We start from the raw sequence: 72,089 nt of genomic DNA, 5'->3' as shown, positions 1-72,089 counted from the left end.
ACTCCAAGCTCTGGGCTTTCTCTTTTCAGAAGCAAGAGCAGCCACAAACACCTTCAGCTGTCCCTGAGCAAGATCATGGAGCTGTGGCACCACAAGTTCCAGCAGAGACAGTGCAACAGCAGGACAGTAGACATGCATCCATGGGTCAGGGTGATGCGGAGACGCATGATAAGGTTATTGGGGAATTTCCTCGTGTCCTCCACACCCACCTTACAACATCATTTTCCCCCACTACCTTACCACCCACCTACAAACCCCACCAAAAATGACACAACACCGTATGTTAGAATTAAATGGCCACAGCCGCCTTTTATTAATAAAAACACAACATGTAAAGATCCATATAATTATATATATAACAATATACATAACAATATTATATATAAACCTTGACGAAGGAGGTCCTAGAAGCCCCGATTCGATTCCAGCTGATGCCCCAAACACCCGGTTAAGCCACCCTGCCTCCAGCCGTATCACTCCAGCTCGGAGACACCGAGTGATGGTCACCCACTGAAACCAACCAACTTTCCACACCTGGGAGTCCAGCCCCACCGTTTGAGGCCCTCCCATCCACAAACACCAAGCCCTACCACCGTCTTCCAGGACCTCCTACCGCCAGACTGCTATGACAAACAATTACCCAAAAATTCAGACCCCACTACCCCAAACCCCCCCCCCCCCCACCAGAAAAAAGGGGGGGGTGGGTGGGAGTTTCCTAAACCTAAAATGGCGCCCGTTCTCCCGCTTCTTTCCCTTTTAAACCTAAAGCTCCGCCCCTTGCGCTAACCCGGCCCCTCTTCCTTAACCTATTCCCCTCGTCCCCCCAACCTCTCATGTCAGCCTCCCCTTAGGCTGCGCTTTTAGTTCGGCTGCACTGGAAAACTCTATTACTGGGGCACAGACCGGGGACAGTGACAGTCTACCTGAGGGGTCGGGGGCTGGTGATAATGTACAGTCTGTGTGGGATATGCAGCCATCTGAGGGGGACATAGAGGTGGACGGGGGGCAGGAAAGTGTACAGAATGATGTCTGTAATTTCTCTCCTTATCAAAATCCACACCAGATGAGACGGTCCCCTCTAGTGCAGACACGCACCCCAATACTCAGGGAAGTGAACCCCGTCAGGATCCTCCCAGAAACGCTGCGGCGCTCCATCCTTCGCTTCCAGTGCAGGCTATACAGGCCAGGCGTTGAGGAGGAACGTGGTGAGGTTTAAACACCGAGGCACCAAAGAAGACCTCCCAGATAGGAGGTTTGTGGTGAGGGAACTCTTGTGCCACCAGATGGGGTTTGCTCCAGCGGACATCCTGGCAGTGATAAACCTACCAGACAGGCAGGGCTATGATGTCAGCTTTAAGCTCATATCTAGTCTGGATAGGTTCCGGGCAAACTTTGCCAGGTTCAGGGACACAGAGGGTTGGAATAAATTCATTTTCATTCCCATTTCCAAGCCAGACACAGTTATTGTCAATGTCATCTTCTGGAATGAATCTGTTCCTCCCCCAGGACATTGTGATGTGGCTCCGGAGGCACTGTGACCTTGTGTCTGACCTCACCAAGAACAGGGACGATGATGGTGTCTGGACTGGAGGGTGGAAGGTGCTGGTGAAGCTGCGCCAGCACAATAACATCACCTTACATCTCCCTAACTCCTTCTTTATTGGTAGAGAAAAAGCCATCTGTTTCTATCCTGGGCAACCTAGGAAAAATGTGTCAAGGTCGGTCATGTGGCAAATGTGTGCGCAGTGGTCAAGTGCAACCTGTGCGGTGAGCTCGGCCATCTAAGTGCAACATACAAGAATGTTAGATGCAATCTCAGATAGGCCACTCACATAAGGATTGCCCAGATGCCTGGCATAACGTATGAAGGGATCTTCCAGATGAGGAATTAGTGGGGGCTGCAGACGCTATAGAGGAGGAGGCTTTGATGTCAGGGACCATACTGACAAGGCAAGAGGTACAACAGGGGTCAGGTGAGACAACACCCGAACCTCAGCCTTCAGAGAACACACAGGGCACCATGGAGGTTGTCACTCAGGACCAGCCTCAGGCAGCCGCCTCTGTATCACCTTCTGTATATGAAGAGGCGAAGAGGAACAAAAGGAGAAAAAAAATAAGTATTCCCGTAAGTCTGAGGAAGAACATAACCTGGGCCAAAACATCAGGAAAAAGTCAGTAACGGTGCAGGAGTCATGGTCCTATCAAACAGATATGAGGCTTTATCAGAGTCAGATGGTGATTATGAGCAAGAGCTGCAGAGAATAGATAACGAATGTGAAGCAGATACAGGGGACCCCCCAACAAAAAAGAAGCCCTCTCCTGTAGAAGCTCCTATAGAGTCAGATATGGAAACTGGTAGGATGCAGGGAGGCTCTGATTCTGACATATGATGATGGGAGTTGCTTATCTGCTCTTATCTGCTTCAAGCAATGTGAACAGCATAAAAGTAAGAAGGACCAGACACGCAGTATACGATCACCTCAGATATCTAGATGCAGATGTCATCTTTCTACAGGAGACACGTTTGACCACCTTAGGGCATCTACATGAGGCTGAGAGTGAATGGCAGTCTGGCCCTTCTTACTGGTCGCTGGCTGTGGAGCCTTATGCCGGGGTGGCCTTATTGTTTAACACCAATGATGTGACTGTGCACAGGTTAACGGAGGTTGCTATGGGAAGGTGCCTGGTGCTGGAAGTGACCATCCATGGTAGATGGCTACGCTTCATTAACATCTATGGCCCACAACAGTGACTGAGAGACTCCAGCTATTTATTGACATGAAGAAGTATCTTTTTACCTCTATACCTGTGGTAAAGGCTGGGGACTTTAATGTTGCTTTGTCACCAGGTGATAGGTCCTCGGGCAGAGCGGTGGCCAGAGACTCCAGAGTCTTACGTAACAACATAATATTGCAGGCTGGCCAAAGTGATGTTTTTGCACAGAATAGTAGTAAACCAAATTTCACATATTCTTATGCTGATGTAACGGTCAGCAGAGGAAGAGACCGTAGAGCAGGACTCAAGTACAGTGCAGCAGACAAGGAGGCTGAAGTAGAAACCGGCTTTATTAAAAGAGAACTCTAACTGCCGGAGAAGCAGATTTACAATATGAACAGCTTGGGAATTCACAATAAAGATAATGGAAGTTTGCATAAAGAACACAAATGAAACACAAACACAAGTACAGACAATAGCAGGCTACTCTCTTCTAGGTAGTCCTATCTGTCCCCGCTACCCGGGGTGCACCTCTACGGTGCACTAAACTAAATCCTATTCCACTATGTCCTAGCTCAGGTTAGCATCAGTGCACTCACAGTTCGGTGTCCGCACATGCAGGCAGGTACAGTCTGGGTCCCGATCTGGTTGCTTGCTTGCTTGCTTGCTTCAGCGTGGCTCAGCTCTGGCCTCTCTTTGTAGTCTCTGTAACTCTGGTTAGAGATAATCAGCAGCTCTGGACGTGTAATCAGGCAGGGCCTGGAATTCACTCACAGTTCCTCTGGTAAGTGCCTCACACTACAGCAGTCTCTCTTCTACACCAGGACACATCAGCTCAGTCAGAGAGCAAACACACTCTAATGTCCCAGATACTGTGTCAGCAGGCAGGGAGCAATCACTCTAATCTTCCCTGTGGATCTCCCTCTCAGTGGACAGCGTCCTTCTTCCTGTGTACTCAGACACCTTCAGCCCAGGCTCTCTGCTCAGCTCGGGAAAAACACTTAACTCCTTGTCCTCTGGAAACAACTCCTCTCACTGTCCTACTCAGCCACAGTGGCCTCTGGTGGCTGGAGGGAAACATGACAGTCTGCTATATATATATGTGTTGGAAATGTTGCTGGATGATCAGGGCTGCCTCTTACATGCCTCCCCACTTAAAGGTGGCCGTCCTCGGCCTTGCTATATAGTCCATAGAAATAATGGTTAATGTAACTTTTTATACAGCAGTACAACATTGTCCACAATACATACAGGTGGACCAAATGAACTCATCAGCAGCGTACCTGTTTGGTGGAACCCCTGCAGTAAGCCTACTGGATCTCCGGAGGTCCTGGCTATCTGTTACGACCTGACTCTCTTCACTAGGAACTGCCAGTCTGGATTCATCCACCACAATAGGAGGTTCGGGTGTGTCCGAGGGCCCCTCTCCATTACGGGCTGGCAATGGTTCTGTGACAGTGCCTTCATCACCTGTAACCTGGGAGGCTTCTTCAGTGTTGGGAGCAGTCCACCAGTCTTCACCATAATCTCCATCAGAGATAACAAGTTCTGAGTATGGGGCAGGAGGAGGTGTCCTCTGAACAGGTGCGGGATCTTTGGACCGGCATGGCCGTAACATATTCCTATGTAGAGTCCGTGAAGCAAATTCCTCATTCTCAACCTGCACTTCGTAGACCGGACCATTAGGGTACACTCTCTTGATCACTTTATACGGCTGTACTTCCCAACGCTCACTCAACTTGCCTCTGGGACGTTTCTCTCGCACCAGTACCCGATCCCCAGGCTGCAATGGAACCTCCTGAACTGGAGGACGGTCTGTATGAGCTCTCTCCTGTAACCGCTGACCTGCCAACCGGCGAATGGTCTGGAGACGCCGACGGTGTTCTTTCACCCATGAGGTGGTTGATCGCTCTATTAGGTCTTCTGGCTGTTCTAGGTTTAATTCCACGATCTCTCGACCAGCCCTACCGAACAGTAACATGTATGGGGTGTAACCGGTGGTGGTGTGGACACGATTATTGTAAGCCCAGACTAATTCTGGCAGGTAGTCAGGCCAGTGTGCCCTCTTGTCTTCCTCTAGTGTCCTCAGCATTTGCAGCAATGTGCGGTTAAAGCGCTCACAGGCTCCGTTTCCTTGGGGATGATAAGGAGTTGTCCTGGATTTTTCAATGCCGTACAGTCGATGTAGCTCTTCCATCACTTTTCCTTGAAAGCACGCCCCTTGATCTGAATGGATCCGCTTTGGACACCCATTGTCACGGCTGGCGGTGGGGGAAACCCCCAGCCGTGCGGTACCCGTAGATGTTGGGTCGCTGCAAGGCCAGGACCACAGGATCAGGGAGCAGGTCACCTCCTAAAGTCTCCCTGATCTGACCCTAACTCCTAACCTGCATGGGCCGACCTTTAGGGTAGGAGGACCCATGCGCTGGAACCTCGGGTCCCTACTATCCCTCCGCAGGTCCCTAGGCTAGGAGCTGGATAGACTACCTGTTCCTCCAGAACACGGAGGAACAGGAGCCTAGAAAGGCCAAGCTGGTAAATAAGGGGAAACCAATACACCTTATGGCAGTGGCAGGTATGTGGAACTACTACCTCACCTACCTGCCATAAACACACTGCCCGGAACCCATGCAAAAGTGCTGTCTGTCTAACAACCACAGAAAAGACAACAGCACACACCATACATCACACGGGGAACCAGGGAACCATAAGGTGCAACAAACCAGCAACCACATACACATAAACATAACATCAGACAAGGTAACAAAGGTTTTACTAACAAGGTTTTATGACCAGAAGGATGGTCCTCACCAGGCAGATGGAGGAGACAGGAGGCTGCTCCAGCCAGCATGGCTGAGAGCAACCTACTGAGCCCAGCCAGGGACTGAGGCTTTATAGGCCAAGAGGCCCCACCCAACGATCAACCACACCCAGTGACATCACACACACTGGGAAGGAAGTTAACCCTTCCAGCACACAGAAGGGAAAACACACATATAAGGGGAAGTGCACATAATACATAACCTCGTGCACCACAAAACGACAAAGGGAGTGCACATAAAACACGTTGCCAAGGGCAACCGCACGCACACTTGTTGTCCGCGGCAACCGCACCTGAGGCAAACAACTAAGTGCCCCAGCTGCGGTTGACGAACTCCCAAACCGCGGGCAACAGCATGCGGCACCCAAGGAGTCACGACCATGACCAGGGGTCGTGACACTCCCTCCCCTCAAAGCCCCCCCCAACCGAAAAGGGAAGCTGGTGGGACCAAACAACAGGGAGGGGGGGAGGGGCAATGCCTGATAACCACCAGTGTCTCCCTCCAGAGCTGCCGCCAACGGACCTGGACCGTACACAACAGTCCCAGGTCGCCAGCCAACAGAGCAGACTGGAAGAGAGAACACTGGAGGCACTGCCAGATAGATGCCCGTATCTCCCCCCGGAACTGCCGCCAACAGACCTGGACCGTACACAACAGTCCCCAGGTCGCCAGCCAACAAAGCAGTCCGGAGGAGGAACACAGGACACCAGACCGATGCCCGTATCTCCCCCCAGAACTGCCGCCAACAGACCAGACCGTACACAACAGTCCCCAGGTCGCCAGCCAACAAAGCAGTCTGGAGGAGGAAAACAGGACACCGCGTCCAACTCAGGAGGACGTTCCTACTCCAGGTCGCTGCCAGCAGACACTCCCCAACCAGCACACCTGCCGGAACACCGAAGGAATGCTGTCAGCAGACGACCGGAGATAGGAACCCTGAGAGGGACGAGGGGTCACCAACACGGACACGGTTAGCAAGGTGGCGGGGAAAAGCCACCAACCGCGCCGTTAACGGTGAACCCCGTAACGCTCTCCCTCCGGAGAACGCGCATGCACCCCAACGGTCAATGGATGCATGCTTCACCCTCTTTCGAGGGAAACCAGGTGAGGTACCAGTTCTGGTCATACTGTCACGGCTGGCGGTGGGGGAAACCCCCAGCCGTGCGGTACCCGTAGATGTTGGGTCGCTGCAAGGCCAGGACCACAGGATCAGGGAGCAGGTCACCTCCTAAAGTCTCCCTGATCTGACCCTAACTCCTAACCTGCATGGGCCGACCTTTAGGGTAGGAGGACCCATGCGCTGGAACCTCGGGTCCCTACTATCCCTCCGCAGGTCCCTAGGCTAGGAGCTGGATAGACTACCTGTTCCTCCAGAACACGGAGGAACAGGAGCCTAGAAAGGCCAAGCTGGTAAATAAGGGGAAACCAATACACCTTATGGCAGTGGCAGGTATGTGGAACTACTACCTCACCTACCTGCCATAAACACACTGCCCGGAACCCATGCAAAAGTGCTGTCTGTCTAACAACCACAGAAAAGACAACAGCACACACCATACATCACACGGGGAACCAGGGAACCATAAGGTGCAACAAACCAGCAACCACATACACATAAACATAACATCAGACAAGGTAACAAAGGTTTTACTAACAAGGTTTTATGACCAGAAGGATGGTCCTCACCAGGCAGATGGAGGAGACAGGAGGCTGCTCCAGCCAGCATGGCTGAGAGCAACCTACTGAGCCCAGCCAGGGACTGAGGCTTTATAGGCCAAGAGGCCCCACCCAACGATCAACCACACCCAGTGACATCACACACACTGGGAAGGAAGTTAACCCTTCCAGCACACAGAAGGGAAAACACACATATAAGGGGAAGTGCACATAATACATAACCTCGTGCACCACAAAACGACAAAGGGAGTGCACATAAAACACGTTGCCAAGGGCAACCGCACGCACACTTGTTGTCCGCGGCAACCGCACCTGAGGCAAACAACTAAGTGCCCCAGCTGCGGTTGACGAACTCCCAAACCGCGGGCAACAGCATGCGGCACCCAAGGAGTCACGACCATGACCAGGGGTCGTGACACCCATAGACCCGAATGAAGTCTTGACAAATGGCTCGTGCAGAGGACTCGGCCGTCTGGTCCCGAGTTGGGGTGACTACTGCAAACTTGGAGAAGTGGTCGATCATGACCAGGCAATACTGTGGACCTCTTGACGATTGTCCCACAAGAAGATAGTCTATCATCAACACTTCCAGCGGTTCTGTGGTCTGGATGGACTGTAGGGGTGCTCTCTGTTCTGTACTCTTCGTGAGTTCACACACTCGACACTGTCGGCAAACTTCTTCAACTGTGGCCTCCAGTCGCGGACAATACACATAACGCTGCAGCCACTGGTATGTCTTGACTGGCCCGAAGTGAGCTCCAAACTCATGAGCCTCTTTGGCTATCTCCCGTGCCATTCTTCTGGGTATCACTACCTGCCACCTTGCCTCTAGGTCGGCAGGCTGTTGCCACTTGCGGAACAAAACAGCTCCATGCACTTCCAGTCTGTCCCATTGATGTAGAACGGACTTCATCTCGGCATCCAGATCAGTCCTTTCTTCTTTGTTGGGTTTCCTGCACTGGGTTACCCAGCTTTTCATTTGCTGCAGTCCAATGTCTTCATCTTGCAATCTGCCCCATTCTTCATTAGTTCTCCCCAATGCTTTGGGTAGCTTACGGGCCTCCCCACTTGTCTGGGCCGCGACTGTTGGGGGAGCGAACTTGCGGAAGTCAGGAGTTTCATCTTCTTCCTTTTGTTCATCCATATCCCCTACTGGAGTTTCAAAAGTAACCCTCGAGAGACCATCAGCATTAGTGTTCTCTGTAGCGGAGCGGTAGCGAATTGAGAAGTCATACTTTGCGAGGCGAGCCGCCCAGCGTTGCTCCAGGGCTCCCAACTTGGCCGTACCCAGATGGGCCAGGGGATTGTTATCCGTCCGTACGAAGATCTTAGCTCCTGTCAGATATCCTGCAAATTTCTCCGTCATAGCCCACACCAGGGCAAGGAGTTCCAGCCGGAAGGAACTGTAGTTATGGGGGTTTCGCTCCGTATCTCGCAAGGATCTACTGGCATAAGCGATCACTCTCTCATGTCCATCCTGTACCTGCGACAGGACTGCCCCAAGTCCGTAGAGGCTGCCATCAGTAGCTAAGATGAATGGTTTATCAAAATCGGCATAAGCCAAGATGGGGGCCGATGTCAGGGCTTCTTTCAGGGCCTGGAAGGCCTCTTCCTGTTTCTGTCCCCAGGGGATACTTTGGCCCTTGGGTTGCCCAGCCGTTCCTCTCAACAACTCATTCAGAGGGCCCGCTATTTTTGCGTAGTCTTTGATGAACCGCCGGTAGTACCCAGTCAGTCCCAGGAAGGCCTTCAACTCACGCAGTGTTCTCGGCACTAGCCATTGTCGTATTGCAGCCACTTTGTCTTGGGACGGTAGCACTCCGTCTTGGGACACCCTATGGCCCAGGTACTCGATCTCCCTCTTGAAGAGATGACACTTCTTTGGCTTTACCTTCAGGCCATGGGATCGCAGTCGCTCGAGTACCTGCCCTAGCCGATTCAAGTGTTCTTGAAAAGTAGCAGAGTATACGATGATATCGTCTAGGTATATCAGAGTGGCTTCAAAATTCAGGTCTCCCAGGCATCTCTCCATCAACCGCTGGAAGGTTCCAGGGGCATTAGTCAGTCCGAATGGCATCCTGTTGAATTCAAATAACCCCATGGGGAGTATGAATGCTGTCTTTGCCTTGTCCTGCTCAGCCACTGGTACTTGCCAGTACCCACTTGCTAGATCCAGGGTGGAGAAGTATTTGGCTCGTCCTAGAGCCGTCAGAGACTCCTCGATGCGTGGCAGAGGATATGAGTCTCGCGCAGTGCAAGCATTCAACCGCCGGTAATCCACACAAAATCGAATAGTGCCGTCCTTCTTCTTGACAAGCACCACTGGGGCTGCCCAAGGGCTCTGGCTTCCCCGCACCACTCCGGAATCTATCATCTGTTTCAATAGCGTCTTCACTTCCTGGTACAACTTGGGCGGAATCTGTCGATATCTCTCCCGAATTGGTGGAGTGTCCCCCGTCGGTATATCATGTGTGATAGCATTCGTGCAGCCAAAGTCATCGGCGTGGCAGGCAAACGCAGCCTGATTCTCCCACAGCATGGTTTCGACTGCTCGCTGTTGGTCTAAACTGAGAGCCTTAACATCTATCTCCATTTGACCCAAGATGGTTCCCCCATTCCATTCTGGGGTCGGCGCCTCTTCTGCACTTGCAGTAACTGCCAGGGTCCAACCAGCATCCCCTACCGGAGCTAGAGTCACTTCTCTCTGACTCAGGATTTCTCCCTGATGTAGGTACACACGAGCCAGTTCCACCCCTGGCGTCAAGGGAACTTCTAGATATCCCACATTCACAGCTCTTATGGGTACTCGTCCATTCTGGACCACTCCCAGTGTCCGGGCCACCAGGACGTCCTGACCCAGCTCTCCTAGGCCTGTTGGTTCAACGAACACCTCCATGCCTTCAAGATTACGGAAAGTTCCCACGGGTAACGTCAGCACGGTCTCCCGACCAGGGGGAAGGGTGAAGGTAGCCTTTCCTGGCGCTCGGATCGTTCCCACCGCCTGGTGTGCTGGTACACTTTTCTGTGTTCCACAAAAACGGATTAGCCGTTGAAATGCTTTCTGGGTAGGTTTGTGCGGGGTGGCTTGTTTCCAGTAACCCGGCCCCCGTTTGGTGAACATGATCTGATCCAATTCTCGCAGGATATTCATGCCCATTATCACCGGCACATCTTCTTTGAACGTTTCGGGGACCAACAAGATACCTTTCCGCCCCACTTCCTGTCCACATAGCCGTACATTCATCCACACAACCCCTGTGACAGGAATCTGCTGTTGGTTAGCCGCTGTAACCCGGACCAGTGTCTCTCGTTCTGGCTTGGCCAGCGCTTGAAAGTAACGGTAGAAGAATGACTCGGGCATAGTTGTCACCTGAGACCCAGTATCCACTAAGCAGTCGACAGGAACACCTTCGAACTCTGCTCGTATAGTGGGGCACCCTGCGACCAGGTGTTCGGAGCTTTGCTGGGTAACTTGGCTCTCCACCTCCCCTGCAGTACGCCCCACTACTGCAGGGGTCGGTAGTTTAACGGCGGCTCTTGGCGTCCAGCTGGATTATTCCGACACTCTCTGGCGAAATGTCCTAGATCTCCACACCGCCAACACTGTGCCCCTTGACGGCCCACTTTTTGCCTGCGAGTGGGAGGTGCCCTCAGAGCTTGGCTGGATGGCCCCACTGAAGGGTAATGAGGGGCTTGATGGTATGGTAAACTAGCATAAGGGCATTCGGGTGTAGGAACCCACGGAGTCGCCTGATAGGTTTGTTGTCGGGCTGGATAGGCAGCCTCAGTAGTATGGCGCGACTCTATCCGTTTCTCCAGGTGTGTCAACTTTTCGTGCATGGCACTCAGGGAGCTCTGCAAGTCTTGTACCACTCTGACCAGGGCTTCCTCATTTCTCGTAACCCCGGGGGGTGTAACGGTCTGGGTCCGTATTACTCCAGAAGCATAGCCGTCTTCTTTGTTTCGCGTCACGGCCTCTGCCAAAATTTGTCGAAAGGTTAGGGTAAGAGCCTGTTTCAGGGGATTGCTGTAGAGCCCCAGAATAAATTGTTCCCGCAGTATCCGGTCTATGGGTCCCATGCCAGTAACCCCATCTGCCTCTTTTTTTTGTACCTCGGCCAACACTTCCTGTAGGGCTGTAGCGTACTGAGAGACACCTTCGTCTTCCCGTTGAATCCGGTAAAAAAACTTCGCCCGGAGGTGACCTGCACTGGCTGTTTCCCCATATATTTCTTCCAGGAATCTCACCATCTCTTGCAATGTATTGCGCGTGGCTTCTGGTTGTAGGAGAACATTTCTTCGGGCCTCACCCTCGAGAGCGGCCAAAGCAATTTCTACTTGTAGTTCTGGGCTGACATTGTAAATCCTAACAGCACTCTGTAACCTTGTCACCCAGTCTGACAGTGTCATGTTCTGGCCATCAAATTTGGGTAGCAAGTTGAACAACGTGCCAATAGGAAGGGCCCTTGCAAGGGTTCCACCATTGCCTGAGGTACTCACATTAACATCATGCACATTGCCTTCAGCCGCCTCCATCTCTGTGACTGTACCCTGCTCGCAGCGCCACTTGTAACGGTCAGCAGAGGAAGAGACCGTAGAGCAGGACTCAAGTACAGTGCAGCAGACAAGGAGGCTGAAGTAGAAACCGGCTTTATTAAAAGAGAACTCTAACTGCCGGAGAAGCAGATTTACAATATGAACAGCTTGGGAATTCACAATAAAGATAATGGAAGTTTGCATAAAGAACACAAATGAAACACAAACACAAGTACAGACAATAGCAGGCTACTCTCTTCTAGGTAGTCCTATCTGTCCCCGCTTCCCGGGGTGCACCTCTACGGTGCACTAAACTAAATCCTATTCCACTATGTCCTAGCTCAGGTTAGCATCAGTGCACTCACAGTTCGGTGTCCGCACATGCAGGCAGGTACAGTCTGGGTCCCGATCTGGTTGCTTGCTTGCTTGCTTGCTTCAGCGTGGCTCAGCTCTGGCCTCTCTTTGTAGTCTCTGTAACTCTGGTTAGAGATAATCAGCAGCTCTGGACGTGTAATCAGGCAGGGCCTGGAATTCACTCACAGTTCCTCTGGTAAGTGCCTCACACTACAGCAGTCTCTCTTCTACACCAGGACACATCAGCTCAGTCAGAGAGCAAACACACTCTAATGTCCCAGATACTGTGTCAGCAGGCAGGGAGCAATCACTCTAATCTTCCCTGTGGATCTCCCTCTCAGTGGACAGCGTCCTTCTTCCTGTGTACTCAGACACCTTAAGCCCCGGCTCTCTGCTCAGCCCGGGAAAAACACTTAACTCCTTGTCCTCTGGAAACAACTCCTCTCACTGTCCTACTCAGCCACAGTGGCCTCTGGTGGCTGGAGGGAAACATGACAGTCTGCTATATATATATGTGTTGGAAATGTTGCTGGATGATCAGGGCTGCCTCTTACACTGACAGGAGCAGTAGAATGGCGTTTGTGAATCCTACAGAGACTGTTAGCGGGATGAGTGAGAAGGTTGTCCCCTACTCCGACCATCTGGCTTTGGTTTTCTGCTTTGGGATCACTAAACACTCTGATATTGGTAGAGGGCTATGGAGGCTTAATTCCAGCATCCTGGATGATGTCTTTGTCCTGGATTGTGTCCATGCCCTTTTTCAGGTTCAGCTATAGAGAGTGGACTTTTATAACAACATGGCTGACTGGTGGGAGGATGTCAAGGAGGAGATCAGATCCCTCTTATAGAGATTGTCAGTTAAAAGAGGGAAGAGAAAGTACAGCCAGTATCTCAAGCTGTGGAAAGAATTGGAGTCACTCTATTCAGCGGGTGGGGATGACAAACAAAACATCAACCGACTGAAATCTGAGATAACCCAGTATCAGTACAGCAGGTACACCTCCCTGGTTCTTGAACGGGATTATGGGTCCTTGGGGGCTCCTGATCCCTATGAGAATTGCAGGGAACGTGTGGCTAATAAATCGGTCGCAGGTCTCACTGGCTCCCAGGGCGTTTTGCAGGAATCTCTGGAGGGTGTCCTGGGGTGGCGAGAACTTACTATACTGACTTGTTTCAGAAGAAGGTTTTGGATAAGGAAAAAATGGCTCAATTCTTGGAGGCAACTTCACGCCCTGATACTTATGATGTGGATTTTTCTCCTTTGACAGCAGAATTAACAGTGGAGGAGGTTAAATAGGCCATTGATCAGTTACATCTGAAGAAGGGACCAGGTCCAGATGTTATAACAGCAGAATTTTATAAGAAATTTAGAGACCACTTGGCTCCAATCCTCATGGATGTGTACAAAATCTGTCTAGAAAATCACCTGATGCCTCCATCCATGAGGGTGTCCTCGTTAATTCTGCTGTCTAAAGGCAATGAGCCTAGTGACATCAGGAACTGGAGGCTAATTGCCCTCTTGAATGTCGACATGGAAGATTTTGGCAAAAATCCTGTTCTCTAGGTTAGTTTGTTTATCCCGGGCACTGTTGGCAGGCTGTCAGTTTGGCACAGTAAATGGGCGGAACATCTCTGGAGCAGTCATCTCGATAAGGGAGATGTTTGAGAGATGTAAAGCTCTGAGGTGTGGGAGATATGTTGTTGGTCTTGTCTAGGATAAAGCCTTTGACAGAGAAGACCATGAGTATCTATGGGCCAGTTTGTCAAAGTACGGTATTCCGGGATAATTTATTGATTGGCTGAAAACTTTATATTTTGAGGCGAAGAGCTTTCCGCAGATCAACGGTTGGCAAGGGGACACTTTTGAAGTAGAGGCAGGGGTGAGACAGGGTTGCCAGTTGAGTTCACTGCTGTATGTGTTTGCCTTAGATCCGTTCCTGAGGTCACTGCAGGAGTGTGATTTTCAGGGGGTGCCGATCCCGCACTGCTTACATTTGAAAGTAGTTGCCTATTCAGATGATGTTACTGTGGTGATATCTGAGCCTCGTGAGGTGCAGATGTTGTCAGCATCCATCGGACGTTACTCGGAGGCTTCCAGGTCTCTGGTCAACCTTGAGAGTCAAGCTTTCTGGACCTTAAAGACTTAAATTCATTCTGATTCTGAAATTTATTATTGTATTTTTGCTTGTTTTTACTAATAAAAATTGCCTCCTAGCTGTGAGGTTGTGTGTCAGTAGCTCTCCTCATGTCTGGAGCAAGCCCAGGGAGGGGCAACCCTGGGCAGGGATGCTCCCCAGGCAAAGCCTAGGCTCCAAGGCCTATTCTGGGAAACAGTTGCGAGACATCTCAATCTGTGGATGAAAATCCCAAAGTTCTTCTAAAGAAAGTAAATGTGCAGATGTCACGGATGGTGTTGCAGAAAGCTGGAACTTATAAATAAACATCCGACTGGCTTGATCCCAAACTAAGGAGCATATGGGTGAGCCCTATAAAAGCCCTAGAGCTCTTCCTGACTGCTATGCCCATGCAAAGGTCTTTATGGTAGACGAGTGCATGCCCACGTACCTTATACTATGTGACACCTGAAAACCCTATAATAGTGAAGGGACACGACCACCGGCTCCCTGCACTAAATATGGACGGAGTCAGGGTCACCTACAATCAAATGGATGAAGAGATCCGCTCACCTCTGTTCTCTCAGGGTAGGTGCTCCAAACCAAAAAATTGAGACACCCCTCAAAGTTTGATAAAGTTTGTGTAGAAATATGGGATAGGCACTCATATATGGAAATATAGGACACTATTTATTATATTGATGATGGCACATATAGTACATTAAAAATACAGTACTAAAAAACTAAACATCAAAACACAATATGCAAATTTTCACTGTTTAAAAATATATATTTTAAAAATATTTAACCAGAGACTGGTGGCACCAAATTTTCTTTCTTATATTTCCTAGTGTGGACCCAGTGAGGTCCTAGATATGGAATATAAACTGTTGTTTTTGGAAAGAAAATGGCGTAAACAGTCTCCGCTTAGGGTACTTTCACACTTGCGTTTTTCTTTTCCGGCATAGAGTTCCGTCACAGGGGCTCTATACCGGAAAAGAACTGATCAGTTTTATCCCCATGCATTCTGAATGGAGAGTAATCCGTTCAGGATGCATCAGGATGTCTTCAGTTCAGTCATTTTGACTGATCAGGCAAAAGAGAAAACCGCAGCATGCTACGGTTTTATCTCCGGCCAAAAAAACTGAACACTTGCCTGAACGCCGGATTTTTTCCCATAGGGATGTATTAGTGCCGGATCCGGCATTCAGAATACCGGAATGCCGGATCCGTTGTTCCGTTATGCGCATGCGCAGACTGAAAAAAAGGTGAAAAAAATAAATGCCGGATCCGTTTTGCCGGATGCCGGCATTTCAATGCATTTTTTCGACTGATCAGGCATTTTTAAGACTGATCAGGATCCTGATCAGTCCTACTAATGCCATCAGTTAGCATACATTTTGCCTGATCCGGCAGGCAGTTCCGGCGACGGGGACAAAAAAAGAACACCAATCCTCCTGATTCTCCGCCACAAAACAGCGCAGATATGTCTCCAGATTCTGATTGACACGTTCGCTCTGACCATTCGACTGCCGGTGAAAAGCAGAAGAGAACGACAACCGAACCCCTAAGCGAGAACAGAAGGCCTTCCAGAATCTGCAAACAAATTGCGTGCCCCTATCAGAGACTATGTCTGAAGGAATACCATGCAATTTAACAATGTGATCAACAAACGTTTGCGCCAGTATCTTAGCATTGGGTAACCCAGGAAAGGGAATGAAATGCGCCATTTTGCTAAAACGGTCCACTACTACCAGAATCACAGTCTTGCCCGAGGAATGAGGCAGGTCCGTAATGAAGTCCATGGACAGATGCTTTCAAGGACCGGAAGGAATGGGTAACGGGAGGAGAGAACCCGATGGCCGTGAATGAGGGACCTTGGCAACAGCGCAGGTCTCGCAGGCTGCCACAAAACCCTCAACCGTCTTACGAACAGCCGGCCACCAGAATCTCCGAGCAATGAGATCCACTGTGGCTCTGCTCCCCGGGTGCCCAGCAAGGACAGTACCTTGTGTCATAAAGCGAGAGGCACAAACAACCTCCCAGGGGGACAAAGATCAGGAGCCTCTACCTGGGCTGCTTGAAACCTCTGCCTCCAAATCAGGATAAAGAGCAGAGATCACCACCCCTTCAGCCAAAATGGGACCCGGGTCTTCAAAGTTCCCCCCTCCCGGAAAACAATGTGACAGGGCATCCGCCTTCACATTTTTAACCCCAGGGCGTAACGTAACAACAAAATTTAACCTAGAAAAGAACAAAGACCATCTGGCCTGTCTTGGGTTCAGACGCTTGGCCGATTCCAAGTAGGCCAGATTCTTATGGTCTGTAAACACGGTAATAGGATGTCTGGCTCCCTCTAACCAATGGCGCCATTCCTCAAAAGCTAATTTGATGGCCAACAACTCCCTATCTCCCACATCGTAATTTCTCTCTGCAGAGGAGAGTTTCCTTGAGAAAAAGGCACACGGTCGCCATTTGGCAGGAGAGGGACCCTGAGATAAGACCGCACCCACACCCACCTCAGAAGCATCAACCTCAACAATAAAAGGTAGAGAGACATCAGGTTGTACCAAAATGGGAGCGGAAGCAAAACTCTCTTTGATACTAGAAAAGGCTTTAAGCGCATCTACCGACCACGAAGAAAAATCTACCCCCTTTTTAGTCATATTAGTGAGTGGCTTAACAACAGAGGAATAATTCAAAATGAACTTTCTGTAATAATTGGCAAAACCCAAAAAACGCATCAGCGCCTTCTGATTCTCAGGAAGCTCCCAATCAAGCACAGCGCGGACCTTCTCAGGCTCTATGCGAAAACCAGAAGCGGAGAGAAGAAAACCAAGAAATTTAATCTCCGGAGCCGCAAACACACATTTTTACAGTTTAACGTACAATTATCCCGCAGAATCAGCAAGACCTGACGTAGGTGGTCTCGATGAGTCTTGAAATCAGGAGAAAAAATCAAAATGTCATCCAGATACACCAGTACAAATTTCCCCATTAAATGCTGAAAAATGCTGTTTACAAAATGCTGAAAGACGGCTGGAGCATTCATCAAACCAAAGGGCATAACCAAATTCTCAAAATGACCCTCAGGGGTATTGAAGGCCGTCTTCCATTCGTCCCCTTCTCTGACCCTGACTAGGTTGTATGCCCCTCTTAAATCCAACTTAGAAAAAACTTTAGCCCCAACAATCTGGTTGAACAGGTCCGGGATCAGAGGAAGCGGATATGCGTCACGAATCGTCATACGGTTCAGCTCCCTGAAATCCAGACAAGGTCTTAAAGAACCATCTTTTTTCTTAACACAAAAAAACCCAGCGGCAACAGGTGACTTCGAGGGTCGGATGTGTCCCTTTCTCAGGCTCTCAGAGGTATAAGTACGCATAGCGACCCTTTCAGGTTGGGAGAGATTGTATAAACGAGATTTAGGCAGCTTGGCGCCTGGGATGAGATTAATAGTGCAGTCGTACTCCTGGTGCGGGGACAACTCCTGGACACCACTCTCGGAAAACACATCCGAAAATTCAGAGAGAAAAGATGGTACAGTCTTGGTTGAAACCTCTGAAATAGACGCCGTGAGGCAATTCTCTCTGCAAAAGTCACTCCAACCATTTATTTGCCTCGCTTGCCAATCAATGGTAAGGTTATGTTTAGTGAGCCAGGGTAGCCCCAACACTAGAGGAGAAGGCAATCCGTTTAAGACGAAACATGACATATCCTCAACATGAGCGTCACCCACAGTCAAACGGATATTGTGAACTATGCCCTTTAACGATCTTTGAGAAAGTGGAGGGGAATCGATAGCAAAAACAGGTATATCCTTTTCCAAAGTGCATACCTGGAAACCATGTGTTACAGCAAATTGATTATCAATGAGATTGACAGCTGCTCCACTATCTACAAAAATCTCACAAACAATGTTCTTGCTGTCTAGCGCCACCCTGCCAGGTAGGAGAAAACGGGAACTACAAGTAAATGGCAAACCTTGAATTTCTGCATCAACCTTGCCAATAGTAGCAAATGGAAAGTTTTTAGAGGGTTTTTTCTTTTTGTTTTTGTTTTATTACCCTCAGAAAACTCCATGAATCTCCTAGAGGGGCAAACATTAGCCAAATGATTTATTCCCCCACAAGAGAAACAAACCCTCCTCTGAGAGCTGAATCCTCTACTATCAGGGGCAAGCAAACCCAGCTGCATGGGTTCCTGCTCAGAGGGGATTGAGAGAGACTGAGACTCCTGCGCACTGAATGAGACAGCCTCACTGTCCTTGGACTGAATATGACAGGAAGGAGTAGTCTCCTCTCTCTCTCTAAGACGCCTGTCAATACGAACAGCTAGAGACATGGCAGATTCTAACGAGGCTGGTCTCTCATGAAAAACAAAAGCATCTTTCAATCTTTCTGAAAGACCATGGCAAAATTGACTTCGGAGTGCAGCATCGTTCCAACCAGTATCAGCTGCCCATCTCCGAAATTCTGAACAGTATATCTCTGCAGACTGTTTACCCTGGCATAAAAGACGCAGTTTAGATTCAGCCAGAGCATATATCTGCCCCAGGGCTACAAAATATTTATCCACCGATCGGAGGGGCCGTGCCCCCACCTGCATCGAAAAGGCCTAAGACTGAGCGTTATCCCTGAGCAGCGAGATGATGATCCCCACCCTCTGCTCCTCATCACCAGAGGAATGGGGAAGTAGGCGAAAATTGAGTTTGCAAGCCTCTCTAAAGCGAACAAAATTCCCACTACCCCAGGAGAACGTATCCGGAAGCGAGAACATAGGCTCGGAACAAACTCCATGAACGCAAGCAGAATCGGTCACCTGAAACTGAGACACAGTTTTACGGAGATCTGCTACCTCCAGTGAAAGACCTTGCATGCGGTCAATCAAGGCTGAGACTAGATCCATGCTTAAGACAGTTATGGCGGTTTATAATGTCACGGATGGTGTTGCAGAAAGCTGGAACTTATAAATAAACATCCGACTGGCTTGATCCCAAACTAAGGAGCCTATAAAACCCCTAGAGCTCTCCCTGACTGCTATGCCCATGCAAAGGTCTTTATGGTAGACAAGTGCATGTCCTCGTACCTTATACTATGTGACACCTGAAAACCCTATAACAGTGAGGGGACACGACCACCGGCTCCCTGCACTTAATATGGACGGAGTCAGGGTCACCTACAATCAAGCCAGCAAGGAAGCACAAATAAAGGAAACAGACTTAACTGAGGAATCAGGAGAAGCAGCCTCCAGCAGTGAACATCCAGGAAGAAGTTTAAACCGCAAAGTGAGGCAGTATGGGAGGGAATATAAAGAGAGACAATCAGTGCAAATAGGTAAAAGCTGGGAGAAGGAATGAAGATGACAAAGTGAAACCAAAACAAAGAAAGTCATGCAAGAGGTAGCGAAGAACGTCTAACAGACCTTCTCACAGAGCTGGCGGTGACAGCAGAGTGTCAGCGGTCATGTTGTCAGCACTCCCAGTCATGTTTTTCAGCAGTCCCAGTGCAGCAAGAAACCAGGATGGGAAGAAAGTAACAGCAGAGAAGAAAGAAGCAGCAGTAAGTAACAGTTTGATGAATCCACTTACCATTGTGAATGTGCAGCTTTCAGAAGGAAAAAGTGACAGCAAAACCAGAGTGCAGGAATTCTCAGAAGCAAGGGCCAGCAGAGTTTGCAGGAGGGAGGTAAAGCAGACTCCATTGCAGCCTGCAGGTGTGCAGCCCTCACCTTCCCCATGAAGACAGAGAAGAACTTCTCTGGAGAGACAGACCATACAGCAAAACCTGAATAGGGTTGCCACCTTTCCCAACAAAAAATACCGGGCAAGTTAAAGGGCTTCTGTCACCCCACTAAACCTTTTTATTTTTTTTTGCTTACTTATAATCCCTACACTGCAATTTATGGCTACATGATTAAATTAATCATTTTGGTCCTGTAGATTTAGTTTAAAACAAGCTTTTAAAATATGCTAATTACCTTGCTACCAGCAAGTAGGGCGGCTACTTGCTGGTAGCAGCCGCATCTTCCGATCGTAAAGACGCCCCCTCCACATTGTGATTGACAGGGCCAGGGAACGGGATCGTTCTCTGCTGGCCCTGCCTGTTTGCATTTAAAATCTTGCGCCTGCGCCGCGGCCGTACCTGTATTTAATTGCCGCAGGCGCACTGAGAGGCAGCCGCTCGCTCGGCCGCTCTATCCTCAATGCGCCTGCGCCGATGACGTCACATCTACAGCCGGCGCAGGCGCATTGAGGATGGAGCGGCCGCCTCTCAGTGCGCCTGCGCCAATTGAATACAGGTACGGCCGCGGCGCAGGCGCAAGATTTTAAATGCAAACAGGCAGGGCCAGCAGAGAACGATCCCGTTCCCTGGCCCTGTCAATCACAATGTGGAGGGGGCGTCTTTACGATCGGAGGATGCGGCTGCTACCAGCAAGTAGCCGCCCTACTTGCTGGTAGCAAGGTAATTTACATATTTTAAAAGCTTGTTTTAAACTAAATCTACAGGACCAAAATGATTAATTTGATCATGTAGCCAAAAATCGCAGTGTAGGGATTATAAGTAAGCAAAAAAAAAAAAAAAGGTTTAGTGGGGTGACAGAAGCCCTTTAAGCCACACCCCAAAGGGGGGGGGGACTTAACACAGGGTGTGAAGTCGCTGTCATATTGTGGCTCCCCAGGATTATTAAAGCCCCCAGTAATAGTAATGCCCCATTAGTGCTCCCTCAGTAATAGCAATGCCCTATTAGTGCGCACCAGAATGAATAATGCCCCCTATTAGTGCCCCCAGTAAGAATAATGCCCCCAGTAAGTGTAATGCCCACATTAGTGCCACCCATTAAGAATAATGCCCCCATTAGTGACCCCCAGTTAGAGTAATGTGGCCCTCATCCCCCGGGAACCGGCACACTGACTGTAGAGTGTTGTGTGAGAGTCCGACAGCTTTCCTGGGCCCGGTAACGGAGACCGGGGGAGAGGGGAGGTGATAGGAAAGGAGCGCAGCAGAAGAGCCGGGGATGGGAGGAGCGCAGGCCCGCGGGTCGTCTCATTGTTATCTGGCCTGATCTGGGAGTAAGAGCAGCTCAGTCCCGGCGCGGCCGCCATGCTGTGGGGCAAGGGTTCAGCAGCGTCTTCGTGCTCCTGCTCCTGACCACCCGCAGCCCCCAGCTCTCCGGCTTCCTTCCAATCCACCCTGACTGGCGACCTCGTCCTCTTCAGGTTCAAGCAGTCCCGGAGTGCCGGCCGCTCACAGCTCGCCGCCGCTCACTCACCGACAGCTGTCAGGATCGTGAGCGAGCAAGTCAGACAGTCTGCACTGCAGTTTGAAATGAATCCTGTGCCCGGGTCTGAGAAAGGCTTGTACCCGGGCACAGGATTACAAACCCAGACTGTCTGGGTCAATCCCGTACGGGTGTCAACCCTAAACCTGAAGCAAAATGTCCTGATACAATTGGACCGTACAAGATCTGGGAGCAGCAACAAAAAAGTAGCAAAAACTGTGGAGGAGACCAAAGGTGGGAAAGCAGGAAGGTTTCATGGTGCAGCTGCAGTAAGCCGGATTGGGGTATGCACTCTGACGCTATTATATGCAATGACTGGGTCAGGTGTAGGTAATAGTTAATAGTTTTTGTTCGTGACACCAATTGCAGCGTGCGCCGGGTACAGTGTCAGGGCCCTTTAAGGTGTTACAACTCACGTACCAGGTTAGGAAGGCCAGAGTGGTGTAATGTCTCTGTGTGGTAATGGTAAGGGTGTCAACGGTGACTCCTACCTGGGTACGGCTGGACTCCTGGATCCTGGCTCACTTGCAATAAATGAGTGTGTTGCTAGTAGGAGTAATTGAAGGATTTGGTAGCAATGAATGAGATCCAGACTTGAAATTTAATTCAACTTGTCTTTACTGGAGGCAGCATTAATCCATATGAGATACAGCAATAGCCTTGGGTCCCAGCAGGTATTGGCAATATGTGGCAGGAATCTGTCTTCTGCTTCTATCATGTGCCTGGAGAATATGGCAGGAATTACTATCTTTTGCTCTGTCTATCTTCTGCTGTGTATGGGACTGACTAGCTGAGGAGGAATTTGGCTTCCCCTGGTCTCTGGACATTGCTCACAGTTGTGCTCACAGGGTATGGTTCTTCCTGGAGTTCTGGAGGTGGCTGCTTGATTTCCACCAGCTGAGGCTGAAGGACTCAGACTGGGAATGATGATCTTTCGTCTCAGCCGAGACGAGATCCTGGTCTGGGATCCCTAGAACTGGGAGCTCCTACCAGCACAGCCTTCCCCTACCCGGGGTGGCTGGCACACTCACTCTAACTTCCTTCCCCACCCATGAGGCAGGATGTGGGCGAGCCCACTCTGATCAAAGAGGGGGGAGCTAAACTGTAATGTAACATAACTCTGGGATGTTACACAGCCACTGGAAAAAACTTGGGAGCCAGTCCCCAATCTGCAGGACTGTACTGCTGAGGACTGTGGTTATATTAATGTGTCTGATGATATTGCTGATACTCTGTGTAATAATACCACTGAGTCAACAGAGAGCTGCTATGTAAGGCTACTTTCACACTAGCGTTTTGGCTTTCCGTTTGTGAGATCCGTTCAGGGCTTTCACAAGCGGTCCAAAACGGATCAGTTTTGCCCTAATGCATTCTGAATGGAAAATTATCCGTTCAGGATCCCTCAGTTTGTCTCCGTTCCGTCTCCATTCCGCTTTGGAGGCGGACACCAAAACTTTGCCTGCAGCGTTTTGGTGTCCGTCTGACGAAGCTGAGCCAAACTGATCCGTTCTGACACACAATGTAAGTCAATGGGGACGGATCCGTTTTCTATTGTGCCAGATTGTGTGAGAGAAATCGGATCAGTCCTGGCACACAATGTAAGTCAATGGGGACCGATCCGTTTTCTATGACACAGTCTGGCACACTAGAAAACGTATCCGTCCTCCATTGACTTTCAATGGTTTTCAAGACGGATCCGTCTTGGCTATGAAAAATGGGCTCCATTAATAAAATAAAATGACATTTACACAATGATGCCAACATAAAGTAGACATTTGGTGAATGTAAAGTCATATCTATTTTATGAAGTATCACTATCCGTCTTAAAAGCAAAGAAATTCTAATTAGAATTTTTTTTTAATGTTTTCAAATTTTCTGGAAATTTGGGGTTTGTTTATACATAAAGGTAAAACTTATCAACTCAAAGTCACCACTAACATAAAGTACGATGTGTCACGAGAAAACAGTCTCAGAACAGCTTGGATAAGTAAAAGCGTTCCAAAATTATTACCACATAAAGTGACCCATGTCAGATTTGAAAAATGGGGCTCCGGCATTTGGTCCAAACAGGCTGTCGCTTGAAGGTGATTCCTCATAAGTCCCAGAAGGTACTATGCAACTGTGGGAATTGTCTGATGGTGATATAGAGGTGGACAGGGTGGGAGAAGCTGTGCAGAGTAATGTGCGGGATTTCCCCCTTTACCTACAACCACACACGGTAGTACAGATCCCTCTAGAGCAGACGCCCCCCTGTATATCAGGCCCATGAGACCCGTCAGGACCCTTCAGAAATGCCTGTTGCCGCGGCGCTCCATTCTTCTCCTCCAGTGCAGGCTATATAGGCCAGGCCTTTAAAAGAAGGAATGTGGTGAGGTTCAGACACCAAGGTGCCAAAGAAGACCTCCCCGATAGGAGGTTTGTGGTCCAAGAAACTTCTGTGTCGCCAGATGGGTTTAATGCCAGCAGACATCTTGGCAGTGATAAACCTTCAAGATAGACAGGGTTATGATGTCAGCTTTAAGCTCATGTCTAATCTGGATAGGTTCTGGGCTAATTTCCCCAAGTTTAGGGACACAGAAGGTTGGAGTAAATTTATTTTTATTCCAATCTCCAAACCAGACACTGTCACAGTCAACATCATATTCTGGAATGAAGCCGTTCCTCCCCAGGATATTGTGGTGTGGCTCCAGAGACACTATGACCTTATGTCTGACTAAGACCAATGACGATGATGGTATCTGGACAGTAGGGTGGAAGGTCCTGTCAAACTGAACCAGCAGACAGTAGGGTGGAAGGTCCTGTCAAACTGAACCAGCAGAACAATATAACATGACATTTACCCAATTCCTTCTACATTGGGAGAGAGAAAGGTGTCTTCTTCTACCCTAGTCAGCCCAGGAAGTGCTTCAGATGCAGCAAGGCCTGTGGTGAAGTGCAATCTGTGTGGTGAGGTCGGCCATGTAAGTGTACAGTGTCCCACTACGTGGCTGTGGGAACCGCAAACTTGTATTATTCCTGTATGCTGTATTTCATCTCATGTCATATTCTCCCATGTCACAATGTGATTTCACATGTAGGATCCTTTACACAGGCCTAGTTAGGGTGCACTACACTAGTTTCTCGACAAGATGGGGCAGTGTCACAGTGTATAAATAGCTTAGCTCAGGCCCATGCGGTATCGGAGAAGAACCGCACACAACGGCTGCACAATACAATTGCACTATATACTTTCTATGTTAGAAAGTATATTATAAGCATATTATACCCCTCAGTATGTCACACCTATCGATAGCACACCTATACCAGTCCTTAGAAGGACTTTTGTGGCCCTATTAGCTAGCGTTTGGTGTCCCTAACAGTCTGTCCCTGCTCCACACAGCAACCACTCCCTACACTGGTAAAACACAGAATGCAAAATGGCTGCCAGCTTGTTTTTTTTTTTAGAGGGTGGGGGTGTGTCCATGTGCTGAAACGTCTCAATTGGCTGTCCTGTACCACCTGATGGATGTGTCATGGGTCAAAGTTCTTTACAATGTAAAAGAATATTACGGGTGCGAATATATGTTCGCATGTTCTGCGAATCACGAACAAGCAAAGTTCGCCGTAAAACAACCGCCGGGCGAACCGCAAGGCCATCTCTACTTACGAAAACAAGCTACCAACCAATATGCAGGGATGCTGTGTATATATATTATATATAGATGTCAAACAGGCACTTTTAGAACCATTACATCCTTTACATTTATTTTGCAGAACACCAGAATATGAAGAAGTGCTATAGATTTTGGTTTAAAAGAATCAGTCCTAACAAAGGACATGACAAGGAGATATTGTGGATGTACACTGGACGGCTCTTATAATACAACACTAGTCATGGACTTACCATAGACAGAAGTGTTACTAATACCCCATTGACCAGTGGGTGAAGGGACCTTAGTCAACACTACTTCCATTCAAGAAATAACTTCTAATTCTCACGCCAATGCTTGAAGGACATTTGTTTATCCCCTGAAATCCATTTACTGCCCTGTACAAGAAGGGCTGCATTTATTATTTTTCGGGGTGAAGCAGGGTGAGGGTAGACACCATTATTTACAACACACTAAAACGCCCAATAAGAAGTTTACAACACAAAAGTGAACACAATCAAATTCCAAAAACAAATCTAAAACATAAAAATTGTACAACTCTCAAAGTAGAATTGAAAGGGACATGTAGACAATTACGGGGATGTTTGGAGGCGGAACACTCTAGGCCGGATCATCATGGAGACTTTTTTTAGTGAGTAGTAGTCCGTGTTCTTCCAGCTGTACCACACAATGCCATCTGGTCCCATAGTCTCACGACCTTTGACATATTTTCCACCCTAAGGAGGGACAAAAATGAAAATTTTGTACAAAATAAATTTACTAAATTTGGTAAAATCTTTTGCAAAAATATCATGTGTGAATGACTTTGCTAGAGATGTTTTGTTGGTGGTTCCCTATTTCTACCTGTGGAACATGGTTTATGGAAGGTCATTGGAGATGTTTGGCATTGCAGGGTCAAGAAACGGTTTGTTGGGACAATACAGTCTACAGTGACCACAGTCAACCCGTGAGGAGCTCTACAGAGTGAGGGTTACACCAGACGTCTCCAAATATCTCAGCTCCTTGAACTTCTTAAAGGTTTGTTATGATGGTGTATTTTTTATTTTTTTGTGGAATTAACCTTTAAGGTGGTAAGACCCTCGCCCTGAAGGACCTGTTCAGTCTCACATAACGCATGCTCCATTGATATGACTGGGCCCAGTTTCCACATGGCTGATTGCTGAGAGTCACAGCAAGAGGACACTTTGTGATCTGCTTAATGTCAAAGAACCTTTTTACTTGTGGAGAACCCCTTTAAAGTTAGATCAATATAGAAAACATTTTGGGATAACCCTAAGCAGGATTAAAAAATGCAAAGTAATAACCCTTGTGGGAATGGTCATGGTGGCCAATATTGGGTTTAACCCATATGTTGCTACCTTGAGACCATGGTATCTCAGAAGTGGCTCAGTGCAAAATCCTGGCAACAGGTGTTCAATTTCCCTGCAGTGTCACCACATGGGAGGTAAAGTAGTACACAGGTCCAACCAAAATCAGTCCGAGGCATGCTGAGTCACTCTGTAGCTGTCTCTGATTGGTTGAGACTTCCCAATCTCACTGTGGACATTTTCAATTTGTGAATTGGTGCCTTAAAACGTCCAGTGAGAAAGATAGGAAGAGGAGCCTAGCACCAAAATGCCCAAGTGGGACCATGGTTGTAGCATGGACAGTTTTTGAAGCAGGCACGCTGCAGAGTTAGTCAATGTCTAAGAAAATCAAGGGTCAGTATAGCTTATGTGGTGTCCATGGAGAGGACCAGCATGGCAGTGGTTGACCGTAAAGTCCTGGATTACACCTAGTTTTTGCCCATCTTATTTGTAGAATGAACCTGGTGTAACCACAAGGCCAAAGACCTCTTAATAGTCATGATAGATCCATGAGTGGCCACTTACCGCATAGTAGACACCGTTGAGGTTGGAGTAGAAACACTGATAGTACCACCAACCCCCATGAGAGATGTCCGCACATAGATTTCCAAAGCCTGGAGCACTGAAACTTCTTTTATTGTGGTACCAAGCAAATAAGTCCTCAGCTGTCCCACTAGGCCCAGAAATGTGGAGCCGGTAGTAGTTGGATTCATCTTCTATGCTACAAGAGAAGTAAGTTCTGAAAAAATATGCTTTTACCTACACACGTGTGCAAAGATTGTTGGTACCCTTCCATTAAAGAAAGAAAAACCCACAATGGTCACTGAAATAACTTAAATGTGACAAAAGTAATGACAAATATAATTTTTATGAAAATCAGACATTGCTTTTAAATGTGGTTCAGCAGAATAATTTCAAAAAACAAACTAATGGAAATGGCCTGGACAAAAATTATGGTACCCCTAGAAAAGATTGAAAATAATTTGACCACAGGGACATGTGAAAATAAGGGAATTCAAACGTGTAATCAGTCAGTCTGTCTATATAAAGGGTTAAAAGTAGTTACTGTGCTATTTGGTATCATGGTGGCTACCACACTGAACATGGACCAAAGAAAGCTAAGGAGAAAGTTGCCCCAAGAGTAAATATGAGCGAAGCAGTTCGGTTTAAACTTTACTATTTTTCAGACAGTAGACAAACCCAAATCTTTCCGGGTCAGTTTTGGACAAATCCACTAAAATGCCACGTAGCGCCATTTTGGTGCACATGTCGGTGGGATTAAAGCAAGAAGGGTTCTCACATGATCCTGATAGGAAGTGGGGGGGAGCCTGCCCTGATATATACTGTATGTATATATATATATATACATATATACACAGTCAGGTCCATAAATATTGGGACATGGACACAATTGTAAAATTTTTGGCTCCATACACCACCACAAGATGTGCTTTACCTGCAGACTATCAGCTTTAATTTGAGGGTATTTACACCCAAATCAGGTGAACGATGTAGGAATTACAACAGTTTGCATATGTGCCTCCCACATGTTTAGGGACCAAAAGTAATGGGACAGAATAATAATCATAAATCAAACTTTCACTTTTTAATACTTGGTTGCAAATCCTTTGCAGTCAATTACATCCTGAAGTCTGGAACGCACAGACATCACCAGACGCTGGTTTCATCCCTGGTGATGCTCTGCCAGGCCTCTACTGCAACTGTCTTCAGTTCCTGCTTGTTCTTGGGGCATTTTCCCTTCAGTTTTGTCTTCGGCAAGTGAAATGCATGCTCAATCGGATTCAGGTCCGGTGATTGACTCGGCCATTGCATAATATTCCACTTCTTTCCCTTAAAAAACTCTTTGGTTGCTTTTGCAGTATGCTTTGGGTCATTGTTCTTCTGCACTGTGAAGCGCCGTCCAATAAGTTCTGAAGCATTTGGCTGAATATGAGCAGATAAGGGTACTTTTAGGGCTCTTTCACACCTGCGTTCTTGTCTTCCGGCATAGAGTTCCGTCGTCGGGGCTCTATGCCGGAAGAATCCTGATCAGTTTTATCCTATTGCATTCTGAATGGAGAGAAATCCGTTCAGGATGCATCAGGATGTCTTCAGTTCCGGAACGGAACGTTTTTTGGCCGGAGAAAATACCGCAGCATGCTGCGCTTTTTGCTCCGGCCAAAAAAACTGAAGACTTGCCGCAAGGCCGGATCCGGAATGAATGCCCATTGAAAGGCATTGATCCGGATCCGGCCTTAAGCTAAACGTCGTTTCGGCGCATTGCCGGATACGACGGTTAGCTTTTTTAGAGTGGTTACCATGGCTGCCGGGACGCTAAAGTCCGGGCAGCCATGGTAAAGTGTAGTGGGGAGCAGCATACTTACCGTCCGTGCGGCTCCCGGGGCGCTCCAGAGTGACATCAGGGCGCCCCAGGCGCATGGATGACGTGATTGCATGGCACGTCATCCATGCGCATTGGGCGCTCTGACGTCACTCTGGAGCGCCCCGGGAGCCGCACGAACGGTAAGTATACAGCTCCCCCGCTCCCCACTACTACTATGGCAACCAGGACTTTAATAGCGTCCTGGGTGCCATAGTAACACTGAAAGCATTTTGAAGACGGATCCGTCTTCAAGTGCTTTCAGTACACTTGCGTTTTTCCGGATCCGGCGTGTAATTCCGGCAAGTAGAGTACACGCCGGATTCGGACAACGCAAGTGTGAAAGAGGCCTAATCCATTCAGTTTGCATCAGGATGTCTTCAGTTCAGTCGTTTTGACTGATCAGACAAAAGATAAAACCGTAGCATGCTACGGTTTTATCTCCGGCAAAAAAAATGAAGACATGCCTGAATGCCGGCAGTTTCCCATAGGAATGTATAAGTGCCGGATCCGCCATTCAAAATACCGGAATGCCGGATCCGTCCTTCCGGCCTGCGCATGCGCAGACTGGTAAAAATGTTAAAAAATATACAAGACGGATCCGTCCTTGCAATGCATTTGTGAGACGGATCCGGATCCGTCTCACAAATGCTTTCAGTCAGCGGTAGATCGGCGGATCCGGCGGGCAGTTCCGACGACGGAACTGCCAGCCGGATCACACTGCCGTAAGTGTGAAAGTACCCTAATATTGCCCGAAACACTTCAGAATTCATCCTGCTGCTTTTGTCAGCCGTCACATCATCAATAAATACAAGAGAACCAGTTCCATTGGCAGCCATACATGCCCATGCCATGACACTACCACCACCATGCTTCACTGATGAGGTGGTATGCTTTGGGTCATTGTCCTTCTGCACTGTGAAGCGCCGTCCAATAAGTTCTGAAGCATTTGGCTGAATATGAGCAGATAAGGGTACTTTTAGGGCTCTTTCACACCTGCGTTCTTGTCTTCCGGCATAGAGTTCCGTCGTCGAATGTATTAGTGCCGGATCCGCCATTCAAAATACCGGAATGCCGGATCCGTCCTTCCGGCCTGCGCATGCGCAGACTGGTAAAAATGTTAAAAAATATACAAGACGGATCCGTCCTTGCAATGCATTTGTGAGACGGATCCGGATCCGTCTCACAAATGCTTTCAGTCAGCGGTAGATCGGCGGATCCCGCGGGCAGTTCCGACGACGGAACTGCCAGCCGGATCACACTGCCGTAAGTGTGAAAGTACCCTAATATTGCCCGAAACACTTCAGAATTCATCCTGCTGCTTTTGTCAGCCGTCACATCATCAATAAATACAAGAGAACCAGTTCCATTGGCAGCCATACATGCCCATGCCATGACACTACCACCACCATGCTTCACTGATGAGGTGGTATGCTTTGGGTCATTGTCCTTCTGCACTGTGAAGCGCCGTCCAATAAGTTCTGAAGCATTTGGCTGAATATCACACACTGCCGTAAGTGTGAAAGTACCCTAATATTGCCCGAAACACTGCTTTTGTCAGCCGTCACATCATCAATAAATACAAGAGAACCAGTTCCATTGGCAGCCATACATGCCCATGCCATGACACTACCACCACCATGCTTCACTGATGAGGTGGTATGCTTAGGATCATGAGCAGTTCCTTTCCTTCTCCATACTCTTCTCTTCCCATCACTCTAGTACAATTTGATCTTGGTCTCATCTGTCCATAGGATGTTGTTCCAGAGCTGTGAAGGCTTTTTTAGATGTTGTTTGGCAAACTCTAATCTGGCCTTCCTGTTTTTGAGTCTCACCAATGGTTTACATCTTGTGGTGAACCCTCTGTATTCACTCTGGTGAAGTCTTCTCCTGATTGTGGACTTTGGCACACATACACCTACCTCCTGGAGAGTGTTCTTGATCTGGCCAACTGTTGTGAAGGGTGTTTTCTTCACCAGGGAAAGAATTCTTCCGTCATCCACCACAGTTGTTTTCCTTTATATTCCGGGTCTTTTGGTGTTGCTGAGTTCCTTCTTTTTAAGAATGTTCCAAACAGTTGTTTTGGCCGCGCCTAATGTTTTTGCTATCTCTCTGATGGGTTTGTTTTGTTTTTTCAGCCTAATGATGGCTTGCTTCACTGATAGTGACAGCTCTTTGGATCTCATCTTGCGAGTTGACAGCAACAGATTCCAAATGCAAATAGCAAATAGCAGACTGGAAATGACCTCTGGACCTTTTATCTGCTCATTGTAATTGGGATAATGAGGGAATAACACACACCCGGCCATGGAACAGCTGAGAAGACAATTGTCCCATTACTTTTGGTTTCTTAACAAGTGGGAGGCACATATGCAAACTGCTGTAATTCCTACACCATTCAACTGATTTGGATGTAAATACCCTCAAATTAAAGCTGACAGTCTGCAGGTAAAGCACATCTTGTTTGTTTCATTTCAAATCCATTGTGGTGGTGTATAGAGCCAAAAATGTTAGAATTGTGTCGATGTCCCAATATTTATGGACCTGACTGTATATATATATGTGATTACTGCAGCAATACCCACTGTGTGGCAGCAATCTTCATGTGTGTGTTAAGTTGAAATTGAGCATCACTCCTCAATTATCCATTTACGTATTTTTAGTATTTGCACACAGTCGCAATTTAATATTTTTATAGGGGGTGCTTTCAATTTAATTAAGCAGCATATTTACATGATTACTGCAGCAATACCCACATTGTGGCAACAATGTACCTGTGTGTGTTGAAATTGGGCGTCAAGCCTCAGTCGTCCGTTTACATATTTTCAATTTCCACATGTTTGGAATTTAAGTTTTTGGGGGAGGATTGTTAAATGTAATCAAACCAGCATATATATACAGGTGAAACTCGAAAAATTTGAATATTGGGCAAAGTTAATTTATTTCAGTAATGTAAATTAAAAGGTAAAACTAATATATGAGATAGACTCATTACATGCAAAGCGAGATATTTCAAGCCTTTATTTGTTATACTTTGGATGATTATGGCTTACAGCTTATGAAACCCCAAAGTCACAATTTTGAGGTCCCCTTTGCTCAGGGGGTATGGATTAATTAGTTGACTAGAGTCTGACACTTTGAGCCTAGAATATTGAACCTTTTCACAAAATTCAAATTTTAAAGGGAACCTGTCACCGGGATTTTGGGTATATAGCTGAGGACATGGGTTGCTAGATGGCCACTAGCACATCCGCAATATCCAGTCCCCATAGCTCTGTGTGCTTTTATTGTGTAAAAAAACGATTTGATACATATGCAAATTAACATAAAAGAGTCATATCTTACTTGTGTGACCAGAAAAGAGTCATATTTTTCAAGCTCTGACTCATCTCAGGTTAATTTGCATATGTATCAAATCGTTTTTTTACACAATGAAAGCACACAGAGCTATGGGGACTGGGTATTGAGGAGGTGCTAGCAGCCATCTAGCAACCCATGTCCTCAGCTCTATACCCAAAATCCAGGTGACAGGTTCCCTTTAAGCTGCATTAATGCAATTCCTTTTAATTAGCATTACTGAAATAAATAGACTTTTGCACAATATTCAAATTTTTCGAGTTTCACCTGTATATATATACAGTGCCGCCCATAATTATTTATACCCCTGGCAAATTTTGACCTAAAGTTACTTTTATTCAACCAGCAAGTAATTTTTTCACGGGAAATGACATAGGTGTCTCCCAAAAGATAATAAGACGATGTACAAGAGGCATTATTGTGGGGAAAAAAACATTTCTCAGTTTTTATTTACATTTGAGCAAACTTGCTGGTTGAATAAAAGTAACTTTAAATCAAAATTTGCCAGGGGTATGAATAATTATGGGCAGCACTGATATATATATATATATATATATATATATATATAATGTGTGTGTGTGTGATTACTACAAGACGCAAGGTATAGCAGCAATCGTCTTTTCCCGTGAATTCTATTTCCATACGGATGCAATTTATTTTTTAGGGATTGTTCAATCTAATGAACCAGCATATATACGTGATTACTGCAGCAATACACAGGGTAATGCAGCAATCTACCTGTGAGTGTTATTGTGAAATTAAGCATCAAGCCTCAATCGTCCATTACCTGAATTCCCAGATTATTATTTTTGTTCAATTTAATTAACGAGCATATATACGACGCGTGATTACTACAAGACAAAAGGTATAGCAGCAATCTACCTGTGTGTATTAATGAGAAATTGAGTGTCAAGCCTCACTGGTCCGTTTATGTATTTACAGTTTGGATACGGTTGGAATTTTAACTTTTTGGGGGATTGTTAAATGTAATCAAAACAGCATGTATATGTGATTAGTACAAGACACAAGGTATAGCAGCAATCTGCCTGTGCGTATTAATAAGAAAGAGGAAAATTGATGACAAATTGAAGAGACAGATAATATGAATGGCGACCAAAGAGCCCAGAAGAACTTCCAAAGAGATTAGAGGTGAACTCCAAGGTAGGATGGCCACTTTTGCCATGAAACGCAGAGCTAAAAACATTCAAGAATGGACTAAGAGAAAAGCATTGGACTATTCTGAAGTGGGCTCTAGGAGCTCTGATGTAAATCCTATTGAACATCTGTGGAAGTTGCTGAAACATGTATTTTGTAGAAGGCACCCTTCACACCTGAGATGGCTGGAGCAGTCTACTGATGAGGAGTGGTCAAAATACCTGGGGACTGGTGCAGAAGTCTCATTGAGAGTTACAGATTGCCTCAAAAAGTTGTGCAACAACATATTAAGTTAAGGGTAACATCATGTTTGCCCAGGCCAGTTTCATTAGTTTGTTTTATAAAATGATTCTGTTGAACCACAATTCAAAAGCAATGTCTGATTTTCATTAGTTTATTTTCAGTAATTTCAAGTTATTTCAGTTACCATTGTCAGTTTTTCTTTTTTTAATGGAAGGGTACCAACAATTTTGTCTATCTACAGTATCTATCGCTTTCTATCTATCTAATATCTATCTCATTATCTATCTATGTAATATCTACTAGGGACACAAATAAAAATCTAATAATATGGATGTCTGTTCCTGTACTCTGACTTACCTGAACTCCAGGTAGTGGACATACTTGTGCTCCCTGTCCCAGTCCTCCATGTCAATCCTCAGTGAGTATCCCCCCCTGCTGGTGATTTTGTGGATATGGTCATTTCCTAGCCAGAATTCACCATTCAGGTCACCAAATCCTTCTTTGTATTCTTTCCAGGTGCGGTTGAAACTGATTGATCCATCCCGACGTCTCTGAATCACTGTCCACCCCCCGCCTTACAGAAAAAGAGCAAGAAAATCATGAAGCCGATGTTAATGTGGGGGAGGGGTCAACAGGGGTCACTGGAAATAGAGATGAGAGAATCCATTCTAAACAAATTGTATTTGTTACAAATTTACCATAAATTTATCTGCCAAGCGAATCCAAAGATTTGGGGATTCACTTTGGATGAATTGCGCATAAACAGCCCTCAGGGCTATTTTCCTGCAGACATTGGGTGGATCAATAGAAGGGAGGATAAAGATGAAAGATCACAAGACACTTGGAGGGGGGGAGAGATTGGCTTAGAGGCTGACAGACAGCCTAATAGACCAATCAGGGACATTACAATGATAGACAGGCTAGTGAGCGAAAATAAACTGTCAGATGAAATGCAGAATGTAAAAGCTAATTCCCCATTAAAAGTGCCCTGTCTGACCCAAGAAGAAGTACAGCGGAGTGTTGAAAAGATTAAAATAGACAAATCGCCGGGACCAGATGGCATACACCCCCGTATCCCAAGAGAATTAAGTAATGTTATAGCCAGACCCTTATTTCTGACATTTAAGGACTCTATACTGATAGGGAATGACCCACAGGATTGGCACAAATGTGGTGCCAATATTCAAAAAGGGTCTAAAAACAGAGCCGGGAAACTATAGGCTGGTAAGTTTAACATCTGTCATGGGTAATCTGTTTGAAGGTTTTCTATGAGATGCTATCTTGGAGTAGCTCAATGAAAATAAGCAAATAACGCCATATGAGCTTGGCTTCATGAGGGATCGGTCATGTCAAACTAATTTAATCAGTTTCTATGAGGAGGTAAGTTCTAGACTTGACAGCTGCGAATCAATGGATGTCGTATATCTGGACTTCTCCAAAGCATTTGACACTGTACCACATAAAAGGTTAGTATATAAAATGAGAATGCTCGGACTGGGAGAAAATGTCTGTATGTGGGTAAGTAACTGGCTCAGTGATAGAAAACAGAGGGTGGTTATTAATGGTACACACTCAGATTGGGTCACTGTCACTAGTGGGGTACCTCAGGGGTCAGTACTGGGCCCTATTCTCTTCAATATATTTATTAATGATCAGATGACACTAAACTGTATAAAGTAATTAATATGGAAGAGGACATTATACTGTATATAATGGGAACTCCTTCAAGACTGTTGGAAGACCATTTCAGGTGACTACCTCTTGAAGCTCATGAAGAGAATGCCAAGAGTGTGCAAAGCAGTAATCAAAGCAAAAGGTGGCTACTTTGAAGAACCTAGAATATGACATATTTTCAGTTGTTTCACACTTTTTTGTTATGTATATAATTCCACATGTGTTAATTCATAGATTTGATGCCTTCAGTGTGAATCTACAATTTTCATAGTCATGAAAATAAAGAAAACTCTTTGAATGAGAAGGTGTGTCCAAACTTTTGGTTTGTACTGTATATATCTATATATATATATACAGTCATGTGAAAAAATTAGGACACCCTTTGAAAGCATGTGGTTTTTTGTAACATTTTTAATAAAAGGTTATTTCATCTCCGTTTCAACAATACAGAGAGATTAAAGTAATCCGACTAAACAAAGAAAACTGAAGAAAAGTCTTTTCAAGATCTTCTGTAAATGTCATTCTACAAAAATGCCTATTCTAACTGAGGAAAAAGATAGGACACCCTTGCCCCTAATAGCGAGTGTTACCTCCTTTGGCTGAAATAACTGCAGTGAGACGGTTCTTGTAGCCATCTACCAGTCTTCGACATCGGTCTGAGGAAATTTTACCCCACTCCTCAATGCAGAACTTTTTCAGCTGTGAGATGTTTGAGGGGTTTCTTGCACGTACAGCCCTTTTCAAGTCACCCCACAGCATCTCAATGGGATTCAAATCTGGACTTTGACTTGGCCATTCCAGGACTCTCCATTTCTTCTTTTTCAGCCAATCTTTGGTTGATTTACTAGTATGTTTTGGGTCATTGTCATGTTGCATGGTCCAGTTCCGCTTCAGCTTTAATTTTCTAACTGATGGTCTCACATGTTCTTCAAGCACCTTCTGATACACAGTAGAATTCATCGTGGATTCTATGATGGTGAGCTGACCAGGTCCTGCTGCAGCAAAGCAGCCCCAAACCATGACACTTCCACCTCCATGCTTCACAGTTGGTATGAGGTTCTTTTCTTGGAATGCTGTGTTTGGTTTACGCCAAACATGTCCTCTGCTGTTGTGTCCAAATAATTAAATTTTGGACTCATCTGTCCAAAGAACATTATTCCAGAAGTCCTGGTCTTTGTCAACTTTATCTCTGGCAAATGTCAGTCTGGCCTCGATGTTTCTCTTGGAAAGCAAAGGTTTCCTCCTTGCACACCTCCCATGCAAGTTAAACTTGTACAGTCTCTTTCTGATTGTAGAGGCATGTACTTCTACATCAACAGTAGCCAGAGCCTGCTGTAGTTCTCGAGATGACACTTTAGGGTTTTTGGAGACCTCTTTTAGCATCTTGCGGTCTGCTCTTGGGGTGAACTTGCTGGGGCGACCAGTCCTGGGCATGTTGGCAGTTGTTTTGAAAGCCCTCCACTTGTAGACTATCTTCCGGACAGTGGAATGGCTGATTTCAAAATCTTTTGAGATCTTTTTAAATCCCTTCCCAGACTCATAGGCTGCTACAATCTTTTTTCTGAAGTCCTCTGACAGCTCTTTTGCTCTCACCATGGTGCTCACTCTCACTTCAACAGTCAGGAGCACACCAAACTAAATGTCTGAGGTTTAAATAGGGCAAGCCTCATTCAACATGCAGAGTAACGATCTACTAATTATGTGCACCTGGTGTGATATACCTGTGTGAGATCTGAGCCAATTTAAGAGGGAATACATGTGAGGGTGTCCTATCTTTTTCCTCAGTTAGAATAGGCATTTTTGTAGAATGACATTTACAGAAGATCTTGAAAAGACTTTTCTTCAGTTTTCTTTGTTTAGTTGGATTACTTTAATCTCTCTGTATTGTTGAAACGGAGATGAAATAACCTGTTATTAAAAATGTTACAAAAAACCACATGCTTTCAAAGGGTGTCCTAATTTTTTCACATGACTGTATATAAATATATATATATATATATATATAGACACTACAGAGGACAGTATACTGCTACAGATGGATCTGGATATATTGGAGGCTTGGGCAGAGAAGTGGCAGATGAGGTTTAACACTGACAAATGTAAGGTTATGCACATGGAAAGGAATAATGCAAGTCACCCGTACATACTAAATGGTAAAACACTCGGTAACACTGACATGGAAAAGGATCTAGGAATTTTTGTGAAAAGCAAACTAAGCTGCAAAAACCAGTGTCAGACAGCTGCTGCCAAGGCCAATAAGATAATGGGTTGCATCAAAAGGGGCACAGATGTCCGCGAGGAGAACATAGTCTTGCCCAGGGATGGCGCTTCCATATCTGCAAGGGGGGCAATTGCCCCCAGGCCCCCGAATCATTAGGGGCCCCCAAGCCCACCACCGGGTGCCGGCCCACAACTAACGGCAAGTCACAGGGAGATGAACGCTTCCATTGTGGAAGCGTTCATCTCCATAGTCATCTGTATCGCCATCCTCAGGACAGCGATACAAATGGCTGTGCTGTGGGGCAGGGGAGGGAGAGGCGCTTGATACTGGCATATGGTTTGGTTTGGCACTTGATACTGGCACATGGGGGGTTTGGCACTTGATACTGGCACATGGGGGGGTTGGCACTTGATACTGGAACATGAGGGGGTTGGCACTTGATACTGGGTTTGGCACTTGATACTGGCACATGGGGGGGTTGGCACTTGATACTGGCACATGGGGGTTTGGCACTTGATACTGGCACATGGGGGGTTTGGCACTTGATACTGGCACATGGGGGGGTTTGGAACTTGATACTGGCACATGGGGGGTTTGGCACTTGTTACTGGAACATGGGGGGCATGATAAGTCACTTGTTACTGGCACATGGGTGGAAGAGAGGCACTTGATACTGGCACATTATTATGGGGCCCTATGGGGGCTTCTACTGAGGCCACAAAGAAGGGGTATTTTATATGGGGGTCTCTGTGTGGTACTAGTATTATCTGTTTTTGCAGTATATTATTGGGGAGCACAGTGGCACAGTATTGGGGGTAGTAGGATGATTTGTCCAGAAGATGGGAGGATGATGGAAAAGTAGTAAACTAAGATTTTTTTGTTGTTGTCAAACTGCAGAGATGGAAAATGGTGACAAAATGGTGGTCTGGTCTGAAAGGAGAAGACGAGGACAGAGAACATCTACATCAAAGGAGATGTGACTGGATGTAACAGGTATGTGGCGCTGTTGTATTTCTGTAGTGATGGGGGGGACGTTCAGTACAAGCCTATTTTTCTTCTGACAATTATCACTTGTATGTGTATAAGTACAGGCAGGCATTCTGCCCCCATTATGGCATAATTTTGGGATGCTTGTGCAGAACAAGCCCCAATTTCTTATGACATTATGTATACAGGAATCTGCCTCCATTGAGGTATAATTTTTGGACGTTTGGTCCCCAGACAAGCTGCTGTTTTGTTTCCTATAACACTGTGTGTGTTTAAACACCATCTGCCTCCAATTTTGGAGCATTTTTAAACACGCTGTTTGTTAACACCATGAAATGCATTTACCCATAGCTATGTATGTCAGTGTCACTCAGACATCATTTACTATTGCTGTCATCGCATTCAAGAACTTAGGGAGGGGGGATAGAAAGAGCAAAAATTAAACTAAAAAGTTTAAAAAGATATAAAAAAATCGGAGTTATCTCAGAGTGTCATACCAATTTCAGGCCAATTAGAGCACTTTTAATTTGGATAAAATCGATTTGGCCACAAATGAAATGTAAATTTTTTTAAGAATCGGACACAAGATAAATTTCACGAATTTCGCTCATCTCTCACTGGCAGCATTGGCAGGATGTCCTCAATTTCTCCCTGTTAGAAGTTTCCCTAACGATAAACAAAATGCTGACCCATCGGTGGGAATCTCAGTTGAGCTCTTTGAGGGGTGAACCTGGAAGCAAGTTTTCATTTACCCTGCAGTGCCCCCACAGGGACCCGAAAAACAGAAAATGGAGATGTGAATTCTTCCTAATATGTACAATCATTAACAATTTTAGCGGTTTTAAAATATATTTTTAGTTAATTTTTTTATCTAGTGCACTGCAGAAAAAAAAACTTTCTACCTGAGAATCGTCAACATGCTGCTTAAAGGGCTTCCACCACCAGAAATACTGTTATGTAGGTGACTGATATAGCGATGCGCTAATGTCAGCAGTACATAACAGTGTGTTTCTAACATTTGTCCCTGCAGCCGTTTTTGTAAAATAGGCACTTTTATAATATGCTAATGAGCCTCTAGGTGCTATGTGGGCGTAAAATCAGCACCTAGAGGCTCCGTCCACTCACGCTTTATCCCGCCCAGGTCCCCTGTTCTGCCCGCCCAGCTCCTCTTGATTGATGCCATGGTCCACCACATCGTTGACGAAATCTTGCGCCTGCGCCATTCACGTCTGTCTTCGGCGCAGGCGCAGTGAGTGAAGGCCGCTCTCCTGATGCCAGCTTCCTCACTGTGATATAGTCGGCGCAGGTGCAGTGAGGAATCCGGCACCAGGAGTGCATCATTCACTCACTGCGCCTGCGCCGAATACAGAAGTGAACGGCGCAGGAGTGGGATTTCAGTTTTTTTTTAAATATATATTTTTTGTGTCTCCATAGTATGAAAGCTGTAGTTTTTTTACATTTTGGGCGACTGTCTTAGGCCTCATGCACACGACAGTTTTTTTTCACGGCCCGCAAAAACTGGGTCCGTGGGTCCGTGATCCGTGACCGTTTTTTCGTCCGTGGGTCTTCCTTGATTTTTGGAGGATCCACGGACATGAAAAAAAAGTCGTTTTGGCGTCCGCCTGGCCGTGCGGAGCCAAACGGATCCGTCCTGAATTACAATGCAAGTCAATAGGGACGGATCCGTTTGAAGTTGACACAATATGGTGCCATTTCAAACGGATCCGTCCCCATTGACTTTCAATGTAAAGTCTGGAGTTCTTTTATACTATCGGATTGGAGTTTTCTCCAATCCGATGGTATATTTTAACTTGAAGCGTCCCCATCACCATGGGAACGCCTCTATGTTAGAATATACTGTCGGATATGAGCTACATCGTGAAAATCAGATCCGATAGTATATTCTAACACAGAGGCGTTCCCATGGTGATGGGGACGCTTCAGGTTAGAATATACTGAAAAACTGTGTACATGACTGCCCCCTGCTGCCTGGCAGGTGCTGCCAGGCAGCAGGGGGCAGACCCCCCCCCCCCCTGTTTTTAACTCATTGGTGGCCAGTGCGGCCGCCCCCCCTCCCTCCCCTGTAGTTAACTCATTGGTGGCCAGTGCGGCCGCCCCCCCCCCCCTCCCTCCCCTATGCGGCCGCCCCCCCCCTCCCTCCCCTGTAGTAAACTCGTTGGTGTCCAGTGGGCCCCCCCTCCCTCCCCTGTAGTTAACTCGTTGGTGGCCAGTGGGCCCCCCCTCCGTCCGCTATAGATAACTCATTGGTGTCCAGTGGGCCCCCCTCCGTCCGCTATAGATAACTCATTGGTGTCCAGTGGGCCCCCCCTCCCTCCGCTGTAGATAACTCGTTGGTGGCCAGTGGGCCCTCTCCCCTCCCTCCCCCTCCTAATTAAAATCGCCCCCCTATCATTGGTGGCAGTGGTGAGTACCGATCGGAGTCCCAGTGTAATCGCTGGGGCTCCGATCGGTAACCATGGCAACCGGGACGCTACTGCAGTCCCGGTTGCCATGGTAGCTTAGCAATTTGTAGAAGCTTCATACTTACCTGAAGAGCTGCGATGTCTGTGACCGGCCGGGAGCTCCTCCTACTGGTAAGTGAAAGGTCTGTGCGGCGCATTGCTTATAGCACAAACCTGTCACTTACCAGTAGGAGGAGCTCCCGGCCGGTCACAGACATCGCTGCTCTTCAGGTAAGTATAAAGCTTCTACAAATTGCTAAGCTACCATGGCAACCGGGACTGCAGTAGCGTCCCGGTTGCCATGGTTACCGATCGGAGCCCCAGCGATTACACTGGGACTCCGATCGGTACTCACCACTGCCACCAATGATAGGGGGGCGATTTTAATTAGGAGGGGGTGGGAGGGGAGAGGGCCCACTGGCCACCAATGAGTTATCTATAGCGGACGGAGGGGGGGCCCACTGGACACCAATGAGTTATCTATAGCGGACGGAGGGGGGGCCCACTGGACACCAATGAGTTATCTATAGCGGACGGAGGGGGGGCCCACTGGACACCAATTAGTTAACTACAGGGGAGGGAGGGGGGGCTGGCTACCAAGAAGTTAACTACAGGGGAGGGAGGGGGGGGGGCGGCCGCACTGGCCACAAATGAGTTAAAAACAGGGGGGGGGGGGGTCTGCCCCCTGCTGCCTGGCAGCACCTGCCAGGCAGCAGGGGGCAGTCATGTACACAGTTTTTCCGTATATTCTAACCTGAAGCGTCCCCATCACCATGGGAACGCCTCTGTGTTAGAATATACTGTCGGATCTGAGTTTTCGCGAAGTGAAAACTCACCTCTGAAAAAGCTTTTATGCAGACGGATCTTCGGATCCGTCTGTATGAAAGCAACCTACGGCCACGGATCACGGACACGGATGCCAATCTTGTGTGCATCCGTGTTCTTTCACGGACCCATTGACTTGAATGGGTCCGTGAACCGTTGTCCGTCAAAAAAATAGGACAGGTCATATTTTTTTGACGGACAGGATACACGGATCACGGCCTCGGCTGCAAAACGGTGCATTTTCCGATTTTTCCACGGACCCATTGAAAGTCAATGGGTCCGCGAAAAAAAACGGAAAACGGCACAACGGCCACGGATGCACACAACGGTCGTGTGCATGAGGCCTTATGTAGGGGCTCATTTTTTTCCGGTATGAGATGACGGTTTGATTGGTACTATTAGGGTGCATATGACTTTTTGATCGCTTGGTATTACACTTTTTGTGATGTAAGGTGACAAAAAATGGCTTTTTTGACACACTTTATTTTTATTTTTTCTACAGTGTTTACCTTAGGGGTTAGGTCATGTGATACAGCAGGTTCTTACGGACGCGGTGATACCTAATATGTATACTTTTTTTTATTTATTTCATTTTTACACAATAACAGCATATTTCTTTTCTTTTTTTTTTTTTACTTTCTTTATTTAAGTTCCAATATTAACAATCAGTTTTATAAAACATATAAATATTAACATCTTTTTTCAGTGAAAATACCCCCCCCCACTCCCTCCCCCTCCTCTCCTATGATGCGTCCTCCCTCCACCACCACCCCTCCGTAAACCAGACCGAGGAGAGATGAAGAAGGATGGCGAAGGATTCCAATCTCCCCAGATACTAAGCCATTTTATCTCAATATTCCTAAAATATAGTCATATCTCTTATTAGTATTTACCAAATTTAGCCATGTATTCATACTGGGAGAATCTCGCACAAACCAAGAGCGTGCTATTAGGAGTCCTGCCAGGAACATTATCTTAAACAAAAGTTTTTTTTTATATTGCTGACAGCCCACCTTGGCAAGATCACCCAATACCCAACATTCAGCAGTAAAAGGAATCCGCACATTTAGTTTTCTCTCTATGTAATTATGAATAGCCCCCCAATATTGTTTCAGCTCTACACAGAACCAAAACATATGCAAATAATGCGCATCAGGAACATCACACCTAGGGCAATTGGAATCGCTCCTAATACCCCATCTCTTAAGCCAAAAAGGTGTAACGTAAAGACTATGTAGAATATTAAACTGCACCACAACGGGATTAAAATTGTGTGAAACCAATTTTAAATCCTGAACTACCTTCTCCTGATCATCCAAGTAAGGCCTCATGCACACGACCGTTGTGTGCATCCGTGGCCATTGTGCCGTTTTCCGTTTTTTTTTCGCGGACCCATTGACTTTCAATGGGTCCGTGGAAAAATCGGAAAATGCTCAGTTTTTCAGCCGAGACCGTGATCCGTGTATCCTGTCCGTCAAAAAAATATGACCTGTCATATTTTTTTGACGGACAACGGTTCACGGACCTATTCAAGTCAATGCGTCCATGAAAGAACACGGATGCACACAAGATTGGCATCCGTGGCCGTAGGTTACTTTCATACAGACGGATCCGAAGATCCGTCTGCATAAAAGCTTTTTCAGATCTAAGTTTTCGCTTTGTGAAAACTCATATCCGACAGTATATTCTAACACAGAGGCGTTCCCATGGTGATGGGGATGCTTCTAGTTAGAATACACTACAAACTGTGTACATGACTGGCCCCTGCTGCCTGGCAGCACCCGATCTCTTACAGGGGGCCGTGATCAGCACAATTAACCCCTTCAGGTGCGGCACCTGAAGGGGTTAATTGTACTATCATATCCCCCTGTAAGAGATCAGGGCTGCCAGGCAGCAGGGGGCAGACCCCCCCCCTCCCCAGTTTGAATATCATTGGTGGCCAGTGCGGCCCCTCCCCCTCCCTCCCTCTATTGTAATAATTCGTTGGTGGCACAGTGTGCGCCCCCCCGCCCCCCCCTTCCTCCCTCTATTGTAATAATTCGTTGGTGGCACAGTGTGCCCCCCCCGCCCTTACTCCCTCTATTGTAATATTTTGTTGGTGGCACAGTGGAGGGAGGTAGGGGGGGCGGGGGGCCGCACACTGTGCCACCAACCTATTATTACAATAGAGGGAGAGGGGGGGGGCGCCGCACTGGCCACCAATGATATTCAAACTGGGGAGGGGGGGGTCTGCCCCCTGCTGCCTGGCAGCCCTGATCTCTTACAGGGGGATATGATAGTACAATTAACCCCTTCAGGTGCGGCACCTGAGGGGTTAATTGTGCTGATCACGGCCCCCTGTAAGAGATCGGGTGCTGCCAGGCAGCAGGGGGCAGTCATGTACACAGTTTGTAGTATATTCTAACTAGAAGTGTCCCCATCACCATGGGAACGCCTCTGTGTTAGAATATACTGTCGGAAATGAGTTTTCACATTCTAACTCATATCCGACAGTATATTCTAACATAGAGGCGTTCCCATGGTGATGGCGACGCTTCAAGTTAAAATATACCATCGGATTGGAGAAAACTCCGATCCGATGGTATAAAAGGGACTCCAGACTTTACATTGAAAGTCAATGGGGACGGATCCGTTTGCAATTGCACCATATTGTGTCAACGTCAAACGGATCCGTCCCCATTGACTTGCATTGTAATTCAGGACGGATCCATTTGGCTCCGCATGGCCAGGCGGACACGAATACGACTTTTTTTTCATGTCCGTGGATCCTCCAAAAATCAAGGAAGACCCACGGACGAAAAAACGGTCACGGATCACGGACCTACGGACCCCGTTTTTGCGGACCGTGAAAAAATACTGTCGTGTGCATGAGGCCTAAATCGTTGGACATTCCTTTTGCCAAGCCCTCTGTCCAGAAGAACAGGTATCTGTAAATCGTGCTATAAGTAAATTTTTATAAAGTTGGGAAATTGTATAGAAATGTGTATTTCAAGTCTATTTATTTTTATAATACTTAAAAGTGCCAATCTTAAGTGTAAGTACCGAAAAATTAAACTAAAGTTTGCTAGTGCTTATTACACCACAAAGGAGTACATCCCATTGAACCCTTCACTACACACCAAAGTCTAATAGAATACCATGACTTCATAAAAAGATTCCTGGCGAATTTAAATTCCTAATCAGAGTCGGTCAATTGATCAGACTCCAATAACGTAAAAAAATTATCATATGGAGATCTATTCACTAAATACTTACAGAGAGGGCTATCCTCCCACTTCCGGAAAAAAACAAAACTGTGCAGCTAAAAAATAGCCTTGAAGCAGGGGAGATTAACTCTCCAACGGCTTATACCAATGCTCTAATTTAAGTCTTACACGTTTCCTCCCCCAAAGTAAGTCATTAATAATTCTTTCTATTAGCTTAAAAAACCTATCCCCAATCCAAACTGGAGAATTCCTAAAGACATAAAGTAACTGGGGGAGAATGAGATATTCTATCTGCCTTCGATAAAGATAAACGAAGCCATGTTGTTATTTTTGACCTTAGCTTAATTATCAATGGAATCAAATTAAGCGGGATAAAATCTTCCACCCTAGGAGAGATTGTAATGCCTAAATACTCAAAAGACTAAAAAAAAATTCAAAGTGTTCAAAGGGGCGTCATTGGGTAGTACAGATTTATCTAAGGGCACAGTCATATTATCCAATGGCATGAGGGTAGTTTTTTCCTATTTTACATCCAGACCTGAAACTTCTCCAAAATGATTTATCGTTTGGATGATATTCAGCGAAGTAGATTGTGTCTGTTGAATATAAAATAAAATATCCTCTGCATATAGAGAAATTCGGTCTTCCATTCCTAATACCCTAAACCCTAGAATCCTAGGGTCTTGTCTAACTCTAGCGGCCAAGGGTTCAATGTAGATGTCAAATAAAAGAGGAGAAAGTGGACATCCCTGGCGAGTGCCTCTAGTCATACAAAAACTTCTGGTAAGATGACCATTTATAGGAGATCTATAAAGAAGTTTAATCATATTACTAAACCTAGGGCCGAAGCCCATCTTATGAAGCACTCTCCGAAGAAACCCCCACTCAACTCTATCAAAGGCCTTAGAGGCATCTATACGGTGTAGATTATAATGGGTCCCTTTATTAGGCATAAAACCATTTTGGTCTGGATGTATAATTGATGTAATGACACTAGCTAGCCTCATAGCTAAGATTTTAGACAGGAGTTTGACATCTGTATTAAGAAGAGAAATAGGTCTATAGAAATAGGTCTTTTGGGATAAAAATATTGCTTCAGCCAAATCTTAATATGTTTGGAATGTATTTAACCACTTCAGCCCCGCTAGGTGAAACCCCCTTCATGACCAGAGCACTTTTTACACTTCGGCACTACACTCCTTTCACCGTTTATCGCTCGGTCATGCAACTTACCACCCAAATGAATTTTACCTCCTTTTCTTCTCACTAATGGAGCTTTCATTTGGTGGTATTTTATTGCTGCTGACATTTTTACTTTTTTTGTTATTAATCAAAATGTAACGATTTTTTTGCAAAAAAATGAAATTTTTCACTTTCAGCTGTAAAATTTTGCAAAAAAAACGACATCCATATATAAATTTTTCGCCAAATTTATTGTTCTACATGTCTTTGATAAAAAAAAAATGTTTGGGCAAAAAAAAAATGGTTTGGGTAAAAGTTATAGCATTTACAAACTATGGTACAAAAATGTGAATTTCCGCTTTTTGAAACAGCTCTGACTTTCTGAGCACCTGTCATGATTCCTGAGGTTCTACAATGCCCAGACAGTAGAAAACCCCCACAAATGACCCCATTTCGGAAAGTAGACACCCTAAGGTATTCGCTGATGGGCATAGTGAGTTCATAGAACTTTTTATTTTTTGTCACAAGTTAGCAGAAAATGATGATGATTTTTATTTTTTTTATTTTTCTTACAAAGTCTCATATTCCACTAACTTGCGACAAAAAATAAAAAATTCTAGGAACTCGCCATGCCCCTCACGGAATACCTTGGGGTGTCTTCTTTCCAAAATGGGGTCACTTGTGGGGTAGTTATACTGCCCTGGCAATTTAGGGGCCCAAATGTGTGAGAAGAACTTTGCAATCAAAATGTGTAAAAAATGACCGGTGAAATCCAAAAGGTGCACTTTGGAATATGTGCCCCTTTGCCCACCTTGGCAGCAAAAAAGTGTGACACATCTGGTATCGCCGTACTCAGGAGAAGTTGGGGAATGTGTTTTGGGGTGTCATTTTACATATACCCATGCTGGGTGAGAAAAATATCTTGGTCAAATGCCAACTTTGTATAAAAAAATGGGAAAAGTTGTCTTTTGCCAAGATATTTCTCTCATCCAGCATGGGTATATGTAAAATGACACCCCAAAACACATTCCCCAACTTCTCCTGAGTACGGCGATACCAGATGTGTCACACTTTTTTGCTGCCAAGGTGGGCAAAGGGGCACATATTCCAAAGTGCACCTTTCAGATTTTGCAGGCCATTTTTTACACATTTTGATTGCAAGGTACTTCTTACACATTTGGGCCCCTAAATTGCCAGGGCAGTATAACTACGCCACAAGTGACCCCATTTTGGAAAGAAGACACCCCAAGGTATTCCGTGAGGGGCATGGCGAGTTCCTAGAATTTTTTATTTTTTGTCACAAGTTAGCGGAAAATGATGATTTTTTTTTTTTCTCTTTTTTCCTTACAAAGTCTCATATTCCACTAACTTGCGACAAAAAATAAAAAATTCTAGGAACTCGCCATACCCCTCACGGAATACCTTGGGGTGTCTTCTTTCCAAAATGGGGTCACTTGTGGCGTAGTTATACTGCCCTGGCAATTTAGGGGCCCAAATGTGTGAGAAGAACTTTGCAATCAAAATCTGTGTAAAATGGCCTGCAAAATCTGAAAGATGCACTTTGGAATATGTGCCCCTTTGCCCACCTTGGCAGCAAAAAAGTGTCACACATCTGGTATCGCCGTACTCAGGAGAAGTTGGGCAATGTGTTTTGGGGTGTCATTTTACATATACCCATGCTGGATGAGAGAAATATCTTGGCAAAAGACAACTTTTCCCATTTTTTTATACAAAGTTGGCATTTGACCAAGATATTTTTCTCACCCAGCATGGGTATATGTAAAATGACACCCCAAAACACATTCCCCAACTTCTCCTGAGTACGGCGATACCAGATGTGTCACACTTTTTTGCTGCCAAGGTGGGCAAAGGGGCACATATTCCAAAGTGCACCTTTCGGATTTCACCGGTCATTTTTTACACATTTTGATTGCAAAGTTCTTCGCACACATTTGGGCCCCTAAATTGCCAGGGCAGTATAACTACCCCACAAGTGACCCCATTTTGGAAAGAAGACACCCCAAGGTATTCTGTGAGGGGCATGGCGAGTTCCTAGAATTATTTTTTTTTTGTCGCAAGTTAGTGGAATATGAGACTTTGTAAGGAAAAAAGAAAAAAAAAGAAAAATCATCATTTTCCGCTAACTTGTGACAAAAAATAAAAAATTCGAGGAACTCGCCGTGCCCCTCACGGAATACCTTGGGGTGTCTTCTTTCCAAAATGGGGTCACTTGTGGCGTAGTTATACTGCCCTGGCAATTTAGGGGCCCAAATGTGTGAGAAGTACCTTGCAATCAAAATCTGTAAAAAATGGCCGGTGAAATCCGAAAGGCGCACTTTGGAATATGTGCCCCTTTGCCCACCTTGGCTGCAAAAAAGTGTGACACATCTGGTATCGCCGTACTCAGGAGAAGTTGGGGAATGTGTTTTGGGATGTCATTTTACATATACCCATGCTGGGTGAGAGAAATATCTTGGCAAAAGACAACTTTTCCTATTTTTTTATACAAAGTTGGCATTTGACCAAGATATTTCTCTCACCCAGCATGGGTATATGTAAAATGACACCCCAAAACACATTCCCCAACTTCTCCTGAGTACGGCGATACCAGATGTGTCACACTTTTTTGCAGCCTAGATGCGCAAAGGGGCCCAAATTCCTTTTAGGAGGGCATTTTTAGACATTTGGATCCCAGACTTCTTCTCACACTTTCGGGCCCCTAAAAAGCCAGGGCAGTATAAATACCCCACATGTGACCCCACTTTGGAAAGAAGACACCCCAAGGTATTCAATGAGGGGCCTGGCGAGTTCCTAGAAATTTTTTATTTTTTGCATAAGTTAGCGGAAATTGATTTTTTTTTGTTTTTTTCTCACAAAGTCTCACTTTCCGCTAACTTAGGACAAAAATTTCAATCTTTCATGGACTCAATATGCCCCTCAGCAAATACCTTGGGGTGTCTTCTTTCCGAAATGGGGTCACATGTGGGGTATTTATACTGCCCTGGCTTTTTAGGGGCCCTAAAGCGTGAGAAGAAGTCTGGAATATAAATGTCTAAAAATGTTTACGCATTTGGATTCCGTGAGGGGTATGGTGAGTTCATGTGAGATTTTATTTTTTGACACAAGTTAGTGGAATATGAGACTTTGTAAGAAAAAACAAAAACAAAAAAAAAATTTCCGCTAACTTGTGCCAAAAAAAATGTCTGAATTTAGCCTTACAGGGGGGGGGGGTGATCAATGACAGGGGGGTGATCAATGACAGGGGGGTGATCACCCATATACACTCCCTGATCACCCCCTGTCATTGATCACCCCCCTGTCATTGATCACCCCCCTGGTAAGGCTCCATTCAGACGTCCGTATAATTTTTACGGATCCATGGATACATGGATCGGATCCACAAAAAACATGCGGACGTCTGAATGGAGCCTTACAGGGGGGTTATCAATGACAGGGGGTGATCAGGGAGTGTATATGGGTGATCACCCCCCTGTAAGGCTCCATTCAGACGTCCGCATGTGTTTTTGCGGATCCGATCCATGTATCCATGGATCCGTAAAAATCATGCGGACGTCTGAATGGAGCCTTACAGGGGGGTGATCAATGACAGGGGGGTGATCAATGACAGGGGGTGATCAGGGAGTGTATATGGGTGATCACCCGCCTGTCATTGATCACCCCCCTGTAAGGCTCCATTTAGACGTCCGTATGCGTTTTGCGGATCCGATCCATGTATCCGTGGATCCGTAAAAATCATACGGACGTCTGAACGGAGCCTGACAGGGGGGTGATCAATGACAGGGCGGTGATCAATGACAGGGGGGTGATCAGGGAGTTTATATGGGGTGATCATGGGTGATCAGGGGTTTATAAGGGGTTAATAAGTGACGGGGGGGGGGTGTAGTGTAGTGTAGTGTTTGGTGCGACTTTACTGACCTACCTGTGTCCTCTGGTGGTCGATCCTAACAAAAGGGACCACCAGAGGACCAGGTAGGAGGTATATTAGACGCTGTTATGAAAACAGCGTCTAATATACCTGTTAGGGGTTAAAAAATTCGGATCTCCAGCCTGCCAGCGAACGATCGCCGCTGGCATTCTGGAGATCCACTCGCTTACCTTCCGTTCCTGTGAGCGCGCGCGCCTGTGTGCGCGCGTTCACAGGAAATCTCGCGTCTCGCGAGATGACGCGTATATGCGTCCAGGAGGAGAAAAGCAACCACCTTCCGGACGCATCGGCGCGTTAGGCGGTCCGGAGGTGGTTATAGCGGTTATGAGAGGGATTTTTATCAGTACAATTGCTAATTTGACAAAACGCTATGCAAAGAAGGAGAAAGAACTAGAGGAAGCAGCTGCGGCTGGAATGGCTGGATACGCTAAGTTAAAAACAGAGGAAGGTAGAGAGATTATGCTGAAGACAAGTCAGGCTTTCTCTGACTTTCTTCTGGATAAAGCTCAACAGAGGTTATTCTTTAGAGGACAAAAATATTTTTCTGAGGCAGGACATCCCGGGAAGATGCTGGCCAGGGTCATAGCTAACCAGGACCTAAAGAAAGAGATTCGTAGTATTCGTGACTCGGATGGGACCATTATTGAAGATCATGAGGGAATAATAAAAATATTTATAAACTATTTTTCAGAATTATATAAATCAGAGAGTGTTCTCTCGGAGGAAAAGATTGACTCATATTTGGATTCTATTTCCCTTCCACTGCCTACAGATAGTCAAAAAGAACGTTTGGAGATGGACTTATGTCTTCAAGAGATAGTGGATGCTATTACAGAATTTTGGAAACAAAAAAATAATCATGTTTTAGAGTCTCCATATTCTGAGAGCCATAGTTTTTTTTATTTTGTGGGCGATTGTCTTAGGTAGGGTCTCATTTTTTGTGGGATGAGATGACGGTTTGATTGGCACTATTTTGATCGCTTGCTATTACACTTTTTGTGATGTAAGGTGACAAAAAAATGTTTTTTTGACACCGTTTTCTTTTTTCTTTTTTTCTTACCGTGTCACCTGAGTGGTTAGGTCATGTGATATTTTTAAAGAGCAGGTCGTTATGGATGTGGCAATACCTAATATGTATACTTTTCATTTATTTATTTGTTTTACACAATAACATTATTTTTTAAACAAAACAAATCATGTTTTAGTGTCTCCGTAGTCTGATAGCCATAGTTTTAAAAAAAAATTGGGCAATTGTAATAGGTAAGGCATCATTTTTGTGGGATGAGATGACGGTTTGATTAGCATTATTTTGGGGTGCATATGACTTTTTGATCGCTTGCTATTACACTTTTTGTGGTTGTAAGGTGACAAAAAATGGCTTATTTGACACTGTTTTTATTTTATTGTTTTTATGGTGTTCAACTGAAGGGTTAGGTCATGTGCTATTTTTATAGAGCCGGTTGTTACGGACATGGAGATACCTAATATGTATTTTTTTATTTATTTTTTACATTTGGCACAATAAAAGCATTTTTGAAACAAAAGAAATCATGTTTTAGTGTTTTAGTTTACTTTTTGGTGTTCATTTTTTTGCGGGAAGAAGTGACGGTTAGATTGGTACCATTTTGGGGGGCATACGCCTTTTTGATCGCTTGGTGTTGCACTTTTAGTGATGTAAGGTATTTAATTTTTTTGACGGTGTTCATCTGAGGGGTTCGGTCATGTGAACGTTAGGTTGAAACGGACACGGCAATACTTTTCTTTTTTTTCCCCAAATTTTTACAATTATTTTTTACATTATTTTGGGGAAAGGATTCTTTTTTTTATTGAAACTTTTAATTTCTTTGTAAAACTTTATTTTTTTCACTTTTTTTTCACTTTATTTTTTGTCCCTTTTCTGGGACTTCAACTTTTGGGGGTCTGATCCCATTTATAACGCATTATAATACTTCTGTATTGTAATGCATGGGCTGTAAGTGTATTACCAGTGTAAAAAATGTGCAGCTTCCTGCCTGTGAGACCCAGGGGGCTGGATCTCACAAGCTGTCACAGAAGGCAGCCATGATGCCTAAGGAAGACATCGGGCTGCCTTCCCTGCCATCGGGTCCCTGTCACAGCAGCACGGGGACCCGATGGAAGCTATCTCCCTCTCTCCCTCCACACATTGCACGTGCCACGATCAGCACTGACTGTGGCACATCAATGGTTAATGTGATGGCATTGGTGCTTTCACCGATGCCGGCGCATACAGCAGGGGTCCGGCTATCAGTGACTGCCGGACCCCTGTCGCTGATCAGGCGAGCGCAATTCCTGCAGCCCGCCGTAATAGTATGGCGCTGGGTAGCAAGTCACGTCCCTCTGCTCCATACTATTACGGTGCTGGTCAGGAAGGGGTTGTCCCGCGAAAAATATTCAGCAATTTTGAAACCAGCGCCTGGATCTGAACACTTTTGTAATTGCATGTAATTAAAATATTATCATAGCCACTGAGTTATTCAATAAATAATGTTTGTTCTTTCTCATTTCTTTGATCTGATCACTGAGATAGTCGCACATGCTCAGTTTCATCCTTTATTTTTTTATTTTTTAATACATTTATTTATAATTTTCTTCATACATCTCGTGGAAAACAAAACAGCAGGAAAACCCCAGAGATATAGGGGATTGAAATTACACCTATACAAATGTACACCATCATGTTCTACAAAGTCAGACAATACATAAAAAAATTTTTTTTCCCTGTCCAGTTTGCTTTTGCTTCACAAGGAATACAGAAAAACAGAAGAAAAAAACCCTTTGGAGGCATAGCTTCAACCTCCCCGGGGGGAGCAGCGGGCAAACTTACCAAATACCAAAATAAAACTTACAAAGTAAACAAGGGAGAAAAAATAAATAAATAAATAAATAAATAACTGCGTAGCACTTAGGTGTAAGTTAGTGGAATGGGAACAGAGTCCATAGTATATTCAGCAAATCATCTGATTATATGTATATTCGGCGCACATTGCCCTAAACCACAGAAGAGGGTCACCAAAAAAAAAAAAGGGGAAATTCTGTCTCGCTCCCTTCAATCCCCCAACGAATGGGGAGAAAAAAAAAAAGAATAAACAAATAAATAGATAAATAAATAAATAACTTTCATCCTTTAACTGCCTCCTGAGTTGTGATAGGTAGATCATGGACACGCCCCCTGAGCTGCAGCAGGAAAGACACGCCCCTTGAGCTGTCAGCTTGATATAAATCCAGCAGAGCAGTGAATGTGGAGATCTCTGGATCCATGGGAGGTACAGGGCTGGTTCTAGATTTGTTAGAAAGAGATTGTCATGTACTACATGATGTCTGATTTACATTTTTTACATTATTCATGGGAGAACCCCTTTAACTAAAATATAGCATATAATAAATACAGTAATGTGAAGATTTCAATTGACTGGACAGATTTGACAACAATGTAACTGTAACTACATAAGTAACGTCCACTCTTAATTACAATACATTTCATTCCTAGAGGAACCTGAAAAAACTGCAGAGAAATAAAAGATTGGGCTTGAAATGTGACATTTAAAGGGGAGCACTCAGTCACATAAAAGCCGCTGTCACCTGTTTACCTTGCGTCTCCATGTCACAGAACACGTCTACTGGACTTCTCCCACTAGATGGCAGTATAGTATAGCTGCCGGAGCTGCGGATCCCATTGTGGTACAGGCTGGAACAGTCGGAGTGACAGGACTTTGTGTGTTTCAAAGCTGCTAATAGATAGGTACATGGATTAGATAGATAGATAGATAGATAGATAGATAGATAGATAGATAGATATTAGATAGATAGATATTAGATAGATAGATAGATAGATAGATAGATATACGATAGATGGATATTAGATAGATAGATAGATAGATAGATAGATATTAGATAGATATCTTAAGAAAAGAGAAGGCAGCACTCCAATTTTTATTTTATTTTTTAGATTTTTTTTGTTTTGCTATATATATTTTTTTTCTTAGTTTTTTTTTGTTTAGATTGCTAGATATTAGATTGATTGATAGGTACATGCACTAATTGACAACAATTACTGCCCCCAGATAGAAATGTCGGATTGTTGCTAAATTCAGCATGCAGTTATGTCTCAGGCAGATAGATAGATAGTGCAGTATTTTCCCCCGCTGGCACCTTGCCCCATGTCCTCCCTTTTACCTGCTGCATGTGGTGATCTCTGAGCTCCCAGGACTTCAGCTATAGGACATGTTGAGTTCCTGATGGCTCCTTCCAGCATCAGGGAGATGTTACGGACCTGAGCTTGGATGTCATAGATAAAGGTGGCCTGTAGGCGCTGCAGAGTGCTGCTCTCACCGGCCCATATCTCCAGGCTCTGCACCCTGTGCCCCAGGGAGGAGTTGTAGCTCCCTACTTCAGGCTGTGGAGACAACATGATGTATTCAGTAAGCTTTTGAGCTCCCTCTAGTGGCGGTCGCAGGTAGTCAGCAAAATGATTGACACTTTTACCATAAACCACGACAGATAGCATTACCCACAGCTGGCACTGTTATGCATAGGGGGTTCTCTGCCTGCTTATTAACTGGGGTCCTGATTACAGTTAGTGGCAAGTAAAGTATATAGGTTTTCCATATTGTATTACATGATCTGTATGGTTTGGACTGAAAAAAGCCAGGGCTTCTGTAGATTTCATGTTTGGAATGTGTGTCGAGCTTGCAATTTGCGGTTCAAATGTTGGAAGGTATGCGGCACTGAGATATGACTGAGAAGTCATACTAATCATAAAGCCCCCCAAACCCCTGCCCTATATTTACCAGTAGATTTTCACATTTTGAGCAATAATTAGGAATAATCCTATAAACGTTTTTTCATTGCAGTCATGCAGTTCTGACCTATGACCTGCAGGTGTCACTGTTTGCACACAAAATAAGTAGTATGCAAAGACAAGGAATCTTTACCTGATGTTCTAGAATCCTCAGACGATGTCTATGGTTCCTGAGCTCTTCCTGAAGTTCTGCTATAAGTTCCCTCATCTCCAGAATGTCCTGTTTCCTATTGTCGTTTTGGTGGAGCCAGTAGGACACCTCATCAGTACAACGGAAAATATCCGGGCAGCGGTGTCCGTCTTGTAGAGGCAGCGTAGCCGTAATCTTGCACTTTCCATTTGCCAGAACCTGACGGCTGTATTCCCCACAACCTCTTTGTGCGGAGTCGCCATGAGTTGGATATTGGGGTGCCGGATGGGAGCGATGGTCATTCAGAGCTACCATGCTTTGTAGAAGTGGCCATATGAAGCCAGAAATGAGCAAATGAGCGGCCATTTAGAAATTGTTCCCTGTCATTAAATCCATGGAGAGAGTGTGGAGAATAGGACAAAGCTGTATCCCAGAGAAGGGAGTCTAGGAGAATTCTTTGCTTTCGCAGTTTGCCGTGCGCCACTGTATCACGCAAACACCCAAGGAGTCACTTTATGTTTACACCATCCTAGAAGGATAAAATATGAGTGAAGGTCAGTGTTGAGGTCATTCAGACATATCTAAAGGATTATGAGTCCTGGGGCAAAAGTACAGCTTGGAGGATACATACACACAACTTTTCTTCATGGCTGCCAACCGAAGACCACAATACCTTTTAGCTGCATACGTGGCAATGTTCCCTCTAAGGCTTTGTATCCCTGGTGGTCTAGGACAGTAAAGGTGTTAGTGTCAGCTTCCTTAGTAATCTAGCACAGTAGAAGAACTAATATCAGCATTCCTGGTGATCTCAAGTAGTAAAAGTAGTGGTAGTGTAGGCAGAGAAAGGTTATTTGTCAGTATACCTGGTGGTCTAGGGTAGTAAGGGGTTATTGTCAGTATACCTGGTGGTCTAGGGTAGTAAGGGGTTATTGTCACTATACCTGGTGGTGTAGGGTAGTAAGGGGTTATTGTCAGTATACCTGGTGGTCTAGGGTAGTAAGGGGTTATTGTCAGTATACCTGGTGGTCTAGGGTAGTAAGGGGTTATTGTCAGTATGCCTGGTGGTCTAGGGTAGTAAGGGGTTATTGTCAGTATACCTGGTGGTCTAGGGTAGTAAGGGGTTATTGTCAGTATACCTGGTGGTCTAGGGTAGTAAGGGGTTATTGTCAGTATACCTGGTAGTCTAGGACAGTGAAAATGTTAATGTCAGCACATCAATAAAAAAGTCAGCATCAGGTTGCTTCCATACTTAAAATTTCCTAGACAGTGGTTCATAAGAACAAGGTCAAACAGCAGACTTTGGGTCTAGGACAGGGAGGATATTATTTTAATTAATTAAAATCCCTTGTCGTCTTGGTCAGTAAATGTGTAAATGTAAGGATTACTGGTGATCTAGGGCAACAAAGGGGTTAATACCAAGTATACCTGGTGGTCTAGGTCAGTGAGAGGATTAGTTCCAATATCCTTGGTGATCTAGCCAGTAAAAGAGTGAATTTTTATATCCCTCTTGGAGGTCAGTAGAAGGGTTAATGCCGCTTTCCTGGGATTCAGTGGTTACTCACCTCTCGAGGCCCCACAACTATGTTGACAATGTTGACCATTCATTTGAAAGGGCACCATAAAATACCATATATCTCCTGTAGTGTTCTCTGCAGGAGAAATATACATCCAAGTAATATTCACCCGGGGGTTGTGCTGCCAGCCCCATAGTGGTCAACTGTTCACCAGCAGGTCGCCCTTCACAGAAGTGGTTGGTGAAAAGAACATGGGCCTCCCTCCTCATTTTGGAGTTCAAGTGTTTTAGCCACACCTGTCGCACAACAAGTGCATAAAATCAAGCACACAGCCATGTCATCTCCATAGACACTGCTAGTATCAGTGGTGATCCTGAGGAGCCCATGACTTTGTGACGTTGATTTTGTAGGAGTGAGATGTAAGGATGCATCCTTTTATCAGCTTTTTGTTGAATTGTTATATATTGTGTGTACTTGAAAATTGTAGACTGTGTGGAGTGTGTTTCTTTTTGTTACTGTTTAATTAGGATTTGTGAAGGCATTTGTCCTAGAATTGAAAAAAATCGAGCTGGGAATCTATAGCCACCAAATGATGGCAGGTACTAGGGCCTGTCCACCATTCTGCAGGAGGTTTTGTCAACTGTAAGGACCATTTCTGGAGATCCTGTGGTGACATTAGGGAAGGTCCTGGCACATAGGCATTGTCCTTTAGCCTATACCAAGATGGGCTTAATAATGAAACATAAAGCTGGTTTGTCCCTCAGTTACTAGGTTAGTTGAGTGCATGTATGATTTTAGGTTTGCAACTTTTGTGCCCCAGACAGACAGTCTTCAAGGGTAGCACAGTGTTGAAGACAAATTGAAATGGTCTGAGAGAGTTGAGAGGGTTAGGAGAGCCAAGAGGGCTGACAGAGCTTTGATGACTGAAGGGCTGTATGAGTGAGAGGACTGAGAGAGTCGGGAGAGCTGAGAGTCCAGAGAAAGCAGAGAAGACTGAGAAAGTCAAGAGAACTGAAAAAACTGAGAGGACTGAGAGGGTTGAGAAACAATAGTTCTGAGAGAGCTAAGAGGGGTGAGACAGCTGAGAGGGTTGATAGGGCTGAAAGAACGGGTTGATAGGGCTGAAAGAACTGAGAGGACTGAGAAATCTGCAAAAGCTGAGAGTCCTGAGAGAGACAAGAAGACTGAGAGAGTCCAGAGAGTTGAAAGAACTGATAGGACTGGGAGAGCTGTGAGGCCTAAAAGGGCTGAGAGAGCCAAAAGGGCAGAGAGATTGTTGAGGGCGGTAAGACAGCTGAGAGGAAAGAGAGGACCAAGAGGACTAAGAGCATAAGAGAGTTGAGAAGAGTGGGAGAGCCAAGAGGGAAGACATAGTTGAGAGAGCCAAGAAGGCCGTGAGGGTTGAGAGATCCGAAAGAGCTGAGAGAGCCAAGAAGGCCGATAGAGTCAAAAGAACTGAGAAAGCTGGGGGGGCTTAGAGAGAAGCCTTTAGAGAGAGAATGTTGAAAGACCTGAGAATGCTAGGAAAGCCAAGAGAGATGATAAGGGTAAGAGAGCTGAGAGTCCTAAGAGAGCTGAGAGGACTGAAAGGGCTAAGAGAGCCAAGAAGGCTTAGAGAACTGAGAGCCAAGAGAGCTGATAGAGCTGATAGGACTAAAAAAGCTAAGAAAGTCAAGATGGCTGGGAAAACCAAAAAAAGTTAAGAGAGAGAAGCTCAGAGTAGCAGTAGTGCCTATGGAAGAGGGATACTTCAAGGGTCCAAACCAGGCCAGTATAGAAGTGCACCAGATAAACAGATTGTTTATACGAGTAGTCCCAGTCCCTGACCCAGTGCAAAAGCAAAAGCCACTGTGGAACAAACCATCTCTCTTCACTCCAACCAGACAACATGACAGCTGTGTCCTTTTGCTCATGACGGCTATTTGGATACAGTGGTCATACATATCTTACATATCTTAGAACCACACACAATATCAGCACAAGAGAAAGCAGTATCAGTGAGTGCTCACAGTAGCAGTAACAGTCATCTAGTTAGGAATAAGAAGAACTCTGTTCAAAAACTAGTTATGAACACTACCTACTAGAATGCATAGTGCCTACTGCAAAATGTGGTGGAAGAGGAGTATAACGTGGGGCCAGGATTGCGGTGCTAGCCATCATACAGAAGAAGAGAAAAGTGGAGAAAAAGGGGAACCAATCCTGCCAGAATACAGAGAGGTCTTCAGGGTAAGTATCAACATTCTTTTATTTATTTATATAAAGTAGTTTTGGGCGCAAATATTCCAATAGCGAATATTAATCGCGAATATCGGCACTTCGAGAATTCGCAAATATTTAGAATATAGTGATATATATATATTCCTAATTTTGAATAGTCTAGATTTAGTTTCATCAGTAACCTCCCTTCTTGCTTGTGGGCCAATGAGAAGGCTGCAGGGTCTTTGTCAGAGCTTAGCAACATCCCTAGCAACCAATAGGAGAGTTGCCTACCCCTTACTATATAAGAACCTCCCCAGCAGCCCTTGTATGCAGTATTTTGCAGATCTGAGAGAGAGCAGGGACATTGCTTTGCTCTGTGCTTTCCTGTGTCATTACATTAGATAGTTAGTTAGTTAGCTTATATATTTATAATACAGATAATACCCCGCTACTATCTTCTAAGAGCCTGTATATTGTCATCTGATATAATTTATATTATGTCTTCACAAATGTGCATCTAAAACCATGTTAAACACAATTGTTCCTGTAATTTGCCTGGTTACCAGTAGGTGGCAGCAACATGTTTGTAAGGTACTAGTTACAGTTTAGTGTATCTAGGCTGGAATGGATTATTCCAGTTTAGCTCCCCCTTTGAGAGCGAAGTGGGCTGTTCCTACATCCTGCAGCATGGGTGGAGAAAGAAGTTAGGGTGAGTGTAGCCCACCCCCTGCTAGGGGTAGGGGGTGTGTGTGAGGAGTTCCTCTGCATAAGGAAGACAGCAAGGATCTTGTCTCGGCCGAGACTTGATCATATTCCCAGTCCGAGCACCTTCAGCCTCGGCTGGATGAAGAAAGCAGAAACTGCAACCTCCAGAGTTCCAGGAAGAAAGCATCCCCTAAGAATTTGTCTGTAAGTTAAGTCCAGAGACCTAGGAGAAGCCATTCCTCCTCAGCTAGTCTGTCCCCACAAAGCAGAAGTTACAGAAAAGTGCAGAAGATTAATTTCTGTCACAATTACAGAGCTACCATGCAAATGACTTATCCCGCAAGCTCCAAATTTAACGCAGAAGTATTCATTCCTGCCAATACTTGCCAAAACCTGTTCGGACCAAGAGACCAAAGCTGTATACTGCTTGGATACAAGTTATCTTCAGTAAAGCAACGTTTGAATGTCATCTAAAGGTCTGGACATCATTTCTGCTGCAAAATTCCTCCATTACTCCTACTATCACTACACTCAATTATTTTGCAAGTGAGCCAGGAGTCCGGTCATACCCAGGTAGGAGACACCGTGACACAATTATCACAACCCTACAGAGACATTATAGGCCATTGCACCACTCTGGCATTCCTAATCTGGGACGTGCATTATAACACCTTGGAAGGGCCCTGGGGTAGTACCCCGCGCACGCTGCAATTGGCATCATGAACAAATACAGACTAATATCCACCTGACTCGGCCACTGCACTAAAGTGGCGTCAGCGTACCCGTTCCTGGTCACTGCACATGCTACAGACATAGTGCTGTGATGTCACAAGTTCTCAACAATACTTAGTGCACCAATCACTAATAAGTAGTCAAACCTGTTAAAATGTGAAGTTGCACGTATTGCGCCAAAATATTCACATCATTAGTGCCGATTTCGCACTAATATATCGCATATATAGCTATTGTAATGTTCTGCCGTGCCAACCATTTTCTCCAGTCTCAGGAATCTTCTAGTAGCTAGGAAAATGTAGCTATAGTGACCCACGCTAAGGAGATACACTCAGAGGAACTATGTATCATCCCTAACGATCTTAACATATAAATCGCTACACAGATATACATATTCAGTCTAGATACCTACATTAAACAATAACCCTCCTATGACAGAGCGCTAAGGAATAATCAAGCAAAGACATCAGCTTGACAGCCAATGATAAAGACATCAGCTTGATTTACAATTAAGGATTTCCTATATAGCACGCATAGTATCCATTATGCAAGTTCGGCTGACATGAATATAGCGCTGAGCCTTATTATATTAAACACACCTTGTCCTGCCTCCCGACCTCCTCTCCCCTCAGGCCAGCGCGCCAAAACTGATTTAAATTGCATATTATGTAACATACGTTTTAATCTGCAATTGTCCTGATAAAGGGGGCGCTTTGCCCTTGAAACGCGGACTGTAAATAAATAAATTAAAGAATATCGATACTTACCCTGAAGACCTCTCTGTACGCTGGCAGCGCCGAAGGATTGGTTCCCTTTTTCTCCACTTTTCTCTTCTTCAAGTTTTCCTGGCACTTGTAGAATTGAGACAGGAAGGGACCAAGGCAATATATACACTCACCTAAAGAATTATTAGGAACACCTGTTCTATTTCTCATTAATGCGATTATCTAGTCAACCAATCACATGGCAGTTGCTTCAATGCATGTAGGGTTGTGGTCCTGGTCAAGACAATCTCCTGAACTCCAAACTGAAGGTCAGAATGGGAAAGAAAGGTGGGCTACAACAGCAGAAGACCCCACCGGGTACCACTCATCTCCACTACAAATAGGAAAAAGAGGCTACAATTTGCACGAGCTCACCAAGACTGGACTGCTGAAGACTGGAAAAATGTTGCCTGGTCTGATGAGTCTCGATTTCTGTTAAGACATTCAAATGGTAGAGTCCGAATTTGGCGTAAACAGAATGAGAACATGTATCCATCATGCCTGGTTACCACTGTGCAGGCTGGTGGTGGTGGTGTAATGGTGGGGGGGATGTTTTCTGGGCACACTTTAGGCCCCTTACTGCCAATTGGCCATAGTTTAAATGCCACGGGCTACCTGAGCATTGTTTCTGAACATGTCCATCCCTTCATGACCACCATGTACCCATCCTCTGATGGCTACTTCCAGCAGGATAATGCACCATGTCACAAAGCTCGAATCATTTCAAATTGGTTTCTTGAACATGACAATGCGTTCACTGTACTAAAATGGCCCCACAGTCACCAGATCTCAACCCAATAGAGCGTCTTTGGGATGTGGTGGAACGGGAGCTTCGTGCCCTGGATGTGCATCCCTCAAATCTCCATCAACTGCAAGATGCTATCTTATCAATATGAGCCAACATTTCTAAAGAATGCTATCAGCACCTTGTTGAATCAATGCCACGTAGAATTAAGGCAGTTCTGAAGGCAAAAGGGGGTCCAACACCGTATTAGTATAGTGTTCCTAATAATTCTTTAGGTGAGTGTATATAGCTAGCCATCATACAACCATAGATAGTGGCTTTAGATCCAAAATACCTGCAGATCTCATTCCTGACCTATTTTTGGCTGCATGCTTTAAAACAATACCTGGCACATGCCTCTAGCTGCTACACAGCCTGAGATAGAGCAGGTTAAAGCAGCCCCTTATTCAGCCATCTATGCTCTCAGCCAGCATGGAAGGGAGGGCAGTGAGGATGTGCTGACAGGCAGCAGAGAGAGATTCAGATCCATGTGTAACTACTGTAAGTGATCCCAGGGGCAGAGGTAACGTGGACTTCTGTGCGTTTTATCCACTTCTCCCCAGGAATCACAGAGCATACTTCCTCTCTGTCACACATAGGGAGTCTTTTTTTTTTAAAGGAGTAAGAAGAAAAGCGCTTGGTCACCTAATAGCCCTTTTGTGGCCGTTTATTGACGACACCAGACAGACATTTACCAGCACACCTTGTGGCAGGCGCATTACTATGAAGTGCCTTTTGCGCTGTGGCATTAGGAGAATTCTGATATCTCTGACTTTTGGTCTAACCAGACTGTCTATTACTCTGTAATATCTCTAGCGCCGCTCTATGGAAACAGTAGGTTTAAAGAGCAAAATTGTATGTTATGTGAGGGCACCCAGATAGCTAATATTATTGTATTCGTGTATTCTGAGTGCCATTCACCTAATGATATGCACTCTGGCTTGAGCTATCTGGGGATATGTTAAATGTCTGTGTTTGCTGTGGGGGTGTGACATTGTGTGTTTGGGTGGTGATTCCTGTCCTGTTGTCTCCACATGTGTATTGGTGATCTCCCCTTTGTCCTGAGAGATAATTGGATTGTCTTCGGTCGTCTCCGGGACAGAGGGGAGGAAACCATGATGCATTGTGGGGATATGTTGTATCTGTTCTGTATTTGAAAAACTGTAATAAAAACCAGGCTGGGTGTGCCAGCACTTCAGATCACTGCTTGACCCTCAACACGGAGCCTTGTCTCGTTATTGGGGGATTCCCTGTATGCTGTTGGAGACTGATTGCCAGGAGTGTAAGCTGACGGATACGCTTTTCCTGTTCGTCTGACTGACAGCTACTTGTGAGGTTCCAGTTTGGAGTGCTATTTTGTATCCAGTTCGGGAGGTTGGTGTTCTGCAGTAGCTGTGCCTGTCTCTCGGAAAGGGGCATATCGTCTAAGCGGATCTTTAACCCCTTGTCCGCTGAAACGGTGCCGTTACAGAGCACACCAAATGCTTGAAATAACTTCTCTATTAACTTCAACTTTTCTTCATATAACACTGCCGCCTCCGCAGCAGATAGTCCATGTACAAAACACGTGTTGAAAAGATATCACAAAATGGTGGTTTGCATAAGATGGTGGTTCAACTGTTCAATCTTGTCATTCAACATAAAATGGTGGATATATTTCTCTCTTCAGTATCTGTACTCTCACTTTAAGTTATTTAAGCACTTTATGATCTCTTTGAGAGGTATATCTGAGGTTTAACTAAAAGTTCTGCTTGCTGAATTTGGTTGCAATTTGCAGTATGCATTTAGCAGTAACTATTTGCAGATTGGTTGAGTATGATCTGGTATGGTTATATGCAATTTTAATTGCAATATGAAATTTGAATGGTTACAATTGCGAACTTTGTAGTTTGCAATTGGTGGAACTATTTTGGCCTCTCTGCTTCCATAAAACATAGCTCTTAGTGGAGTGAATGTCTGTTCAGCTTCTCTCCTCTGGTGTAATGATTCTAGCAGCTACTGCTAGGGGGATTTCCCACACAGGCTGTGTGTGAGGCTGGCTGTGATAGGTCAAAACTTCCGCGGTGTGTGAGGCTGGCTGTGATTGGTCAAGACTCCTGCCCAGCAACAACAGTTTAACTCTATGCTTTCTGTTGTTTCTGCTGTGTCATTGAGCTTACCTCACATCCATATAATGAATCTTAAAGGCATATTATCTTTTATGCTTCTGTGAACACAATATATATAACAGTTATATGACATCCAAACATGAAGTCACAGTAAATAACTCTGCTTTTGTCTTTAACATACAAACCTAGGAACTGTATTAAGGTTATTGGCAGGTCTACAAGCTATATTAGTAACCTAGGACAGGTCTTAGCTGGCCAGCTACACACACTCACAAATGATCTTTTGGCTGGATGGGAACAAATTCTCACCGACACACTCCACAATTTGGGTGAAAGTCTTCCCAGATAGGGGTCCACCTCTATATTAACATTCATGGTTTTGAAATGGGATGTACAAAAGCTCATATAGGTGTGATGGTCAGGGGTGAACATACTTTTGGCCATATATTGTGTCTAATCACTTTCATTCTATTTTTTTGTCCGAAAGCCTTATTGAAGTCTAAGGACAGGGAAAGTGCTTGTTCTGTTCTCCAGCCTAGAAGGGCAACTAAGTGCCTATTGTTCTTGAGAAGGTTTAGGATCCCAGTGGTCACACTCCCAACTTGTCTGATTGACAAGGCCATAATACTAAAAGAGGCTTTGTGGTTGGATAATCCCTTTGATTTTGACCCTATTTCCAATGATAAGGTAACACATAGTATCACAAGATGTTCCTTATGCTTCTGGCCAGGTATTTTAATATTTTTGCGAAAGTTCTAGGACGGCTGTAGTAGCAAATTGTATTCTAAGAATCTCCAACAATTACATGAGTCAATCGAGAGCTCAATACATGTATGAAATAATGGGTCTCATAAAAAGAGTCCAAATTAAACCAGTATTGAGAATGTTAATGAATCACATTGAAGTCCATGATGTGACACAATTGAATTGGCCCTGCTTGATTTTCCACTAGTTTAGGGGATAGTGAGGAACATGGAGCACCCTCTTAACGTAGGTGACTTTAAAAAGGGCTTTTTCAGTTAATTTTTTATGAATACTAAGATGAGACCATCATCCAGGGTCAATCTGCAGCACAAAAGCCGTATACACATTAATGTCAATCGCCATTTAAAAGCAAAACTCGTTGAATTTCAAAAGGAACATAAACTTTTGTCCCCTCGAAGGGGCTTTTTGCTAGTTTCAATTAATTTTAAGTGCTCTTTATCTAAGGCTGATCTTCGAAGACGTAACAATGGGATAGTACATTTGACAAGAACCCATATTTGTTCGACTAGATAGATCTGCCTGGTTGCGCTCTCTGGAGGACCACTTTATCCATACAAAGGTTCAATGAAAGTCCTGAGATTAAATCCATTTTCGACAAGATCAGAAAATAGACATTGGAAATGGGAAGATGGTAATGTCAAAGTTGTAGAAGTTTACTGTTATTATCCTCCATTGATTTCTAGGTCTGCACATTGCCCTTATTGATCGTCAAAGCCAGGGGCGTTGTTAGGGTCTCAAAAGATTCGGGGCCCAAGCCCCCATGAATATGGCCCAGTTCTCTAAGTAGACCCCCCCTCCCACCACACACCGCATTTTGCTGTACTTGCTATACAGCAGCACATACCTCCAGGGCCTCCAGGTGACGTCTCGTCCGATGTAGATCTTCTCTGTCATCATCTTCTCCACTCGGTCCGTACAACTTCCCTCAGCCGCCTCGTCTCTGCAGTGTGTGACACACAGACATCTCAGCTTCCTCACATTTCTATCATCATCCCCCAACAGTGGAGTCCCAACAGTGTTATCCTGCAGCTCGCTGTGCTCCCCAATACCCCCAAATACTATCCTGAAGAAATAATAGTGCCCCCATAGTAATAGTGCTCCTCATAGTCCCACCAATAGTAATTCCCTTCTAGAGTGCCCCCATTAGTAATACTGCCCCCTACAGTGCTCCCAACAGTGATAGTGCTCCCCAAGGGTGCCCCCATTAGTTGAAGAGCCCTTCAGTATTAATAATGCCCTTACAGAGCCTCCAGTAGAAATAAGGCCCCCTATTGTTCCCCCAGTGGTAATAATGCTCTCTACAGACCCCTCAGTAGTAATAAGCCCCCCATAGTGCTCTTAGTAGAAATATTGAGGATCTATAAGTCCCTCCTATAGAGCCCTCAGTAGTAATAAGAACGCCTAATGTCCCATGGATTTCCAGTGCCCCTGTAGTTATACTCCTCTCACAACCATACAGTCCTTGTAAATAACATCACATCATCTCTCCTGCCCCCTTTAAAATATAGTCTTATGTAAATAACATCACTCCCCTTCCTTCAGCCCCTCCAACATTCAGTCCCATGTAAAAAAAGACTATTTCCCTCCCTCCGCCATACAGTCCCATGTAAATAACATCACACCATCTCTCCAGCCCCCTCCAATATACAGTCCCATGTAATTAATATCTCTCTCTATCTACAGCCCTCTCTCAAATATAGTCCCATGTAAATAACAACACCTCCTCCCCAGCTGCCTTCAACATAAAGTCCCATGTAAACATCACCTCCTCAACATTCAGTCCCATGTAAATAACATCACTCCCTCCCATAGCCGCCATGAACATACAGTCCCATGTAAATAACATCACTCCCTCCCACAGCCGCCTCCAACATACAGTCCCATGTAAATAACATAATTCCCTCCCACAGCCGCCTTCAACATACAATCCCATGTAAATAACATCACCCTGCCCCAGCCCCCTCCAACATTCAGTCCCATGTAAATAACATCACTCCCTCCCACAGCCACCATCAACATACAGTCCCATGTAAATAACATCACTCCCCCCAGCCCCCGCCAACATACAGTCCCATGTAAATAACATCACCCCCTACCCAGCCACCTCTAGCACACAGTTCCATGTAAATAGCATCCCTTCAGCCCTAACATACAGTCCCATTTAAAAAAAAAACACAACTCCCAGCATTGCTCTGCTTTTCCCTTCACTTACCTCTCCTCATGTAGCAGACATCACCACAGCTTCTTCTCCCAGGACTTCTCCTCTTCACTGCCATCCTCTCCAGCACTGGTCACATGATGGTGACATCATCACAGGTCCTTCTGAACCACTGCCTGTTTTACTAGTCACATGATCTCTGATGTCACCACAGGTCCTTCAGCATTTCCAGTGCATTAGATTCAATTGTATTGCAGTCCTGAGGACAGCAATACAGTTGTATCTGTCAGACAGGCAGGACATTCGGGGCCTGGGACAAAACATCAGGGGCCCAGGCCCTGAATGTTTTAACTTAGCAACGCCCCTGGTCAAAGCGGTTACCACTTGAGACTTGATGTCCTTTAGAAGGTCCACCTATAGCCATATCGTGCCATTAGAGATTATGAAGGGGGACAGGTATATGAATGGTCATCAGTAAGGCTGGCCCATGCATTGACTGCAAGATCCATCGACTTTCTCTCTAGATTGGGTAGAGAGACAGTCTTAAAGTAGTTCTGACCTTAAACATGTATGCCATATTAACAAAATAGTCCATATCAGATTTTTTCATAGCCAAAGCCACATTCATGAGCCAGGTCATCATTTCTTGTACTCTCTATCTGGATCTGGCAGTAGGCACCAACCCCACCTGGCAGAATGGGGGTCGGAGGGCTCCAGTTTTCTAATGGGCCACACCTATCAGACATTTAGGCAGGGCCAGTTTTCAGGGTGTGCAACCTGGGGGCACCTGCTAAAGGGAGCACCACAAATGGTCTGGAAGTGCCATGTTGGTATCATTTGAGCAATGTATGGTGGTAATTATTTAGATGTTATTTGATGGGGCCACTTAGGCAGTGTGTAGTATATTATTTTTTCAGTGTTTGCTGCTAGACGCAGCATTACTCTAATTGGGCAACTGTGTGAAGGTGTTATTTGGCCAACGTGTAATGTGGGATTATTGTGTGGCTCCCTGTCTGCTCCTCTGACAACCGTCCAGGACTTCCTCAGCTAAGCAGCTGAACAGTTCTCCTTCAGAGACTCACAAAAGCCCACCCGACAACCCTCCACCCTGTTCTCAGGCCCCAGTCATATCTCCTGACCACCAGTCTACTGCCAACTCTTCAGAGGTCAATCCACTCCATTCCCCAGTTCACCACAATTGAATAGGGCTGAGCTGTGCCTAGGCCACATGACCGATGAATGTGATATTCCATGGTTGTGGTCTCTTCAAATAACTAATTGGCAAGAGGTTCCAAGAGTTAGACCCCCGCCGATCTGATATTGATGACCTATCCTGTGGATATGCCATCAATATTAAAATCTTGGACAACCCCTTTAATACCCAATATCACATATGTATATGTTTGCTACTAAATGTAATAACGGCCCTTCCATTAGGATAGTCAGTTGATCTGCTTTGCAATTCTATGGCAAGAAATGCCAACAAGACTGGACTCCATATGGTCATGCACAGGACAAGCTGAAGCAAAGTTGGGTTGTCCTTCAGACCCGGAGAAAGGTGCATTAAAAATCAGAAACTTTTTTTGTATGTTACTTCTATGCTGTGAAAAAGGATTAGATTACATAAATACATACATACATGTACAGTTATAGCACTAATGGCCAAAAAGAAAATTGGAGGACTACATGTCCCCTACTAATTTCTAACTTCTAGTGATTATAGAAAAAATTGTAGAATTTTAGTCAGTGGTGGGAAAAGAAGCTCCTTTGACATAAAGAAAACATAATCAAATGTAATTGTACAGACTAAATACCCCACTAGGTGGTGCTATAGAGTATTCTACTACAAGTCCCCAAATTAAAGTCTTTTTACGTTCTCAGTAACTCGTAAATATTTCTCAGAACAGCACACCATGTGGTCAGGTCTGGTACTGCAAGTAAAACGTAATGGCTTTAGTATATACCATCATCCAATCAAGCACACCAATACAGTCACTGGTAATCTGTTTTAAAAGATTTTTAGATTAAAAAAAAGCATTTTATAATAAGGAATAAAGTTTTTTTTTTTTTATTACTTTATTGTCTTTAATATGTTTTAATGTTTTATTTAAAAAATGTTTATTCTTTTTGTTAGGACATGCAATTTGCCAATACAATGCACTGCAATACTTCTGTACTGTAGAGTATTACACCTCAGGAAGAGATAATAGGTGTACAAGGATGGCAAACTTAAGAGCCTTAATTAAATGCCCATATACCCTACAGGGGAATTTCCTGATGGGCCAATGCCCATGGGGCCACCCAAGCCCTACTCATGGCTGCTGGTGCATTAGTTAATGCTAGAAACATCAGGCACTTATGCCCCTGGTCAGCACCTTAAGATGCCCTCCTGAATTCCATGTATCACTGTCCTCAGTATTGTGATAGGGCAGTATTTTATACTGCACTGTGAGATTTGGTTTTGCTGGGGCGGTATTTTGCAGTGCTTACGGTATCGCTGGCTCATCCTACTTCTGTTATCCCTGCCTACTTGCGGCTTGTATTGGCCATGCCTACTTGTGTTGCACTGCCTTCTGTCAAATTGGACTCACCTACAACATGGGGCCACTTTTAGGCTTTTTTTTTTCCATGGCCATTTTAAGTTCCCAGTCCACCCCTGGGTGCCGGCTACCATGTGAACTCATCGGCACCCTGCAAGACTATGTTAAACTCTGATCCTAGCCACTGCTCTTAGTGTCAGCCATCATACCCAGTAGTTTTCTTCAAATTTTTATTTTTATACATAGAAAGAAAGAAAATCTAATCAATATTTTATATGTGACCCAAAATGAAGCCAATGAATAAGTTATAAACCTCGAAACATGTCATCTACAATGGGAAAAATAAGTATTTGATACACTGGTGATTTTGAAAGTTTTCCCACCTTCAAAGAATGGAGAGGTCTGTAATTTTTATTGTAGGTACACTTCAACTGTGAGAGACAGAATCTAAAAATAATCCAGAGAATCTCATTGTATGATTTTTAAATAATTAATTTGCATTTTATTGCAACCAATAAGTATTTGATCACCTACCAACCAGCAGAAATTCTGGCTCTCACAGACCTGTTTCTTTAAGAAGCCCTCCTACTCTGCACTCATTACCTGTATTATTTGCACCCGTTTAAACTCGTTGCCTGTATAAAAGACACCTGTCCACACACTCAATCAATTACACTCCAACCTCTCCACCATGGCCAAGACCAAAGAGCTGTCTAAGGACACCAGGGACACAAGACTGGGATGGGCTACAGGACAATAGGCCAGCAGCTTGGTGAGAAGGTAACAACTCTTGGCTCAATTATTAGAAAATGGAAGAAACGCAAGATGACTGTCAATCTTCCTCGGTCTTGGGCTCCATGCAAGATCTCACCTTGTGGGGTAAGAATGATTCTAAGACAGGTCAGGAATCAGCCCAAAACTACACGAGAGGACCTGGTCAATAACCTGAAGAGAGCTGGGACCACAGTCTCAAAGATTACTGTTAGTAACACACTACGCTGTCATGGATTAAAATCCTGCAGGACACGTAAGGTCCTCCTGCTCACGCCACCACATGTCGAGGCTTGTTTGAACTTCACCAATGACCATTTGGATGATCCAGAGGAGGCATGAAAGAGGGACATGTGGTTAGAGGAGACCAAAATATAATGTTTTGTTATGAAATCCACTCACCGTGTTTGGAGGAAGAAGAAGGATGAGTACAACCCCAAGAACACCGTCCCAACCGTAAGCCATGGGGGTAGAAACATCATACTTTGGGGGTGCTTTTCTGCAAAGGGAACAGGACGACTGCACCATATTGAAGGGAGGATGGTTGGCCAACAACCTCCTTTCCTCAGTAAGGGCATTAAAGATGGGTCGTCGCTGGGTCTTCCAGAATGACAATGACCTGAAACACACAGCCAGGGCGACTAAGGAGTGGCTCCGTAAGAAGCATTTCAAGGTCCTGGAGTGGCCTAGCCAGTCTCCACACCTGAACCCAATGGAAAATCTTTGGAGGGAGCTGAAACTCAGTGTAGCCCAGCAACAGCTCAGAAACCTGAAAGATCTGGAGAAGATCTGTGTGGAGGAGTGGGCCAAAATCCCTGCTGCAGTGTGTGCAAACCTGGTCAAGAACTACAGGAAACATCTGACCTCTGTAATTGCAATCAAAAGTTTCTGTACCAAATATTAAGTTCAGTTTTTTTTTATCAAATACTTATTTCATGCAATAAAATGTAAATTAATGATTTAAAAATCATACAATGTGATTTTCTGGATTTCTTTTTAGATTCTGTCTCTCACAGTTGCAGTGTACCTACGATAAAAATTACAGACCTCTCCATTCTTTGTAGGTTGGAAAACTTGCAAAATCGCCAGGGTATCAAATACTTATTTTCTCCACTGTACCTACCTTAAACTGAAGCAATACAGGCTGTCTGCTGGGCTTTCACTATGAGTCATGCCAATTCTTAGGTTTTTTGGCATTATTAAGAATGCTTCAACTTTTTTCTTTATTATTGTTATTTTGTTCCCAATATTAGTATTATTTCTTGATTACTATTATTATTGTTCTTATCAATTGTATTGACAGTTGATTATTTTATGACTATTATTATTACTACTATTAGTATTATATTATTCTTATTACTGTTTGCATTACTTTTATTGTTATAGTATTATTAGATTACTTTTCGTACTATTATTACTATTATTATTATTTGAATTATTATATTATTTTTATTAGTATTAGCAGTACAATTTTTATTGTTATAGTATTATATTATTTGTTTCACTATTTTAGTAGTAGTAGCAGTATTATTATTATTGTATTACTATTATTAATTGCGGAATTATTATATTTTTATTAGTAGTATCAGTATTAATATTATATTTTTTTATTACTATTATTAGTGTTATTTTATAATTATTATTATTATTAATTAGTTACTATTACTAGTAGTAAACTTACTATTACTATTAGTTTTATTATAGTAATCCTATTACTGTTAGCATTACTATTTTTATTGATATAGTATTACTCAATTATTTTTATTACTATTTTTAGTAGCAGAATAATTTTTATTATATTTTGTATTGCTATTACTACTTATTGCTATATTTTTTTTTATTAATCTCTATTATTATAACAATAACAAACACAGTGCTATAGCATTACAGTATAAGGTCATGTTCTCCATACTAAATAATACAAGCAATATATCCCACATACAATTCAATCTTACACAGTTTGTATA

General features: G+C 44.9%; 1 protein-coding gene across 1 annotated transcript; it reads right to left on the bottom strand.

Annotated features, from left to right (window-relative positions):
- Window positions 1-25,721: 25,721 nt before the first annotated feature.
- Window positions 25,722-55,397, bottom strand: LOC122935176 (fibrinogen-like protein 1). The gene is made up of 6 exons (XM_044290941.1): window positions 55,086-55,397; window positions 54,328-54,547; window positions 53,742-53,882; window positions 33,988-34,204; window positions 27,021-27,216; window positions 25,722-25,865 (listed from the first exon to the last, which is right to left on the bottom strand). Exons 1-6 carry the CDS (start codon window positions 55,395-55,397, stop codon window positions 25,722-25,724), a joined length of 1,230 nt encoding a protein of 409 aa, XP_044146876.1.
- Between the last annotated feature and the right edge of the window lie 16,692 nt (window positions 55,398-72,089).

The sequence above is a fragment of the Bufo gargarizans genome, chromosome 4 (assembly GCF_014858855.1).
Source record: "Bufo gargarizans isolate SCDJY-AF-19 chromosome 4, ASM1485885v1, whole genome shotgun sequence".
Classification (NCBI taxonomy): Eukaryota; Metazoa; Chordata; class Amphibia; order Anura; family Bufonidae; genus Bufo; species Bufo gargarizans.
The sequence above is the reverse complement of the archived record's forward strand: the minus strand, read 5'-3'. Positions and strand labels throughout refer to the sequence as shown.

Bases quoted from the DNA above. Each gene is read 5' to 3' on its own strand.
- LOC122935176 (XM_044290941.1), bottom strand. From the start codon at position 55,397: ATGGTAGCTCTGAATGACCATCGCTCCCATCCGGCACCCCAATATCCA. The intron at 53,883-54,327 runs GTAAAAGGGAGG...CCTATCTATTAG, and splicing joins GAGATCACCACATGCAGCAG to CAGCTTTGAAACACACAAAG. The intron at 34,205-53,741 runs GTAAACAGGTGA...TTTTTCTGTAAG, and splicing joins CTGTGACATGGAGACGCAAG to GCGGGGGGTGGACAGTGATT.